Source organism: Nuphar pumila, chromosome 3 (genome assembly GCF_984573655.1).
Source record: "Nuphar pumila chromosome 3, dmNupPumi1.hap1.1, whole genome shotgun sequence".
Classification (NCBI taxonomy): domain Eukaryota; kingdom Viridiplantae; phylum Streptophyta; class Magnoliopsida; order Nymphaeales; family Nymphaeaceae; genus Nuphar; species Nuphar pumila.
Window position 1 is genome coordinate 123,334,340 of NC_143251.1, and position 72,089 is coordinate 123,406,428.

A 72,089-nucleotide genomic window follows, 5' to 3' on the forward strand; every position below is an offset into this window, starting at 1 on the left:
CCTCTACCCCTTCATGATAGTGATAGTCCTCCACAACACCATCATCATCAACAAGTTCAACATGTCAGAACAAGACTTCAACGAGATCTAGCAACACCTCGCCTTCCACAAGCAGTCAGAGTTGAACTGCATCCTTGTTGAGGTCTCCGAGAAGAAGCCCAAGCCCAATGCCATTACCGAGGAGGAAGACAACCTGCCACCAGATCTCAACAAGCCCCACTCCCTCGGCCCCAAGATCTTCGATGGGACTTGCAGAGGTCGAACTGGATTGCCCACCACCCGCATTTCTCCAATTTTATCACCTCGACAAGACCCGCATCCTCCTCGTCACTGGTTCTTCATCTAAAGCTTATAAGAATTTGGTTTCTCTCTCATTTTCTAATATTTTTATTTTATTTTTTTCATGTACACGAACAAATTTCAATTAAAAAAATTATCATATCAAAACTTTTCATAGGTAAAACTTTTTTTTAGGAGAATTTATCTTGCTTTCAAATGCCCTAACTGTAAATTATTTCTAGAAAAAGTCTATGGTGCTGGCAAACTTGTTGGAGTCTCCTAGGGATAGCAGTGGACGGGGACGGGTGCAGGGGACAAGGTCTCCACCCTTGTCCTGTCTCAAAATTTTGCACTCCATCCCTGCACGGGTTTTGATTTTAACATCCATCCCTGTTTCATGTCCTCTATCCCCGGTCCAAACGGGGCAAGGCGGGGCGGGGTGGGACCCCATTTCCCCATGGTCCACTACCATCCCTAATCCTCACCTCCATCCCCATGGTGGGGGGATTTTGGACCTCCACCCTCAACTGTTTGAGGAAGGAGAGGAGAAAAATATGAGTTTGTGCAGCTCGTTAGAGGAAGGAGAGAGGAAATATTCGAGAAAAGGTTTTATGTTAGGGTTAAGAATATATATATATATATATAGGATTTTATAATATGAATAAAGGTATAATAATAGTTTCTTTAACGGGAATCACGGATGGGGCGAGGTGGGGCGGGGCCGTTTCCCCCAAGTCTACTGCCATCCCTAGAACGTCCTTCTAATCACCTTCCATCTTTTCTTTCAATAATTTATTTAAGAAAACATAATTTGTTCATTATTCATAAAAACACTTAAAATTTTAATTGTTGCATTTAGGTAAATTTTCAAAAATTTACACTCGTAGATTTCAAACGCACGAGTGAAAAACATTACAGTTTTTTTTTAAATGTTTTCATTTTTTTAAACGAGGACCTCTTCCACGTGTAGTCTGCATGCTTGGTTGAGTAGGAACTGACTCTTGGATTATGGGTTTTTCAGCATGCACTCCATAAGTCTTTTTAACGTTTGAAAAATCAACTATTAACAACAAAATAAAATTTCACCCATCAGAAAATCAACGTTTTTGCATATGATGACGATAAAAAACATAAAGTTAAATTTGGCCAATATGACTTGCTCCTAAGAGTTTCAACCAAAGGTTTGGAAATTGAAATCACGAGCATAGAAAATGTTTTCTCCTGAATATCATTCATTGTTTAGTAAAACAAAAGTTTACTAAAATTCCCTCATCGATGACTCATTTAACAAAAAACGTAAAATGCGATACGTTGGCTTGCTTTAAGACCCAAGGGCTTTGGCGTAGTGGGGATGGGGCCTAGACTGTTTGACGGGCAAGTCTAGATTCATTTTACTGAGTTCGAGGAATAAGCCCTCATAGTTTTATGCTGACATGGGCAGAGACTGTATGTAACGCCCCAACATCCAACCCGGATCCTACCTGCCAAAAATAAAAGATTTTTATTTATTTTTTGTTTTTTTTAAATCCCTAATCTAGGTTTTGTGTTTGATCCTGGATCTTATTTGGATCCAATTCTATCTGAATCAGACATATATCCATATCCAATTTTCAAGTGGATTTCAGATCTATTCGGGATCCAAATCCAATTTTAATATAAAAACTCAATTACTAATAAGAATTCAGACCATAATTATGACATAATTTTATTTTATTTGATTTAATAATCATAACAAATCTGCAGGTATTACAGCGTAAGTAAGATAGGCTGAACCAGCTCACACAAAAAAGATAAGTCTGCTGAAAGAAAAAAATATTGCGAAAACCAACTTTTGGATCACCAGAATCTGACCTGTATACACAGGTTTTTTTAATTGATCCAAAATCAATAGCCATGATGGCATCAATTTTTTTTTAGCTCATAAAAAATATTTTTTGTCAAAAAATATTTTCAAGAGTCGATTCCCACTAAAACAAGCATACTAAACACATCTATCTATCATAAAACACTTCAAATTATGTGGTGCAGAACTAGAAAAGTAGGCTTAATATGTTCACTTCTCTCTCTCTCTCTCTCTATATATATATATATATATATGGGTAACTGAAAACTGAAATATGTTTATCAACCGAATATGTTTACTGTTATGAATCAAGATTTTCATAGGTTTTTTTACTTTTTTTTTTTTTCAAAAATTTCATTGTACAACTAAACATTTGGTTTTATAAAAAACAAACTCTTGGATCATCTAATTACCATGTATAATAAGATCTTTTAAGGGTTGAAAGTCAATGACTTAAAATTTTCATAAATATTTAAGCATTTTTTGATGGACCATTTCGACTTCCAAAAAAACCTATGAAAATCTGATTCATACGAGCAAACATATTTCGTTGGTAAACATATACCAGTTTTTCATATATATATATATATATATTCGATTGAATATAGTAAATTAAAAAAGATAATAATTTAAATAAAATAACCGATAATTTAGTCCGCTTTTAGTAAATTACTCTTTTTCCTTTTCTTTTTGTTTGGAAAGAGAAGGCGCTCGCGTGAGAGTGAGAGGGCTGTGGCTTTCTCTCTTGGCTTTTCAAACCGCCCACACCCTTTTCCTCTCCTCTCTTTCCCTCCCCAACCTCCTCCCCTTCCCTTCGGTCTTCGGGCAGCCTTCTAGTGCCTCTCTCTCTCTCTGGTTGTGAAGGGAGACAGGGGAGGGAGTTGGGGGGGGGTCAAGATGTTGCAGATGTTCAGGTCGATTTCCTCCAGAGAGAACAGTTCCCCTTCGCCATCGCCGTCGCCGCAGACCCAAAATCCTTCTCCTTCCTTCATGCCCACAAGCATGGCCGTCGGCCCCGCTAGGCCCCTTCGCCTCGTCTACTGCGACGCCAAGGGCAAGTTCGTGATGGACCAGGAGGCCGTCGCCGCTCTCCAGCTCGTCAAGGGACCCGTCGGCGTCGTCTCCGTCTGCGGCCGCGCTCGCCAGGGCAAGAGCTTCATACTCAATCAGGTATTCCCTTGCTTAGGCTTGCGCTTCTCCCCGAATCGTCGGTACTGAACGCTTCCTTTTTCTGTTTGCGCTAGTTCTTGTGAATAAACCTAATTTCTTTCCAGATTGTGAAAGGTTTCTTGCATTTTCTTCTGTTTTCCCTCGAATGATTACTCGGAATCCGTCTAATTGGGGAATTTGTGGATAACTGTTTTGTATTTGGCAATTGCGTATGTGATTAGTTTTTTAAGAGTTAAGATGATTATGTGGATGAATAGTTTAGAATGATTGTGTCGAGTGTAATTGATGTTTTTGAATAACCGTACTCAAACTATCTGTTTGAATGATTGCTAGTTGCTAGGGAGGAGTAATGGCTTCCAAGTTGCTTCCACTCACAAGCCATGCACTAAAGGACTTTGGATGTGGAGCGCACCTTTAAAGCGGACTGCGATTGACGGCACCGAGTACAACCTTGTGCTTCTTGACAGTGAAGGAATTGATGCTTATGATCAAACGGTATCTATGATCTTTTCTATTAACCCTTTAGGTTTCTGCATCTTATAGATTATCTTTGTGTGGCTTTGGTATATATAATCCCAATCCGCTGATATTTAGTTGCTTCTACTTGCCTTTTGGCGTGATCATATGCGCTGTTATATTGCTGCCATTGTGAGAGATTTGATCAATGACATTCTGTAATCTTTTGTATCATGCCAACTCTACTGCTGCACAAAAGAAAATGAATCAATTGTCATTCCATAATTTAAAAGAGATCTAACACTGACTGATTTGTTCTGTACAAAGGTGTAATTTTGTGATTGATCATCTCTCATCATTAAAGGTGAGAAAACTCGGTTAATATGCTTAGATTATCATTTATTTGAAATCTCTCCATTTCATTATGCATAAAAAACATTCTTGGGCTTGTCTTCTTTGTTAAGATATGCCTTTTTTCTTGTCAATCTTTTGAGGGGCAGTAACTTTATATCATTTTCCCATTTGGACTGCTTGCTCATAGGCATCTCATGTGCTAGTATGTGATCTTAAGTTGTCTTTGCTGGAATCTGTTTGATAATGTAAATAAATTCATAAAGAATTCTATCAATTTCCATGTGACCATTCATTATGGCATGCATGTGAATCAATTATATATGCTGATAAGCCACAAGAAAATTAATATAACCACATAATTTGATGCTTATGAACTAACTGTTTCCATGTGTTCACAAGTTACCTCAAGATAGATGTTGGTAATCTCATGAAAATTCGGGACTAGAGTAAAAACTGAATTAGTCTTATGAAATCCCTAAAGATCTATACAAGAAGAAGCCTTACATGGACAATGTTTAGGAACAATTTGACTGTTGCTTGAAAGTTTTGTTTTGATGTTTGAACTCTAGCATTAATGTAGAGGGAACTGTTGATCATTAATCATTGGCGTGTTACTAAGAGATGGGTTGTAGAACATTTTCGTCAGCTATGTGCTATCAAACATGTTAAATATTGGTTCTAATTATCATTTATTTTGTATGTTATCAGTTTTTTATTTTGATTTGAAGTACAAATTTGTAGATTACTATTGTTGGTCCTACATTTGTATGTAAGCTTTTCTTTTTGAAAATTTTAAATAACTTATTGTCAGAGAAATAATAATTATTTCACCCATTTCCTGTTGTGGTACTCTGTTAGGGAACATACAGCACACAGATATTCTCCTTGGCGCTTTTGTTATCTAGCATGTTTATCTATAACCAGGTTAGTTGCTTCTGGAAGTTCTTTTTCATTGTCCATAAGATGAAGCCCAATGTGGCTTAGGCACATGCATTTTCATAAGATCTTGCATTGCATGCTCCTTTTTTGTGCCTTTTTCCAATTCTCATTTGAAACTGAATCATTTTAGTGATTTTCTTCTCTTTGCTAATATAGTTAGCTTATTTTTTTCTTGTTATTGCTTCTTCAGATGGGTGGTATAGATGAAGCTGCTCTTGATCGTTTATCTCTTGTCACTGAAATGACTAAACATATTCGTGTTAGAGCCTCAGGAGGAAGGGCTTCTGTTACAGAGCTGGGGCAGTTCTCTCCTATTTTCGTTTGGCTTTTGAGGGTAATTAATCTCTCTCTTTTTTGAAATAATTTTAGTCTTTCTAGATATTGAAGTTCTTGGCTACTAATGCTGTATGAATGTCAAGACAAAGAAAGTGATTCTGTTGCTATGAAAATAGTTTTGAGCAAATTTTATTCTATAAGATTGCTGCAGTGTAATGATTATGCTGTCATTTTTTTTTTGTTCTCTTCTAGGATTTCTATTTGGATTTAGTGGAGGATGGTAGAAGAATAACTCCTCGTGACTATCTGGAATTAGCCTTGAGGCCAATGCAAGGAGGAAGAGAGGTGATAGCTAAAAATGAGGTAATGCTTTAATGATTCAAAATAGCTGGTGTGGAAGATATTATCTTGCTGCAGTTACAAAAGTTGGCTGTTGGCTATAACTTGCAGAATTTTATTTGCCTCTGTGGTCCTTATTTCAGTTTCTTGCATATAAAAAAAATTGATAAAATGCCAATATTCTTTCTCAGCATGTTAATATCATGGTTTATTTTATTTGGGCTTGTTGCGGACGATAGCTTAGCAATGGTGCAGATCATTTTTTCTACCAATGACATTTGAAGTTGCTAATTTTTTTAGGACAGCTAATTGCAGTCCTATTGTGCTACATGATACCATTGTTTTGAAATGTTTTGACTGCATATCTTTCTATCTTTCAGCAATTATATGCTGTTTAGCAGAGTCTTCATCATTATAATTAACGGTACTTTGCAGATTCGGGAGTCAATTCGTGCACTCTTCCCTGATCGTGAATGCTTTGCACTTGTACGGCCATTAACTGATGAAAATGCTCTTCAGAGGCTGGATCAAATACCGGTGAGATTTGTTATTCCTTGGGATTTTTAGTGCATTGGTTGACTACATGTTTCTTTTTGTTATCACATGGTGCGGAAAAGTGGATTTCTTATTTTAAACAATAATTCATTTGCAGTTAGACAAGCTACGGCCAGAATTTAGATCTGGCTTAGATGCCTTGACAAAGTTTGTGTTTGAGAGAACCAGACCAAAGCAAGTAGGGTCCACAGTTATGTCAGGACCTATATTTGTTGGCATCACACAATCATTTCTTGATGCAATAAACAATGGTGCAGTTCCAACCATAGCTTCTTCGTGGCAGGTGAGCACTTACTACACATTTTGAGCTGTTAGGCTTCATGGTGTTCTTTTGAGAAGAAAGAAATGCAATTATACACATGCTTTTCACTTTTTTCTACTTTTTTTTGTGATTTTTTGCCACACAGCCACATGTATGGAAAGTTAATGTTTATGGGTCTCTATCGTGTTACCACATTCACTTTTCCCTTGGAAGAACTGTGATTTTCCAAGTGATGCATTCTTTTCTTGGTTGTTATGAAGAAATTCAGTCCCTTTGTCAATTTCAACTCAAAACACTAAAGTCGTACAAACACTGTCTGAGTTAAAAAATGTTTTATATGTAAAGGATTGTAGGGCTCTGCCCAGGTTAACTATGTAAGATGGATGCGGATGCAGACAAAAAGTAGGTCATGCTTTTTCAAATGTTTTTTTTTGGCGAGAAAAGATTTTTTTTTTCTGATGAAGAAGCTGGGTAATTGAGGCTCCTCCTTATTTAAACAAAGAAGACATTACATGCAATTAACAGGAGTGATACACTCAGGTGGGGTATTTAGCCACTCAACATTATCACCATCACAAGAGACCTGCTCAAGTGTTCAAGAATTAAATAAATGACAGGAGATGGCTGTCTAGTCTTGAATATACCATGAGGTAGCACTTAGGTGGTGGTACAGCTCAATAAGATCCACCTGCCATTGTTAGCGGAGATACAAAAGACACCACTTAGATGCTGCAAACAAGAGAGGAGATTCTCCATGAAGCTGGTCTCCAGAAATAGAACTTGAGAAGAGGTTTGAAGAGCACCAACAAAAGGATACACCATGGGAGTGGTTCGAATGGTATATACCATTTTAGAATTGTTATAAGTACATGAGAGTATCTGAATACCACATGCAATGTCCATTCTAATTTCCGTGCAAGTCCCAAGATCTATTGCATATTTGATCCAATTGCTAACCAAGGAGTGTGTATTGTTCCAATTGTAGCTTCAAGAAATTCACTGTAAGCTGTCCATACCATGGTTACGAGGAAACAAAATGGATACAAGAAGCGATGTGTGAAGTGGAAGCAGGGAAGCGAGTGTTAAAAAATGGTATGAAGCGGGAAGCAAGATACAGTTATGAAGTGATCATACAAGTGCATGAAAGATGAAAAAGAAACACAAAGAAAGCAATATAAGGCACAAGCATAAGCAATTAAGAAATGATGTGAATACAAATATAAAACGATATAAAACCAACACACAAATTTGTTATAAAAAATTAAAAGTGAGGGGGAAGCGAGTGAGAAATGACAAGTGAGAGGGAAACATAAAGGAAATAAAAGGGAATCGATTTGAGAAACAAAAAGGAAGCAAGCTTCCCACTATTGAGAATCAAGTTTCCCATGTTTCGGAAGCAGGTTTCCCAAAGCTTTCCCTCCTTTCGGGGAAGCAAAGAGTTTCCCACTTTCGAAGTGAGCTTCCCCATGTAGCAAGATTCTTCCGGTAACTATTGTCCATACTTCATGCTTAGCTCAGGTTGTAGCGATAGTAGCATCGTCATGGATACATGATTGAGTGAACGCCCAAATCTTTCATATTATGATATGACAGGCTTGTTCAAGGCACTGTCTTAACCAAGGCCATCTAGATATGGGGTTGACCCATGGTACAAGTGCATTTTTAATGGATTGAAAAGGCAACCTCTTTTGACCAAATCTAGAGCTGATATGTCGCCACAATACAATGACGGAGAGGAAGAGGTGTTGGTATGTTTCAGCATGTTTCTGGCACAAGTGACAATGATTGGCTAACAAAATGCCCAGAGTTTGTAGCCTATCCAATGGTGGAAGCTTGCCTTCACAGGCTAAGTAAAGGATCCAGCCCGCCTGGGGAAGGTAATGTTCTTCATGTGACCACGGTGATATGATCTGCATTTAAAGTATCAAGTGAGAGAGAAGAAGCAGTTTGGAAAGTGAATGAGAGAGATAGGAGAACTGAAGAGATGAGAGTGAGAGAGGTACCGATAGAGAGAGATAAGGGCAGCAAAAAGTTACTTTTCATTTCATTCTTTAACATATATACATTTCAGAAAAATATGGACGAGGGCATAAATACCCTTACAATAAAGTATATACGACTCTTAAGTTATAAGACTATACTAATACCAAAAATACCCTCATATTACTGTATCATTCCCAAACACTCACCCTCAAGTTGGGTAGAAAATATCTAACATCCCCAACTTACCACTAATTTCTGGGAGCCTCATTTTATTTACAACTTTATTAAGGATGTTGGCCAATTCTTGATCTTCTCCCTAATGAAGTGACAGTCCATCTTTATTGTTAAAATGTAAAACTGTACATATATGTATATATAATAATATTATATTATTATATATATATATATAAATACATTTTTAATTTCTTTCTTTTCTGTATTTTTTTCCTTTATTTTTATTTTTTGTCTTTATGTCATCTAGTTCAGTTTGAACTAGAATGACTGTTGCTAGTCAAGTCCTGTCCAGACTTGACTAGCAATAGAGCTGTTGGACTGACACATTCCAACAGCTCTAAGTAGAGCTGTTGGACTGTGCCCAACAGCTCTATTGAGTCCTCTTTCAGCTGTGTATATAAAGGGGTGCAGCCCCTCTTGTATTTTACTTCAATGCTTCTTAAGCAATTGGTTTTTCATATCAATAAAGAATACATTTTTATTTTTATTTTGTTTCCAGTTATACCCTTTTTAAGGGTTATGCTTTAGTGTCATTCTTGACACTTGCTCTTGTTAATCAAAGCTCGTGTTTCGAAGATCCCCATTTCATTTCATGGTATCAGAGCCGCAGAAGTACTAAATCTTGAGGAAAAGCTGCCTCGGTTTCCGTGCCCGTTTGCAAAAGTGTTCGCCACTTGAAGAGAAGTGTTTTATCACTTCATTGGAGAAGATTTCACATCTTGTTGTATTGTTTTTTTTCTTTCTTTCTCATTTTCCTTCTTGTTTCTCTTCTATCCCTATTCTTTCTCTCCTTGTAATCGATGGATGACAATGATAAAGTCACCATCATGCCTATGAAACTAAGCGATACGAACTATGTAACATGGGCTTCAATCATGAAGCACCATATATGGGGAAAAGGCTTATGGGGGATTGTGGATGGTTCCGATTCGGAACCTAAGCTATCTCTTACTAAAAAGGAGGGAGATAAAGACGTCCCTCTATCGGAAGAAGAGAAAATCAAGGCTATTGCCTCATACGAGAAGAAATGGAAAGAATGGAGAATATCTCATGCGAAGATAATGTCATGGCTTATCAATAGCGTTGACATTAAAAAATGCTCAAGTCTTGCCAAATTTGATCATGCCGATAAGGCATGGGAATACCTTAAGAATATGTATTCCCTTAAAGATATTGCACACGTGTGCAACCTCCAAGAAAAAGTTCGAATGATGACACAAGGAGACAAAACTATTCGTGAATATTACAATGGGTTGTCCGAACTTTGGGAAGAACTTTCCCTTTTAGAACCAAAGTGACATTGTGCCGAAGACATCGAGCTTCGTCAGAAACAACTCGATGTTGAACATTTTTACCAGTTTATCACTGGATTAAGGCCGGAATTTGAAACCACTAAATCGGCCCTACTTCACCGGGGAAAAGATCCTTCTATTGTTGAAACTATTGAAGAGTTAACAATGGAAGAAAATCGTCTCCGGAAAGGTTCTTTAAAAATTGAAGATGATTCCGTTTTAGCCGTGTCTAGACCAGGGAATCATGTTCGATCATATAGGCCTCCTCACTTTAACCGACAAAATGGTGACTATGATAAGAAGAAAGTTATTTGTCATCACTGTCATGAACCGGGACACTACAGGCCACAATGTCCCAAACTTAAGGAGCTGAGAGAAAAAAAAGCTGCAATTGCTGGATCGGAGCCTAAAGATCAGGATGCACCAGTTTCCCTGGCCCAACTAATGGAGATCCTTCAGCCTCTCATCAAAGGTGCCTCTTCCTCATCTGAAGCTTCAACCGGTGCAACAGCCTCATCTTTTTCTGATTTAGGTAAAATTTCTTGGCTTCTTGACTCTGGTGCATCTTTTCATATGACCCCAAATAATCAAAGTCTATCCAAATGTGTTAAAAATAAAACAAGTGTGTCAAAGGTCTTTACTGCTGATGGGACTTCTCTTGAAATAGAAGGAATAGGAAATTTTGAAAAAATTTATAAAACAAAAAAATTTTTTATTCCAGAAATTAGACATGTTCCCAAATTAAATTTAAATATTTTATCTGTATCTCAAATTTCTGATTATGGGTGTAATATTTCTTTTTCTTCTCATGGTTGTTGGGTACAGGATCGCCAGTCAGGCAAGCTGATTGGGGAAGGCCATAGAGAAGGAGGACTCTATTACATGGATTTTTTGGAAATGCCGAAGAAAGTTTTTTGTTATAATATTCAAAAAATAGAGTTGGAACTGTGGCATAAGAGACTTGGTCACCCACATATAGCCAAAATCCAACATTTTCCAAATCTAGGGAAATTTTGTAACTCTGAATCATTTGATTGTAAAGATTGTATTCTCGGCAAAATGAAAAGATTACCATTTCAGAACAGAACCTTTTTCTCTTCAAGACCACTTGAATTAATACACTCGGATGTTTGGGGTCCTGCACCAGTAATTTCTAAAGGAGGATTTGTTTACTATGTTATTTTTGTCGATGATTTCTCCCGACATACGTGGATGTACTTTCTCAAACATAAGTCTGAAGTATTTTCATACTTTCAAACTTTTCATAATATGGTTAAAAACAAATTTCAAAATGATATTACTATTTTTCGCACAGATTCAGGGGGAGAGTTTTTATCCACAGATTTTCAAAATTATCTTAAATTGCATGGCATCACACATCAAGGATCTTGTCCTTATACACCTCAACAAAATGGACTGGCAGAACGAAAACATCGCCATATTATAGAAACCACTAGAACTTTATTAATAGCAAATCAAGTCCCTAAAGACTTTTGGGCAGAAGCTGCCTTAACTGCCACCTATCTCATTAATAGGATGCCATCTTCTTCGTTACAAAATATCACTCCCATTGAAAAACTTATGAACATTTCTCCAGACTACTCTAGATTAAGAATATTTGGGTGCAAATGTTTCATATTTACTGACAAAAATGATAAACTTTCCCCTCGTGCGATTCCCTGTGCCTTTTTAGGATATGCTGAAAACCAGAAAGGTTATAGATGTTTTGACTTCAAAAATAATAAACTATATGTGTCTAGAAATGTTTCCTTTCTTGAAAAGGAGAGCTTCTTTGATTTTAGAAAATTAAAAGACGTCACTGAGTACTCCTTTTTGCTAGATCTAACATCAACATCTGATGAATATGACCTTGATTGTAACTTTGATGATGATCCAAGAATTATTGATCTTAATGTTGAAAATGAAGAAGTTCATAGAGATACTAGTATTCAATATTCCAGGCGACAAGAGTCTAATACTCCATGTGCACTTGAGAAATATTCTAACATTCCAACTAGACAATCATCCCGGATCTCGAGGCCTCCAGAAAAGTTTGTATCATACGAGTCTTTCTCACCCACATATAGGGCAGTTATTGCATTAATTCACTCATATGAAGAACCATCCACATATTTTCAAGCAAAAAATGATATCAAATGGATAGAAGCCATGAAAGTTGAATTAGATGCACTTGAAAAGGCTTCTACATGGAATATTCAAGATCTTCCTCCAGGGAAGAAAACTATAGGATGTCGATGGGTTTATAAAATTAAAACCAAGAGTGATGGTACTCTTGAAAGATATAAAGCCCGTTTAGTAGCCAAAGGTTATGCCCAAGAATATGGGATTGATTATGAAGAAACCTTTGCTCCGGTGGCTCGTATGACTACTGTCTGAACCTTAATTGCCTTAGCTTCTATCAAAAAATGGTCTATTTTTCAAATGATGTCAAAAATGCTTTTTTAAATGGAAAGCTAGTTGAAGAAGTATATATGGAACCCCCTCCTGGTCTAAGTATTCCTAAGGGTAAAGTCCTTCGCTTAGAAAAAGCTCTTTATGGACTTAAACAAGCACCAAAAGCTTGGTATGATAGGTTTAGTCGTGTTATGATTGATATTGGTTTTCAATTCTGTTTAACTGACACTGCTTTGTTTATTAAGAATTCTGATGCAGGGATCATTGTGCTTCTTCTCTATGTGGATGATATGATCATCACCGGAAGCGATAAACATGGAGTTGAAACAATCAAAACACTTCTTAAATCTCATTTTGAAATGACTGATTTGGGCTTGTTGAGATATTTTTTAGGCATTGAAGTTGCTTATTCTCCTAGAGGATATTTATTATCTCAGACTAAATTTGCTTTTGATATTGTTTTCAGGTCTGGTATTACTGATGATAAGAAAGTTGACACTCCAGAAGTTGTTAATGTTAAAATGAAGATTGATGATGAAGAACTTCTTGCAGACCCTACTCCTTACAGACAGCTTGTCGGGGCACTTTCCTATCTATCCATTACCAGACCATATATAGCACATGCTGTTCATACAGCAAGTCAATTTCAACATGCTCCTACTTCTGTTCATATGGGAGCAGTCATGCGTATTATCAGATACATCAAGTCCTCTCTTTCACGAGGACTTTTCTTATCTTCCTCCTCTTCTCTTGATTTAATTGCATATACTGATGCTGATTGGGGAGGTGATCTCAATAACAGACACTCAACCACTGGCTTTTGTGTCTTTTTAGGGGAATCATTAATCTCGTGGAGGTGTAAAAAGTAGCAGAAGGTATCTCTCTCATCCACCGAAGCTGAATACAGAGCCATGGCAACCACGACCATGGAAGTAGTTTGGCTCCGACGACTGCTTGCTGACATGGGAGTTGAAGCAACAAAGGCTTCACAAATGTGTTGTGACAACAAAAGTGCGATCTACATTGCCAGTAACAGAACATTCCACGAACGCACCAAACACATCGAAATGGATTGTCACTACGTCAGAGAGGAATATCTACACGGGATAATTGATCTGCCATATGTCACTTCAGAATATCAGTTAGCAGACCTCTTTACAAAGCCTCTCGCTGCTCCCCGATTTCACTTTCTCTTAGACAAACTTTCGCTCATTGTACCGTAAGTTTGAGGGGGAGTGTTAAAATGTAAAACTGTACATATATGTATATATAATAATATTATATTATTATATATATATATATATAAATACATTTTTAATTTCTTTCTTTTCTGTATTTTTTTTCCTTTATTTTTATTTTTTGTCTTTATGTCATCTAGTTCAGTTTGAACTAGAATGACTGTTGCTAGTCAAGTCCTGTCCAGACTTGACTAGCAATAGAGCTGTTGGACTGACACATTCCAACAGCTCTTAATAGAGCTGTTGGACTGACACATTCCAACAGCTCTAAATAGAGCTGTTGGACTGTGCCCAACAGCTCTATTGAGTCCTCTTTCAGCTGTGTATATAAAGGGGTGCAGCCCCTCTTGTATTTTACTTCAATGCTTCTTAAGCAATTGGTTTTTCATATCAATAAAGAATACATTTTTATTTTTATTTTGTTTCCAGTTATACCCTTTTTAAGGGTTATGCTTTAGTGTCATTCTTGACACTTGCTCTTGTTAATCAAAGCTCGTGTTTCGAAGATCCCCATTTCATTTCATTTATATGTTTAGCCCTATGTCACACTGATTCGTCCAACAGGGTGCCGCACCCACGTCAGTGCAATGCGATGCGGGTGCAGCACCTGGTGCAGTCAACCGCACCCAGGGTCATATCTGTCCAAAATGGACTCAGTCAACTCTGACCGAGTCCATTTTAGACCCAAAAAGAAAAGAACTAAGAAGGGGGTGGGGGTGGGGCGGGGGATTGTTAACTGTATTATGCTCACCGAGAGGCAGCAGCGGAAGCAATGGGAGAAGAATGGCCTTTATAATACCAGTTTTCTGGATCCACCAGGTTTTATTTTTAAAACATATATGAGAATCAGCTACATCATTTTCCTTTACAAAAATTTTGATATTTGCCAGACAAGTTACAAGATTCAAGACACTTTTTCTTTTTGCCACAATTTTCTCTGTAAATGAGAGGAGTTGGACAATCGCCAAAATTCTACCATAACTAAGAGGCAGAAGAGACCAACAACTTTATATAAAGTTTTCTCCCATGTAATGGTTCTAACTTCTAACCCTATGCTTTGTTGTTTCAAAACTGTTGGATGTCAATGACTCCATGACTGTATTTGGAGCCAAGGAGTTGCCGATCCTCGCTAGATTCAAAGCACAAACATGTAAGAGCTTGTTCAAAAGGATTCACACCCCTGCTCACGTCTCGAATGCACGCCAGTTCAATCCTGTGAGAAAATGTTCAAATGTGCAATATTAAGCATAGGAAATACTCTTTCAACGAGAATTCCCCACTCCCTGGTTCCCACCTGGTAAGCCAAACACAACCCAAGAGAAAATCTAGGACCGGATTGTTTTTTTTCTCTCTCTCTCTCTCTCTCTATATATATATATATATATATCCTGCACCCCTGCACCCAAGTTTTTTTAAAGTGCTGCATCGTTGCATCCACACTCGTACCTATATGACATAGGTTTAGTCCTTTCATGATGGACTGGATCAGAAGCTATTTTGAATAGCTGCCTTATTGTCACAAAATAATGATGTGGGTATCTTGACTTTGAACTTTAGTTTTGAGACTAATGACTTCAACCACTTATATTCTACCTCCGCACTAGATCTATCTACCACAAATTTTTTTCCATGTCACTAAGCTCCCTTCAATCAATGCACAACATAGTTGGCAAACTTGTGACTTGGATTTGGATCGCCCGACCCTTGACTCGCGAGTTAGTGGGTCAACTCGGTAATTCGGACGAGTTAGGACTATGCATTTTCTAGTGTTAAGATATGGCAAAAATCAAACTCCAAACTATATAATCACTAAGTTTAGCACATGACATCAATGACCAAGCTATATAAATACTCAACTATACATAATTGTTAATATTTATGATTTAAAAACATACGATTCTTTATAAAAATATCCTTTTATGAGCATTACACATTAAAACCACAGGGTGCATACAAAATCACATAAGAGGCATGTGGATCAGTGGCCCAGTTGGGGCCCGATCTGGGTTGACTCGTGCGTTTCCCGAGTTGACTTGCTGGGTTTGCCAACTATGATGCACAATACCCTGAAGTTGACCTCCTATCTTCAATTGCTCCAGCCCAATCCGCATCTTCCTTTAATTTTATATTAAAATGTCCATATTAGCTTATAAAAGTCCCTTTCCAGGACTTTGCTTCAATTACCTCAACACTCAATTCACAACATTCATATGGGCTAGAGTTGGAGAATGTATAAATCTGCTTAGTACACCCGCAGCTATATTTAGTATGATGATGGTGAGATATATAAGCTTTCCAACCAATCTTTGATACCTTTCATTATCTTCCAATTCTCCATCCTTGCTTTGGACCAGCTTATAATTGACTTCAATAGGAGTGTTTGCATTCTTGTATCCAATCGTTTCAACCTCTTTCCAGAGATCAAGAGTATATTTTCTTTAGAGGGAATGATACCCTTGCTTGATCTTAAGACTTCAATGCCTAAGAAGTAATGTAGGTGCCCAAGATGTTTAATATCAAAGGCTCTTCTTAATATGTTTTCAAATTTCTAGACATCTATCCTAAGTTACACGGACTCGGCTAAAAGGTTGACGCACCCGCGTTGACACGCCCCGACACGGGTGTGGCTTCGGACACGGGACAGACACGGTCAACTAAGTGTCGGACTCGGTCAACGCACTGGGGCCGAGTCCGTCCACATTTTGGACTCGGTCAACTTTGATTGAGTCTATTTTTGTCCATTTATTAAAATTAATTTGGACTCGGGTCAGGTCCAGATCCAGACCCGACCCGGATCCAAAACGGTATCTGGGTTAGATCTTATTATTGTTATATATATATATATAGCGGTGTCCCCGTGTCCAAAATTTTTGAAATTGCTCTGCACCCGTACCTGCCCCCGTACCCGCACCCGCACCCATGTGACATAGCATCTATCCCTTTTCCATCATTTCCTGTACTCTCAATGTTATCTACATAAACAATTTACGCAAAAAGTTTTCATCTCCCATGTTGTACCAAGCAGGTTTTTGTCATATCTCATACCCATGTATGTCTTTTTGTGACATAGCTTAAACTCAATATTCGACACATTCCTAAAGCATGAATTGTTTGTATAATTCATGTAAACCTACATGTACATCTGTTACGTGAAAGGTGCCCATCTTATTGATGCTTGCAAATTTCAAAAGAAAGCATTAGAGAGTAAAACTTTTGACCTCATTCACAACATTTCCCCCCTCTTTCGGTTTAATAATGAGAACTATGAAAACTGAAAAGGGTGAGCCTGTCAAGTCAATTGGTTTTATTTTGCTCTGAGTTATAGTTATCTGTTGCAGTAGATATTCTGATGTTACTTGGCTAGGGTTTTACAAACACTCTATCTATAGTATGTGTGGTATGTTTGTTCATTGGGATTGGACCCACTGGTAGTCAAGATTTTTATGTATTTATCACTATGCTAATCATAGATCCAAGAGACATGATTATGCCTGAACACGTTACCACATTGATGTGCTATTTGAGTTTTAGAGTTGGTTCTTCAACAGATTGCAAACCCCATGAAACTTGGTTTATGAACTAATGAAAGAGAAATGCAGAAAATGACCCTAGGTGTTGGTTAACCTTTCAGCATATTTTGTTATCAATTTCTGTCTTCAATTTGTTTTTTTCAGAGTGTTGAAGAAGCAGAGTGCAGAAGGGCATACGAATTAGCTGCTGAGGTTTACATGTCTAGTTTTGATCGTTCTAAGCCCCCAGATGAGGTAACTTATTCATGGTATTTGATGGATTTGATGCAGAGACATTTTGCTAAGCAGTTGTTTCTCACTTGCATCCACATTTCAGGTTCTCCTAAGAGAAGCACATGAAGATGCTGTGAAGAAGTCACTGGCTGCTTTTAACACCAGTGCTGTTGGTGCAGGATTAGCACGGCAGAAGTATGAAAGTCAACTTCACAATCTCCTTAGAAAGGCATTTGAGGTAATTTTTATTTATTAAATTTTCTCTTAGCATGAAATTGCTTTTCATATTAATTCTTATTTATATTTCGCTTCATTTAGCAAATATAGCAGCTTTCAATAGAATGGACACTGAGAAATGCTCTTATTATAAGAAAGATTGGAAATTTTGATTTTCTAGACCTCAAGATAGAATAAAATCAAAGCTTTTGGTGTTTCTCCAAGTCATTGTAACTTTTTAAGACTTTTTATCTATCCTTTGTTAATCTCTCTTAATAGTCTTGTTTTGGAAATTTAAATGTGCAATGCTGATTAATATACAAAGTCTGTGAGGAAGAATGATCCATGTACTTATACACAAAATAAATTCTCACTTTATTTTGAAAATGACATGATACTTTGCAGAGCATAAGGTTTGAAAAGGAAGAAGATAGTCCAAAAATAGCTGGTTATATTTAGATTACAAATGCAATTTTCAATTTTGTATGGTATGTTTTAATTGCAATATTACCACTGTAATATCACATGCGTGTGCCTGTGTGCATGCACGTGTGTGCATATGTATGTGTGTTTGTTGTAGGTGGAGTTTTAGGCTATTATAAAACCCATAATTGAGAATGGGGTCAAATATTGCAGATATGTTTGCCCAGGTACATGGTCATGGACAACAGAGCCGGGTTTTGGTAGTTGTGCCATGCATCAGTGGTATTTGTGTGTTTGCATAATATCCAGAACATAAAAAGTAGAAAGTGGTTTTGAGATGATGGATTAAGGTCACATCACGGGCATTTAGTCTACCTCCCCTTTCTCTGATGAGGTCTCCTGCTCTGGTTGTTAATCTGTCTCATCTTAGATCTAAGAACAGATGAAAAGTACCTGCCATTGGCTATTCACTAATATGAACTACTTCCCCTCTTTTTTGGCTTAAGAGAAAATAACCCGAGTAAGATGTAACGACTGTGAAGTTCCCACGGACTAATGCTTGTCGAGCTGCCAAATTTATTAGTATAAGGATATACAGGTTATTGTTGGCTAGATTCCTTCCCTTAATTCATGTTGACTATCTGCACCTGAACTTTCCGTCATTGATTCTTGTATTTATCAATGGAAATGGGTATGACCGATGGTGGTTCTAATGTGGAAAATACATGGTATTATTGTTCCAAGGGTTAAGGTCATATCTTGGCTCTATGCTTAGATGGGAATCTGTGGTAATTCAATAATTGCATCATCCTCAAACCGCTCTATTTCTATTTTCTCAATATTGATCCAATGAGCCAATGGTTGATCCCTGGTTATGTCTAATATGAATGCATTTTCTTGTAATCCTCGGACTGGAAAATTGATCTTTTTCTGTTGGTTGTATGAGTTGGCTTTGAAAACATAACGTTTCCCTTCTCACTCTTATATCATAAGCTTGATTTTTGCCACTTGCCATGGAGTCCAGCTTATATGGAAACTCCCTTTCTGATTCCTTTTATTATTATATTTCTTGAAGTGACAGTAAGAGCATTTTGTCAAGATTTCAACTTGATTGTCTTTTGCCTGTTTCCCTAAATACATGCATTGACCCTTTTCATGGTCTGAGTGGTCAGCTGCAGAATTTAGAAAATTTCCTTAGATTCAATCGCTCAATGAAGCCATTTCTCTAGGAATTTGTATGGGACTGCACTCAGCAAAGTCATAGTTTAACGACATAGAATGTGGAAGCATTTTTTTATGATTTGTCAATAGCCTTATGGGATAAGAAAAGAACCTTAGATTGTTATCTTCATTCCACAATCCAGCCAAAGCTGTAACCATTCTTGAGCATATTTTTTGTTGCCAAAATATCCGATCTGTTGATTGGAGATGGTGAACAGTTGCAATGTCATGATAACTGATGTTTATTGTTCTTTTCTTTAGCCTATTTTCGTTTTGCTTCCGAATCTCAGTGCTTTTCTGTCCCGTAGTTGAGTGTGATGAAGGGTTGAGATTCCCATTAAAAAATTCCTTTGAGGATGTAAAGTCTGAAGGTCCTAGGATCGACAAATATTTGGAGGAGCTAACTATGGATGCACACGAGCCGAGCTTGGCATGTTCAAGCTCGGCTCGACCAAGTAAACAATTGTACAGGCTTGGCTCGAGCTCGGCCCTAGCCTGAACCGCTAGTGTTCAGGCTTGGCTTGTGCCGAGTATCGAGCTGAGCCAGGCTAGAGAGAGAGAGAGAGAGAGAGAGAGAGAGAGAGAGAGAGAGAGAGAGAGAGAGAGAGAGGTTCTTCCATCATATACGCGATGATCCTCATCAAAACTGATTAACATGCCTTCAATATGCAAAAAACATCAATACACAAAAAGTCTAGAACGTCTCAAAAACCAATAAATCACAGAAAAACGGGAAGCATTTAAGGGTATCATGGAATGAAGAAAAACCTAGATTTTCCATCAGATACACGGTGATCCTCTTCAAAACTAATTAACATGCCTTCAATATGCAAAAAACAACAACAGAAAAAGGCTAGAACCTCTCAAAAACCAATAGATCACAGAAAAATTGGAAACATTTAGGGGTATCATGAAATAAAGCAAGAAAAACCTAGAATTTGCGAAGATCTCTCCCATGTAATAGAAGAAAGCGAGAAAAGCTCTTACCGGAACAGCCAAAACCACCGGAATCCGGCGAAATTGCCATCAGTGAGATGACCTCTGAGCTTGCTTTTCCTTGCCCTGATTTACGACAAAATCACCATTAGTGAGAGGACTGGAGAGAGGGAAGGAGATGGGGGAGAGAGAGGGACGGGGCTTGAGGGCAGTCTGACAGGGACAACGCTTGAGGGAGAGTGAGATGGGCCTCGAGGGCACCCCAACAGGGACGTGGCTCAAGGGAGTGGGGTGGGGCTCGAGGGCAACCTGGCAGGGACGAGGCTTGAGGGAGAGTGGGATGGGGCTTGAAGGCAGGTGTGGGATGGGGCTCGAGGGTAACCTAGCAGGGACGGGGCTCGAGGGAGAGGGACGGGGTCCGAGGGAGAGGGATGGGGCTTGAGAGAGAGGGACGGGGGGTCGTATTTTAATTTTTAAATATTTAATATATATATATATATATTTTATATTATATAAAATAAAATACGAGTTGAGTCTTATTGATCCTACCAAGCCTTATCGAGCTCGGTCGAGCCTCATTGTTTAGTTCAAGCTCGGCTCATTTACAGGATGAGCTGAGTCGGAGTCGGAGTCGGAGCCGGAGCCAGAGCCAGAGCCCAAGCCTGAGCCAGAGCCCAAGCCTGAGCCAGCTCGGTTCGTTGTGCATCCCTAGAGCGGACAACTAATTTTGCAGGAGCAAGTTATACAAAAATCTACTCTTGTAATATGATGGGCCTCAAAAGGATTTTGTACATTTTGCTTATCAAAATGATGGATTTTGTGTGATATGTATGTTCGCGTGCATGTAAGTACTGATGTTTGGTGTTCCATTTCTTATGTATTACAAGACTTTATTTTCTTATATAAATTCTTAAAATCTTGCTAGTCTCATCAATCTTTTGGCCTAGATCTATATTATTTCAAAAATATAATGTCAGGTCTATTGTCAACTTGGGTGAATTAGCTACTAAAATAAAAAGCACTTGTGAAATTACTTGAGGAGCATGACTTGATGCAATATTGTAATCAGTGTGCGTGAACCTTAGGCAGTTAACCAAAAGAAAAGAGCACCATCCCCCTGATTTCATGGCTCAAACCATTTCATCCATCTGTCTTTACTTAGGAAATGTATTTAAATCCAAAAGACTAGGCTTGTAGTTTAAGGTGTTAAGATATATGTAATGTCGTGGTTACCTAAGTATGATATACTTATTGGTATTTATTTTGTTTTTCTTTTTTTATACTTTAGGCATGGAATAAGTATTTTAATTTGTCTATTTTTAGTTATTATTTAATTGACTAATTTTATATTTTTTCTGTTTTATTTGTTATCAACTTAGGCTGACCAACTAGCAGTTGGACTATACCTAACGGCTTGTTGGAAGATTAGTTGTCAAAAGTGGTGCCACCTAGGAGGGCTAGGCGCAAGGCCACTGCCTAGGCTTATGGCTATAGGCAGTAGGGTCTTGTTTTCCCGCCTAGGCTGTCCCCACCTAGGTTGCAGGGACATGGTTGTCATTTCCTTTTGTCTCCTTCATTTCTTTTCTTTTTTTCTTTTGCCTCTCATCCCAAATGCATTTTTCCTTCTCTCATTTTCTTCTTCTTCTTTTGCTTTTCTGTTTTTTATCTTCTCCTTTTCTTCTTTCTCCTCCTTTCACCCCTCTTCTACCTCTTCTTCTTTTTTTCCCTTTTCTTTTTTTTACCTTTTTCCTTTTTTTTTATCTTTTTTTCCTCTAACCCCTCCACTCTTCTTTTTTTCTTTTTCTTCCTTTTTTCCTCCCTTTTTTCTTTCTTTTTTATTTTTGTTCTTTACACGCATGCCTTTGTTTTTCACATATATATATATATATACAATCTTTTTCAGTTATGTATATAGATATATATGTGTGTGTGTGTGTTGTGCACGCACACATACATATATAGTTTTTATATTTGCTTTTGTAGATACATTATACAATATCTATATATGCAATTTTATGTATTTTGCGATATGTTGCACTAAATTACACCATTCATTCATAGTTACAATCAGAGTTACCAGAAACTAGCCTGCTTCCCGAAAACTTGCTTCGGAAGCGCGATACTCCTCGCTTCCGAAACTTGATGAGAACCTCGATTCTCCCACACTTCTCCTATGCTTTTCACACACTTCATCTATTCTTCTTATATATTCTTTTATGCGTTTTCTCAAACTCTTCTCACTCACTTTCATGTGCTTTCTCTAAATTGTTTGTCATCATTTTTAGATTTTGTTAAAAATGTAATTCTTACACTAATTTATTTTAATTTTTTTTGTGTTTCATTTTGATTTCCATTCAATTTTTATATTTCTTGTTTTATTCCTCGCTTCCCGCTTCCTATACATTTTAAAATGCATCGCTTCTCACTTCCACTTCCCGTATCGTTTTCCGCTTTTGCTTCCTAGTCTGGCAATCTTGGTTACAATCATATGTTTTTTACTAAATTTAACTATTTTATTTTAATATTTCTGCTTTTCATGATGGTTTATTTTTTTTGGTCATGCCTAGGCCGATTAGTCTCGCCTAGGCTCTGACTAGTTCTTTTAGGACCGACTAGTCACATTTCTTGAAATATATAGTTTTTCATTTTTACAATCATAACATCACATCCCTTTGATTTTTTCCGTAACCTATGAAAGCACGTTCAATAGCTTTAGGAGAAAGTTTATCCTTTCTTTGAAGAGAACAAAACATTTACACTAAAAAACCCTTAATCTTTTGAAATCCGAAGATATTTTAAATAATTTTCAAAAGGCGAAATATTTTTAAAGAGGAAGGCATTCTATTGATAAAATATATAGATGTAAGAGTGACTTCGGCCCAAAAATTTTTAGGGACATTTTTTGAAATAATAAGAGCTTAGTTGTGATAGGCGCTAGGTGGAGCCTAGGCGGTGAGTCCCTGAAAAGGCCTAAGCGGACTAGGCAGTACCCTAAATAAAAAAAATTAAAAAAAATACAAAACATGTAAACAAACTAATAAAATTAATAAGAAACATGTATATAACATAAAATCAATCAACAATAAGCAATAGACAAATAATAACATGTTGTCGAACACTGTAAAACAAATTATATTACATAACCTGCTCAAACAAATTAAGAAGCCCCTTTCATTGTTGTTCTAAAAAATAATAAGAATCTAAAAAAAAAGAAACATGTAAATTCGCTAAATTAAAAGGAGTAAGCAACAAATAACATAAGCTCATATATTAATATATATCATATATGTGAAAAATAAATACTTAAACTATACAATATATACATATACATAAATACATACACTTATAGTATGTTAATATTATTAAATATACATAAATCATAAACAGTTAAACACTAAACAGTCGACAAAAAATATAACTAATAAAAATAGTCGAATAGAGCACACACTAAACAGTAAACAGTAAATGCAAATAATATCATTTTTTATAAACAGTAAACAGTAAACGCTAAATTTATAAGCAGCATCATAATCAAAATAAGACAACAGTAAATTCATAAGCAACATCAAAATCAAAACCAGACAACAACAAAAATTTAATATATATCATATATGTGAAAAACAAATACATAAACTATACAATATATATAGGTACATAAATACATTCCCTTATAATATGTTAATATATACAAAATTAACATCATTTTTATAAACAGTAAACAGTAAAATAGAGCACACACTAAACAGTAAACTCTAATAATATCATTTTTTATAAATAGTAATCAGTAAATGCAATACGATAGAGTACCTAGGGACGTTCTCTGGTGGACAATGATGAAGAAAGGTGTTTCTCTCAAGTACATTAGTATAATTAAAGATATGTATGAAGGAGTAGTAACCAATGTCCGCACTTGTGAAGGGGTGACAACCAATTTTCCGATAACGGTTGGGTTACATCAAGGATCTGCTTTAAGCCCTTTTCTATTTGCGATAGTGATGGATGAGCTTACGAGATCAATTCAAGAAAATGTACCGTGGTGTATGTTGTTTGCTGATGATATTGTTTTGATTGATGAGTCTAGAGCTGGGGTTAATGCTAAGTTAGAATTATGGAGACAGACATTGGAAGCTAGAGGTTTTAAGTTGAGTAAGAGTAAGACTGAATATATGGAATGTCGGTTTAGTAAGCAACAAAGTAGTGATGGGAGTGTAGTGAAGCTTGGTGAGCAAGAAATACCGGTGAATGATTATTTCAAATATTTGGGATCCATCATTCAAAAGTATGGAGAAATTGATGGAGATGTAAATCATAGGATTAAGGTTGGGTGGATGAAATGGAAAAGTGCAACTGGAGTGTTGTGCGATCGTAGAATGCCATTGCGGTTGAAGGGAAAGTTTTATAGGACGACCTTTAGGCCCGCTTTACTATATGGTACGGAATGTTGGGCTGCCAAGAGACATCGTATTCAAAAAATGAGTGTAGCTGAGATGCGGATGCTTAGATGGATGTGTGGAAATACAATAAAAGATAAGATTCAGAACGAGGAGATACGTAAGAAGGTAGGTGTTGCACCCATTGAAAATAAGATGCGAGATAATCGTTTACGGTGGTTTGGACATATTCGGCGAAGGCCTAATGATGCTCCAGTTAGAAGGTTGGAGAAATGGGAAAATATATTAGTTAAAAGAGGTTGGGGTAGGCCTAGGAAGACTTGGATGGAGATGATAGGAAAGGATATGAATGCTTTGAACCTCACCGAGGACATGGCATTGGATAGAAATGCTTGGAGGAAAAGGATTCATGTGGAAGACCCAAAATGAATTTCTTTTTTTGGTTCATATTGCTGACCCCAATTGTTTTGGGATGAAGGCGTAGTTGTTGTTGTTGTTGTTTTGTTGTTGTAATCAGTAAATGCAAATAAGAGGCACTTTCTAAGCAATACAACATTATGATGATGCTAAAAATGCAAAAGTTCACACAATAAACAATAAAACACAAAAGAAACCCAATCTGAATCAGTCTCAAAACCCAACAGATTCACAACTATGACAAGCACTCACATGACATTCAGATAGCATGAATTAGAAGCCAAAATAGTTCAGCATCAACAAATCAGCCAAATCACTCAAGAAATCAACTAAAATAATTCGGCATGCCGAGAGACAGAGAGAGATTTTCGAAAGCTAACGAGAGAGAGAGATACCCGTATTGTAGAGGAGAGAAACAAACAACTGCTGCACCACCTTCTTCTTTTTCTTCTTCTGCCCTAGAGGAGACACAAAAGAGGGGTGAAAAATGGGAAAATGGACCTTTTCCCCCTTTTATATGCTAATTTAAGTCAACGGAAAAAAACCAAAAAGTGGAACAACCTAGGCTTAAGCCTAGGCAGCACCTAGGCGAGCTAGGCAGCGCCTAAGCGGTAATATAGGGCCCCACCTCCCAAACCTGGTTGCCCAAGCGGTGGGGTTGCACCTAGGCGCTGCCTTTGACAACTAAGAATACGAGTCCTAGTTGTTTCAATAATATGTCTATGTTTTCTTTCCGTAACTCCATTTTGTTGGAGAGTTTTTGGGCAAGATCTTTGGTGAATAATCTCATTTTATTTAAAATAATATTGAAATTCATTTGACATATATTCACCACCCGAATTAGATCTAAAAATAGATAAGTTGGTTTGAAATTGTTTTTTGATAAGGTTATGAAATTTTTTTAATATGGAAATGATATCGGATTTGAACTCTAGGAAGTACCACCAAGTATACCTAGTATAATCATCAATAAAACTCACATAATAAGAAAAACCTTCTTTGCACATGACCGGAGCCGATCCCCGTACATCCGAATGCACAAACTCAAGGGGTCTTTTAGAAACAAAGTTACTATTAAGAAAAGGAGAAGACTGCATTTTTCCACAAGCACAATCATTGAAAGTTCCTTTTCATTACAATTATTTTTTTCAAAAAAGGAAAGATACAATTTAGAGGCACTTGAATGACTAAGTTTTTTTATGCCAAGTGATAACATCCTTAGATTGAATATGATTACAAAAAGATTTGGAGGGTAAAGACAAAAAACCCATGTAGTAGAGATTCCCTCTCCCATGGCCTTGCTCAATCACCTTCTCGAACTGGCTCCTGCACAGAGCAATCCGTAAGTGAAAAAAAAGACTCTACAACCATGATTAAATATTTGAGACTGAAAAAAAAATTAAATTTAGTTTTGAAATGATTCTAATTTTTGAAACAAAGAATTCTTTTGATTTGTTTAAAACTTTTTTAAGATTTTCAGTACCTTTAACATCTAAGGATGTACTATTGGCGGTAGAAATAAAAGATTTAAAAAGTTGATGCTTTGTTTGGATAAAAGCGAGGCATTTGGAGTCATATGAAAAGAAGCACCTGAGTCAATTAAACAAGAAGACGCACCAGGAGGTGATGAGACCATGGCTCCGAAAGTGGATGGAGTAGATGTAATGAAATATGCAGAAGATCAAAGAAAACATACACTTTCGTCAATATCTTTAGTTTTCATAAAACCATTTTCATTTTCCAAAAAGGTTACATCTTTGGATACATAGAGTTTGTTATTTTTCAAGTCAAAACATCTAAAACTGTAATGCTCCCCCCATCGTGGGAGGGTTACAGAAGGAGAGGAGGACGCCGCCCCTTCCTCTCCCACGAAGCAGATCGTGGGAGAGGAAGCGAGCTGCCCCCAGTTAATGCAGAAGGAGGGAGGGGGTAACCGACCAACCCCCCATGGCTATAAAAGCCATGGGGGGGGGCTCCTCTCATTTCCCTGTTCGATCACTAGAGGAGCAGAGAGGGAGCGTGAAGGGAGAATCGGGAGGAGTGTTGCAGCCGTCGTCGGTCGCCGTCAGGTAAGCATCTCCCTGTTGCTGGTTGGCTAAACATGGGGGTCACTGGCAACTTCACAATTGCCGGTGAGTTGCAACAAAATAGGGACAGGGAGAACCCTGTCCTTGCTTTGCGATAGAAGGAGAACGACAGAGGGGTTTCCCCTCTGTTGTTGCCTCTCGTTGGTTGTCTAAACACGGGGGTCGCCGACAACCTTACAGTTGCCGACTAGTTGCAGCAAAACAGGGACAGGGAGAACCCTGTCCCTGTATTTCAATAGAAGAAGGAGAATGATTGAGGGATTTTCCCTCTGCTGTTGTCAACCACTGATGACGAAAATGGGGAAGGGAGGACCGCCTTCCGCAAGGAGGCAGGAGGTCTGGCCGCTGCCCTCATCACCGCAGGCACTGCCCATCGGCAAAGGTTGCAACAGTTCGACAACAATGATGTTGTCGGAACTGTTGCAGAAAAGAAAAAAAATGACGATGAAGTGGATAGGTGCGTTGTGACAGCAGACCGTATTAGTCTATACGGACCGAGTCGGGTCTGAAGTAGTTAGCAGACCGAGTCGGGTTTGTAATGGTGGACCGTTTCGGCCCAAACCAAAGGTGAACCCAATATGGGTCAGACCGACTAAGTCTAGACCAAGACAAATAAGATGCGTGTGCGATTGATTTATAGAGTGCGGTGGAAAAATCGAAGTAGCAAAGACTCGATTTTTCCATTACAAATTGGATTCGGGTTTGGATCTCAGTTTGGACCCAAAACTCAAATGGATTCGATTAGACGACCTGATTTAGATCCAGACAAACCCTTTTCAAGCAGATTTGGATCAAGAATACCGAATCCATGATTCAAATCATAGTTGAGTTGAGGACCTGAGTGATCAAATGTTATTATGAGTGTGGATCTTAAAGTAACATGAAGTAAAAATGACATAGAGGTCATTGAAAGAGCAAAAAGATCATTTTTCCCTTGATATGCCTACAAAATATACAAGGCATAGAGAAGTGCCCGAAGTCAGATCCATGTGATTCTTGAATCCATGGATTCTACTGCTTGGGTAGAATCTATTAGTAGGAGATTTGTAAACAAAATGGAGTCAGAGTTTGACAATTAAGTTTAAGAGTGTTTTGGTAATTTTGATGATACAAGGTATTCGTTGTTTTCAGATCAAGGGTTGCAATTGAAATTTAAGCATTCCAGGTAAGTGAACATTTGCAAATTCCTCCTTAGTTGATTAAAACACATGCTAATTAGTTTAGGCATCTTTATATATGATTCCATGTGCTTCAAATATGTTAGTTTTGTTTATTATAAAGAGACGATGTTTTCCATGCCTAGGAATCTATAAAGTTCAAGTGCGATGCTTAAACCTGATCATGCATATTTTCTGAGTTATGAAATAAAAGTGGCATGACATGATTGAATGTATGAGATTGATGTGTTATGTGAAAATTGAGGGTAGAGTTCCAGAGTCTCAGGGTAGGTATTACCTTGGGAAATGTCACGCTTATGCTTTAGGAAGGGCATTGTAAGTGTCGTGAATTAATCTGTGGTGGGTTGTCATCTTTAACAGTTCAGACATGTAAACATGTGTTAAAAGTAATTAGTGGATATACATTGAGGATTGTATAACGCACTAAATTCAAGATGTGAATGTTGAGTAAAAGTTGTCTATAGGATGACCACCCGATGTGTGGTGGGGACTCTACTAGGAGGCATGGTCTAGGGTAATGTTGAGGTGGGTGCCTCGTGAGTAACCTGGGAATATCTCAGACGTTTCTAGGTGACCCTTAGGGGTTAAAACATTACCCACTAGACACATGTAGGATGTAGCATGAACCACAAAACCTTGGGGGCAGGTATAGCTCCTTGAAACACCTTGGGGGCAGGTATAGCCACCCTGGCTCTTCGGCTAGCTACCGTTTGAGTCCCTTCGCTCCCGGCTTGCAATTGGCGAGCTGCTACAAAACCTGTGTCTGTAGTCTGGGCCCGTTTGGACTACGTTGTTTGTGAGTGGTTCATAAGTCTGGCCAACATTGTAGACTCTGAGTTGTCTATATGGGTTGCTATGCCCGAGGAGGCTATGTCCGGAATAGCCGATTAGAGTAGAAGAGTTGTTTGAAAATGATAATAATGATGCGGTAAAGGGGGTAAAACTCATAACTAACATGTGTGCATAAGTAGCAAACTAAACTAAGACTAGGAGCTTAGAGCTCACTACAATTGCAACGGTCGTGTCTATTTGCAAATGAAATCTTACTGGGTTGTAGACTCACCCTCTTCTTTTGGTTGCAAATGTAGGTTCAGGGACTGCTGCCACCACTCACAGGACTTAGTACGCTCTGCCACATCAGAAGTATGATTTTCTTTTACTTTTTATTCTGCTTTTGTTTTTGGATGGTTATGATATTGTAAATGGATGTATGGACCTTCAAATATTGAATAAAAGAAAAAAAAATTCTGGCACGATTTTGAGCTGTTTTTGAGATTATTGAGTAATTTCCCTCTGGGAACTAACATCCACGAACCCGGGCTCGAGAGGCCCCGGATCGGGTCGTTACAAAAGCCCTTTTGATTTTCTCCATATCCTAAGAAAACACATTCAATAGCTTTAGGAGATAATTTATCTCTTTTATGTGAAAGGACAAAACATTTACACCCAAAAATTCTTAATCTATTGAAATCAGGTGTTCTTTCAAATAGTTTTTCATATGGAGATGTATTTTGTAAGTATGAAGATATCATTCTATTTATCAAGTAAGTTGAGGTTAAGGCGGCTTCGGCCCAAAAACTCTTTGGAATTTCTTTGGAAATAAGGAGTGTCCTGGTGGTTTCCATGATGTGTCTATGCTTTCTTTCGACTAAACCATTTTGTTGAGGAGTCCTAGGACACGATCTTTGATGATAAATTCCATTTATTTGTAAATAATTTTGAAATTCATTTGATAGATATTCTCCACCCGAATCGGATCTAAGAGTAGAGATATTACTTGAAAATTGTTTTTTGACTATCATATGAAATTTCTTGAAGAAGTCAAAGACTTTGGATTTTAAATTGAGAAAGTAGATCCACACATACCTAGTGTAGTCATCAATGAAAATAACGTAATAGGGGTATCCTCCTTTATACATGACCGAAGAAGGACCCCAAACATCCGAATGGATTAACTCAAAACGTCTTTTGGACACAAAAGTTCGATTTGGAAAAAGACTGGATTTCATTTTGCCAAAAATACAACTCTTGCAAACAAAATGTTTCTCATTACAAAATTTCTTTCCAAATGGAAAGGAGTACATTTTTGAGAAACTTGGATGTCCAAGTCTTTGATGCCAAATTTCAATATTTTTATCTTGGACATGGTTACAAAAAGAGTTAGTGGGAAGTTTCAAGTTGCTCATGTAATAGAGATCTCCCCTCCTATGACCTTGTCCAATCTGCTTCCCGGACCGGAGATCCTGTATAGAGCAATCCTTAGTTGAGAAGGAGATTTCACATCCATGATCACATATTTGAGCAACATAGAGGAGATTTAAATTAAGTTGAGGTACCACTCTCACGTTTGGCACAAAGAAATCTTTGGAAAAATTTAAAGTTCCAAAACTTTTTACTTGTAAAGATGTACCATCGGCAGTTGAAACATAGGAGTTTTTAGAGTTATTACACAAATCAGAAAGCTCATTTTCAAGAGGGGTCATATGAAAGGAAGCTCCAGAATCAAGGATCCAAGAAGACATACCTGGAGGAGAGAAAGAAGTTATGGCGGCACCCGAGGTTGATGGTATCTTGAGTAGAGTTTGTAGTGCTTCCGATAGTTGAGCAAGAGAAAAAGACTCCTTCTCTTTGATAGTTTCCTCCTTTTGAGTAGCTTTTTCAACAGAGGCAACCTTATTTTTAGGTGCTTCATTCAACTTAGGGCAATTAGGTCTTATATGACCCGGTTCATGGCAATGATGACAAATGACTTTTCTAATGTTGCCATTATAATTATTTTGCCTTCTAAAGTGTGGAGGCTTATAGGCTTTCACATGGTTGCCGGGTTTTGATACGGCCAAAACGTCATCTCCTCCTTTAATCATGCCAAGAAGAGTTTCTTCTTGGCATATTTCGGCTATGGCATCTTCTAAGGGAAGAGGCTTAGATCTATGAAGAAGGGAAAATCTAACTTGTTCATATTCGGGCCTAAGCCCATGTAGAAATTGGAAAAAGTGTTCTTTTTCCATTTGTTCTCTTCTTAGTTCCATATCCACACTAGAAACCCACTTTGGTTCTATTAAAAATAGCTCATCCCATAAGGGTCCAAGAGTGCTAAAGTAATCCCTTACACTCATTTCTCCTTGCTTGATAGTCCGAATTTTTTCTTGGAGGAAGAATTGACGAGCAAGGTCTTTTTGAGTAAACATACCTTTCATAAAGAACCATGCTTCATTAGCCATCCGAAATTTAGCAATGCTGGCGCAAATTTTGAGCTCCACATTGTTCATGAACCAAGCAAGAATCTTCGCATGCTTACTTTCCCAATCTTCCACTTTAGATTGGTGATCTTCAATGGCCTTCATGCGAGCAATTCCTTTAAGAGTTTTTTCTTGATCACCATCCATCTTGGTGAGTTGGAGTTGTGGTTCCGGAATGGTGCCCATAACGTATCCCCAAAGTTTTTTACCTTTGAGGTTGTTCTCCACGGCGGCGGCCCACATCATGTAGTTTGAGCCATTCTGCTTGAAGGAGAGGTCAATCTTTTGTTCCCCTTCCATTTAATCTCTCACAAGAAGGCAAACAAAGAGAGATACAAAAAGAAAAACAAAAAAAAACAATATATAACTACTCAACTAGCTATATTAAGAATCAGGAGCATATACAAGGCTCTGATACCATGTAATGAAATATGCGGAAAAACAAAGAGTGCGATAAACACTTACAATATCCACCAATGGACAAACAAAAGGGATAACACCCTAATCCACAAAGAGACAACACAACATAAAAATATAAATGTCTCTTATTGAAAAGAGAGAGAGCTCTCAAGAGTGAATAATACAAGAGGGGGGGCACCCCTATATATACAAAAAGAAAGGGAGAGAGGGGTGGCCTTATGGCCTAAAAAGAAGTGCCACAAAGGGGGCTCCCCATGGAGTCGTTGGGAGCCCCCAACGGTCACAAATGTGACTGTTGGGGGCCCCATCGACTCAATGGTGGGCCCCCTTGTGTGGGTAAAAATCTAAAAAAAAAAAAAAAGAAAGAAAGTGCAAAATAAATATAAAAAGTTGGGAAAAATAACAAGTACCCCTATCGGGTACCTGTGAAATGACTAAAATACCCCTATTGGGTATATTAGACAATATATATATATATAGATTACATGTATTTTAACAGTAGAAGAGTGACTTCATAATTTGTTGAAGAGTTATCATAAGTTGAGCAATGAAGTCTTCATCCCTCTTTAATTTTTCATTTGCTTTGAATGGCTTCTCTCAAACAAAAGCCACTTTCCTTTTAAGCTTATGACAATCGGGCTTGATATGTCCCGACTCATTATAAAAGTGTCATAATCTTTTTTCCTCCACTATATTTATTTCTTCCAAAATGAAGAGGCTTATATGCTTTCATGTTGTTCCTTAGTCTAGACACCGCATGTACTTCATCAACTTGTTCATGGATAGACGAGTCTCCTCTTGGCATAACTCGGCAAATGCTTTGTTAAGAGGAGGAAATAAAGTTCTATGGAGTAAGGATCCTCTCAATTGTTCAGACTCCAAACGACGGCCATTTAGAAAGCTAAAGAAGTTTTCTCTCTCAATTTGGCATTGTCTCCTTTCCATTAGGGTTCAAGAAGAGCAAGTTCATCCCATAACGGGGATAAGGTACTATAGTAATCCAGTATACACATATTACCTTGCCTTAGGGATCTATTTTTTTTTTGTAAAAAGAAATGCCTAGTAGGGTCTTTTGTGTATACATACCTTTCATAAATATCTGTTTCATTGGCCTTTCTAAACTTTGCAAGATTAACCCATATCTTTAGGTCAACATTGCTCATAAATCATGCTAGTATTTTAACCTGCTCACTTTCTCAATCCTCCATTTTGGATTGATAATCTTGTATAGCTTTTTATTTCTTCTCTTCATTTAGAGCATTTTTTAGTCCTTAGTGAGCTTTAATTGTGGTTCGAGAATCGAACTACTAATGTATCCCCAAAGTTTCTTTCCCTTAACGTTATTCTCCATAGCGGTTGCCCACGTTTGTAGTTGGTTCCATGAGAAAAAAAGAAAAAAAGAAAAAATGTGTTTTGAAGATCACACCCTTTACAAATACTTACAAACAATAAGACCCAAGGGTGAGGACACCTAAGGGCTCTTATACCATGTAATGAAAACACAAGTACACAAAAACAATGTCACTAAGGGCTACAATGTATGCACACACACACAAAAGCCTCAGATGGGCAAAATACAATAAGTCACAAGGGCCTAATACATCACACTCACAAAAGAAGCAAAAGCACACAATAAAAATAAATATAATTTGTACTCGAAATGCTTAAGAAAAACATTAACAAGAGAGGTGCTGAAACCTTCTTTAAATAGGCCACAAGTCAGCTCTCAATAGAGTTGTTGGGGAACCCCAACAGCTCTATTGGCTGTTTGCAAAAATGCCCTTTCACATTAGTGAATGAGACACCAAACAGAAAAATAAAGAAATAAAGAAAGATTACAATGCTGCCCATAATGAGCAGCTCCTATTACATAGGGAGAAAACGATGAAAATGCCCCTGGTGAGCATTACTAATTTACAATCATAGGAACATAATATATATACATAAAAAAGAAATATATATATATATATATACATATATGTGTTTATTTTAACAGAAAAGGTCTAGCCATTTAATAAGTGCAGCGTGCTACTTATTCCTCACATGGGTGTCCGCTTCACCCCTGGTTTGAAACAGGCCCTATTTCTTATGAAAGAAGGCCTCTTCAAGGAAGTGGGTTGAAACAAATGCTCCGTCCTTTTCAAGGAAGTGGGTTGAAACAAATGCTCACTTAGGGCATTTTTACAACCTAGCAAAGTCGATCACGTTTTGTGTGTGGTTCAGCTTTCTGTGGGAAAATGACTGTAATTTTTATGAGCCAAAATTTTCTGTAGAAGTTCTTCCAAGTGCCAACCCCTTCTTTTACGGAAACGTTTCTCATGTGCTTTCCTAAGTGTGAAAGTTCTCATGGGTTTTCATGCGTGCCCTTAATGGAGAGCTAATAATGGGGCTTCTTTCTACTTTTCTCACATAAAACACATATACTGCTCATTTAATTAACATTAAACCCATCACAATTTTAAACTTTAGGCAACATTGGACATGCCTAGCATTATTTTTGAGACCAATATATATATACATATATATAATAGGAAAAATATGTGATGGCTCTGATACCTTATGGTGGTACACACTCTTGTTTGTATGGATCTAGCCACCGAATGGTAACCGTACAGATGTGTTTAGCATAGTTTATTTAGCACGTTATCATGTCTAAATACACCATAAGATTCATTTTTGCGATACTAAAAAATCAACACTTCACAATTCATGAAAATTAGGGTGGTCTAGAAACGGTATAAAACATCCTATTTGGGTCAACATAAAAATAACAAATAGAATATACTGAACACCACCCAAAGATTAGATTTTGCTTTTGAAGCCTAGATCTATGAGAGAGAGAGAGAGAGCAAAAATAAATAATACATGTTTCTGTACTTGGTGAGATGTTTATTTTTAGTTTATGTTTCTTCCTTTGCCTTTTGCTTAAGGAGTGCCTTTTAAATTTGAGTCCAACCCATAGTGATCCTGTTCCCTAGTTTGGGCAGCAAATTGCAACCCATGACCTGGCATCCTGACTGATGTACCTGATTCCTTTTTAGCTCAAATGGACCTTCCCTAGTGAATCAGGGTCTTTAAACCTTCACAACCCATGACCCACAACCAGAAAAATTGTGACCATTGTCACAGTTTACGTTTTTCTATAACATACCTGATCTATATGGTCCAGCTTAGTTCACTTTTATGGTTAGCTTGAAGCCATCTTTCTTTGACCTTTAGCCATCATGATCCATTGAGTCAAAGCCATCTTTCTTTAACCTTGAGCCATCATGATCCATTGAGTTGAAGCCATCTTTCTTTGACCTTGAGCCATCATGGTCCTTGTAACTCTCTATGGAGTCACTCAGGTCTAGCATGGGCTAGCAAGACATACCTGATCCAAGGAAGCTCCACATGGTTCAGCCACCTCAACTAAAATGGAATTGAGATCAGTTGCAATGTGATTGCACACTTGAAGTGTTCTGCTGCACATGATCACCCACCATCTGCTGTTGGGCCCTGCAACTGACAGGCTGTATCCAAAAGATGGTGGGTGATCAGGTGCAGCAGCACACTAAAAGTGTGCAATCACATTGCAGCTGACCCTCTCTGACTCAAATGGGACCATACATGAAGCCACTTTGTCTTGTTTTCACATTCTTCCAAATCCCAACCAAGATTTGGCCCATCCCATATCAGTGCCTCTACAGATTATTAGATATGTTGTGGTTGGAATTAGTGCCATGACCAATTGCTAGGGTTCCCTCAAGAATAATGTGTAGTATTTGAAATGAAATAGGGATCTTCAAAACACGAGCTTAGATTCACAAGGGAAAGTGTCATGAATGACACTAAAGCATAACCCTTAAAAAGGGTATAACTGGAAACAAAATAAAAATAAAAAGATATTCTTTATTGATATGAAAAACCAATTGCTTAAGAAGCATTGGAATGGAATACAAGAGGGGCTGCACCCCTTTATATACACAGCTGAAAGAGGAGGACTCAATAGAGCTGTCCAACGACTCTAAATAGAGCTGTTATACTGTGTCCAAGAGCTCTATTGCTAGTCAAGTCTGGACAGGACTTGACTAGCAACAGTCATTTTAGTTCAAACTGAACTAGATGACATAAAGACAAAAAAAAATAAAAATAAATGAAAAAAAGTTACAGAAAAGAAATAAATGAAATATATATATATATATATATATATATATATATATATATATATACAATTTTACATTTTAATACTCCCCCTCAAACTTACGGTACAATGCGCGAAAGTTTGTTTAAGAGAAAGTGAAATCGAGGAGCAGCGAGAGGCTTTGTAAAGAAGTCTGCTAACTGATATTCTGAAGTGACATATGACAGATCAATTATCCCGTGTAGATATTCCTCTCTGACGTAGTGACAATCCATTTCGATGTGTTTGGTGCGTTCGTGGAATGTTCTGTTACTGACAATGTAGATCGCACTTTTGTTGTCACAACACATTTGTGAAGCCTTTGTTGCTTCAGCTCCCATGTCAGCAAGCAGTCGTCGGAGCCAAACTACTTTCATGGTCGTGGTTGTCATGACTCTGTATTCAACTTCGGTGGATGGGAGAGATACCTTCTGCTGCTTTTTACACCTCTATGAGATCAATGATTCTCTTAAAAAAACACAAAAACCAGTGGTTGAGTGTTTGTTATTGGGATCACCTCTCCAATCAGTATCAGTATATGCAATTAAATCAAGAGAAGAGGAGGAAGATAAGAAAATTCCTCGTGAAAGAGATGACTGGATGTATCTGATAATACGCATGACTGCTCCCATATGAATAGAAGTAGGAGCATGTTGAAATTGACTTGCTGTGTGAACAACATGTGCTATATCTGGTCTGATAATGGATGGATAGGAAAATGCCCCGACAAGCTGTCTATAAGGAGTAGGGTCTGCAAGAAGTTCTCCATCATCAATCTTCATTTTAACGTTAACAACTTCTGGAGTGTCGACTTTCTTATCATCAGTAATACCAAACCTGAAAACAATATCAAAAGCAAATTTAGTCTGAGATAATAAATTTCCTCTAGGAGAATAAGCAACTTCAATGCCTAAAAAATATCTCAACAAGCCTAAATCAGTCATTTCAAAATGAGATTTAAGAAGTGTTTTGATTGTTTCAACTCCCTGTTTATCGCTTCCGGTGATGATCATATCATCCACATAGAGAAGAAGCACAATGATCCCTGCATCAGAATTCTTAATAAATAAAGCAGTGTCAGTTAAACAGAATTGAAAACCAATATCAATCATAACACGACTAAACCTATCATACCAAGCTTTCGATGCTTGTTTAAGTCCATAAAGAGCTTTTTCTAAGCGAAAGACTTTACCCTTAAGAATACTTAGACCAGGAGGGGGTTCCATGTATACTTCTTCAACTAGCTTTCCATTCAAAAAGACATTTTTGACATCCATTTGAAAAATAAACTATTTTTTGATAGAAGTTAAGGCAATTAAGGTTCAGACAATTGTCATACGAGCCACCAGAGCAAAGGTTTCTTCATAATCAATCCCATATTTTTGGGCATAACCTTTGGCTACTAATCAGGCTTTATATCTTTCAAGAGTACAATCACTCTTGGTTTTAATTTTATAAACCCATCGACATCCTAAAGTTTTCTTTCCCTGGAGGAAGATCTTGAATAGTCCATGTAAAAGCCTTTTCAAGTGCATCTAATTCAGCTTTCATGACTTCTATCCATTTGATATTATTTTTTGCTTGAAAATATGTGGATGGTTCTTCATATGAGTGAATTAATGCAATAACTGCCCTATATGTGGGTGAGAAGGACTCGTATGATACAAACTTTTCTAGAGGCCTCGAGACTCGAGATGATTGTCTAGTTGGAATGTTAGAATATTTTTCAAGTGCACATGGAGGATTAAACTCTTGTCACCTGGAATATTGAATACTAGTATCCCTATGAATTTCTTCATTTTCAACATTATGATTAAGATCAATAATTCTTTGATTATCATCAAAGTTACAGTCAAGGTCATATTTATCAGATGATGTTAGATCTAGCAAAAAGGAGTACTCAGTGACGTCTTTTAATTTTCTAAAATCAAAGAAGCTCTCCTTTTGAAGAAAGGAAATATTTCTAGACACATATAGTCTATTATTTTTGAAGTCAAAACGTCTATAACCTTTCTGATTTTCAGCATATCCTAAAAAAGCACAGGAAATCGCACAAGGGGAAAGTTTATCATACGAATTCCCAAATTAAATTTAATTCTTTTATCTGTATCTCAAATTTCTGATTATGAGTGTAATATTTTCTTTTCTTCTCATTGTTGTTGGGTACAGGATCGCCAGTTAGGCAAGCTTTTCCTCAAGATCTAGTACTTCCGCGGCTCTGATACCATGAAATGAAATAGGGATCTTCGAAACACGAGCTTAGATTCACAAGGGGAAGTGTCATGAATAACACTAAAGCATAACCCTTAAAAAGGGTATAACTGGAAACAAAATAAAAATAAAAAGATATTCTTTATTGATATGAAAAACCAATTGCTTAAGAAGCATTGGAATGAAATACAAGAGGGGCTGCACCCCTTTATATACATAGCTGAAAGAGGAGGACTCAATAGACAGTCCAACAGCTCTATTGCTAGTCAAGTCTGGACAGGACTTGACTAGCAACAGTCATTCTAGTTCAAACTGAACTAGATGACATAAAGACAAAAAAAACAAAAATAAAGGAAAAAAAATTACAGAAAAGAAAGAAATGAAAAATATATTTATATATATATAATAATATAATATTATTATTATACATATATGTACAGTTTTACATTTTAACAGTATCATCTTCTAGCATGTGGCAAGTATTGTTTAACCTAAATGACAAATCATTATTTCTTTTAGGTTAAAATATTTCTTATTTACTATTTGGGCCAATCCATGTGACTATTAAGTTCTACCACAGATCCTTTAGATCTCGTGTGGACCATGTCTTCAACTATTCAACCTAAACATGTAAAAGTGTAAAGGAAATTGATATGCTTTGACACAGTTGGTAGCTTATCTATAGCTTTATCTATTGTTTATGTATGAATTTGAAAAATGATCTCAGTTACTTGAGCAGTTTCTCTTTGTTTTTTCGTCAGATGTATATGTGAAGTTGGTATAGTATTGATTTGAACTTTACTGGTTCAGGACCACAAAAAGACTGCCTTTATGGAGGCAGATTTAAGGTGTTCAAATTCTATTCAGATGATGGACAAAAGGTTGCGTGAAGCCTGCCATGTCCCTAATGCTAAACTCAAGCATGTACTAGAAGTAAGTTCATTCTATAAACTTCTTACCTGACCTGACTAATGCTAAAAGTGCTAAATTTGTTCATGAATAGAAATTATTCTTATGAATGGAAATTTCTGTTAGTAGACACATGCAGACAAACACACAGATGCATGGTAACATTAAGGAAATAATTCACCTATTATTGCTACAGGTCCTGGATGGTCTTATGTCTGAATATGAAATATCTTCTCATGGTCCGGGGAAATGGCAAAAGCTTGCTCGATTCTTGCAGCAGTGGTTTGTCCCACAACCCCACTCTAATATTTGGCATTTGTTCCTCTTTGTGAAGTTTCTGTTGGTTTGTCATAGTCTTTCTAAGTTCATGATTTTCACTTTTTTGCAGTTTAGAGGGCCCGATATTTGACTTTGTTAAAAAACAGTTAGATCAAATAGCATCAGAAAAAAGTGATCTTATGTTGAAATATCATGCAACTGAAGACAAACTGGAATTGCTTAGCAAACAATTGGAGGCAAATGAACAGCATCGGGCTGATTATCTGAAAAGATATGAAGAAGCACTCGGTGACAAAAGAAAAATTGCAGAAGATTATCTTATTCGTATAAACAATTTGCAAAGCAAGTATAGTTCTTTGGAAGAGCGGTACTCTAATTTGTCAAAAACCCTGGATGCCACCACTCAGGACTCTACAGAATGGAAGCGGAAATATGAACAGATATCCTCTAGATATAAGGCTGAAGAAGAACAGATTAATGCTGAAATAGCAACTCTCAAGTCTAGAGCTAGCACTGCTGAAGCAAGATTGGCTGCTGCTCGCGAACAGGTCCAGGCTGCTCAAGAAGAAGCTTCTGAGTGGAAAAGGAAGTTTGATATAGCTGTAAGAGAATGCAAATCTGCACTGGAGAAAGCTGCACAATTGCAAGATCGTACAAATCAGCAAATACAGCTTAGAGAAAATTCTCTTAGGGCAGAATTCTCTTCTAGTTTATCTAAGAAGGTTAGTGATTGCATTTTTCAAAATCCATTTGTTATTATTTATCTTTTTATTGTTTTAAAAACTTGAGTGTATACATTATACTTTGATTTTATGATCTCTCTCTCTCTCTCTCCTTTTTTTAAAATTTCCCTCCCATCTGGTAACAGGAAGAAGACATTAAGGAAAAGGTAGCAAAGCTTGAGCAGGCTGAGCGCCAGGTCATGAGTTTGAGTTCACAGCTAAAGGTAGATTTAGATTATTGCAAATGATTTTATTTACCGTGTCTTCTACAACCATAGAGCAATTTTTTTGACATTGTTACGGCTATGAGAATTGCAGATTGCTGAGTCAACATTGAAAACAAAAGATACAGAATATGTAGCACTGAAAATTCAAGTTGAGGAGCTGGGACAAATGCTTGATTCTGCGAAGGCTACAGCTCAGTCACACGAGAGAGAAGCAAGAATACTAGAGCAAGAAAAAAATCATTTGGAGGAAAAACACTTGACTGAGTTCAAAAGATTTGAGGAAGCTGAGGAGAGGTACAAATCTGCTGAGAAGGAGGCCAAAAGAGCATTTGAGTTGGCTGACAATGCCCGAAGTGAGGCAGCATCTGCACAGAAAGAAAAGAGTGAAGTCCATCGCCTGGCAATGGAAAGGCTAGCTCAGATTGAAAGAGCTGAGAGACAAATTGAAAGCCTCGAAAGACAGAAGTTGGATTTAGTGGGGGAGGTTGAACGAGTTCGTGCCTCTGAAATGGATGCTATTTCCAAGGTCTCATTGCTTGAAGCAAGAGTAGATGAGAGAGAGAAAGAAATTGAGGAACTAGTCAAATCTACAAATGAGCAGAGGACAACCACAGTTAAAGTACTTGAAAGCCTTTTGGCCACTGAAAGGGCAGCTCATGCTGAAGCAAGCACTCGAGCGGAGGCTCTCTCCTTGCAGCTTCAAGCCACCCAAGGAAAACTAGATTCAATTCAACAAGAGTTGACGTCAGTGCGTCTAAATGAGGCTGCCTTAGACAGCAAACTCAGGACTGTTTCACATGCTAAACGCTCACGCTTTGATGATTATGCTGGTATCGAATCAGTTCAAGATATGGAAACAAATGCTGATGTGAGGGCAAACAAGAGATCCAAGAGCATGACTAGTCCCATAAACATTCATACAGATGATGGGGGTTCTATTTTTAAACCCAATGGTGATGACAGTCAACGTGATTCAGAGGATTACATAAAGTTTACTGTGCAAAAGCTCAAGCAAGAGCTTACAAAGCACGGTTTTGGTGCGCAGCTTCTACAGATGCGGAACCCAAACAAGAAGGACATTCTATCTTTGTATGAAAAATATGTCCTCTGAAGTAGCAGAACTATAAAGTAACTTGTTTACCATGCCAAGCATCCAGCTAACTTGAGAGGCGCTACTTTATTTAGCAGTATACTGACGTAACATGCTGTTCTGTTCAACTTAGCAACTCATATGTGAAGAGCAGTTTCTATCATATATTTTCGGCCTTAGGGACATAGGATTTGTTCGTCTTGATGGGCAGCTATTCCCTACATTGGAGGTCTTGGTGACCATGATTGTAATGCTTTATGTTTTCCTCGACCTTTGTAAATTATGATGCTTGCAGGGTTTGATGGTCTGTTTAAGATTTTGCTGATGATGCATGTGCTGTGTACTTACTGTGATTAATTTTACCCTTAGTTTTTGGATCTTTGATTAATGTTTAGAACTGCATTAATACGTTGCCCCTTACTGTTATTGAGGATATGGATTCTCATTATGGATGAATCAGCTCATTAAGTGGATTTGGTAAACTGTAGTTTTCAAGTCGTAATCGATTCAGCTTAAGTGCTTTGTACGTAAAGAATAATTAATCTGTGCAAATATAAAGGATACAACAAAATCAAAGCAAAAATGTATGTAAACCAATGTGTGGATAGAGAGAGTAATTTGGAGTATTTTGATATTGCAACTAACCTATTTTGATTAGAAAATATTCAGGTTTCTAGAAAATAAGTTTTCTAAAAATAGGCTTATTTTGATTAGAAAATATGCAGGTGTCTAGAAAATAAGTTTTCTAAAAATAGGCTTAGTTTGTGGAGTAATATATAGCTTCCAAACCATTGATCTCCTAGACCACGTCAGACTCCCTTATAAAACATACTTTCATGTATTTTTTGTTCAATCTAAACTCATAGATGTGATTTTTATGCTTTATTTAATAGAAAATATGAGTTTAAAAAACTTTCATGTTTAGATGTGTTTTTTAGCTAAACAAAAAAATTAATAGTTCATATTATACCAAAAACTTGATTAATGAAAAGCCAAAAATTCTTTATAATTGATTTGATCCAAACCCTCGTTTTAGTAAATAAGTAATGATAAACGCATCTACTGGTTTGGATTAAACAAAAAAAATGCGTGCAAGTAAATTTTTTGAAGGAGTTTGGAACAGTATGTAGATATACAGTTTGGAAGCCATACATTGCTCTTAGTTGTAGGGCTGGTAAACAAGCTGAAAGAGCTAAGTTTGAGCTCTTTGGGTTCGACTCGATAAGGGTAAACCCTTGCTCGGGTTTGGCTTGTGAGCTCATAACAAGTCGAGCCATGTCTGAGCTCATTACGAGCTGAGCTCCATGATGGTAACAAGATGGCTTTTTAATTTTTTTTAAAGTAATTTTGGACTTTGGTAATATATATGGTTAATTTTTTTTTGAAAGGCGAGCTGGGGTTAGGCAGGCCTCTACCATTATACAACTATACCATAGGTGATGTGCACCAGCTTCTCCTACCAGACAAGCGGAGATCCCGTTGGTTTAAAGTTTGCTAAATGGCAAAATCTAACCTTTTGCCCTTAATTTCAAATATGGGCTTCACTTTTTTTGGAACTCTAAATATGAGTCAAACTTTTCTTGAAAACACTCAAATGGTAATCTTAGGTCAACATAGTGATTCCTTTTTGGTTTCTTGTAGTTGTATTTAGGGGTGGGCATCTGGCCGGCCTCCTAATGGATCGGGCCGACCCGTTTACTAATGGGTCGGGTTTTGGCCCGGTTTTTAACAGGCTCGGGTTTGAAGAGAAGCCCGGCACGACCTATTAGCCCAATGAGTTAATGTGAAGCAGGTCGGGTCCGGCCTGACCTGGTCCAGTTCAAACCCATTTGTAGGTTATTTTTTAATAAAATTAATACAATAATCTTAGAATACCAAAGAAAAATGAATAAATAAAAAAACATAAAATTAATAACTACTAATAGTTACCCATTCATAAAATTGACAAAAAATGAATTAAATATAAGAGTTAATTTATAAAAAAATTATATTATTAAAAAATTAATAAATAACTCAGGTCCATTGGGCCTGCCCGATAGCCCGCGGGTCGGGCCTGGCCCACTTATATAACGGGTTGGGTTTCGACCCATGCCTAAAATTATGGCCCAAACACGGCCCATGACAGGCAGGGTCGGCTTGGCCGATCAGCCCACGGGCTGTTGCCCACCCCTGGTTGTATTGTTTCTTTAAAATTAAAAAGTTTTCATTCATTCTCATAAAAAGAGAACTAGTAAATTTTAAACACTTAAAGATGAAAGTCACTTTTGTAATTTGGCTTGTGATATAACATGAGTTAAAGGTCAATATTAAATGCAGGCCCTTGTTTGGCAGTGTTCAGGGAAGTTTGTCTAATATTTGAAATTTAAAAAATGTGAGACCTATATTTTGAATTAGGGGCAAAAGCTTGGCCGCTAAATGATTTTTTCTCTTTTTTTTTTTTGGCCAAAATGACCCCATGGATGTGATTTACATGCTTATAGTTTGGAAGCCACTTTTCAATCGTGCAAATCTTATTTATGCATAGATTTTTTTTTAACCATGCAAAAAAATACATATTTTGTTGAAAAAACATGATCAAGTTTGGATTTCTACTAAATCCACCATGCCTGAACACAGGAGGTTAGATTGAGTCAAAAATGAGTTGCTTCATTTGATTCCAAGTATAATTGACTATCAACTATCTATATATAGTGTCTCAGCCTTGAGGTGATATGTAAATGCCCAATCATCATGCTACTTGAGACGATCAACTAATAAAAAAGAAGGAAATGGCTGATGAAGGTGAAAGACAGGGTTATGATGGACCCGATCCAAACCAAACCCTATAGGGTCTGGGTATGGTGATAAATAATAAGACCGGATTAAGACTCGAGTCCAGACCTGAAGGTCCGATTAATACATGGACCCAGGTATAGTTTGTGAAATTTTATACCCGACGTGGACCCAACCCGAGCTTTGATTAAGACTCGCAATTTTTCAATGTAAAAAATGACTAAAAATATGGTTTTACCGGGCATGATTCGGGTCTGGTTCATGTAGTTCTTATCGGGTTCGGGTATGATTTTTCTTATAGTGGACCTGATTAAACTCAGGTCTGGACCTGATATCATATCTGAAAACCGGGTCCAAATCTGATACCACATGGGTCCTAATCAAACCCGACCGGTTGACACCCTTACCTTTTAAGGTTCTTGGCTTTTGGCTTCAAAAGAATGCAATCCCAATTTTAACTCCCTCGGATACTAACGACCAATCCCATTGAAGACAAAAGTGTTGGGACCCACGAGTGAGAAAACATGGGCCCCACAACTAAAGTCCATTCAAGAGGTCCAACCTTCAAAACAGATGGTCCACGACCTCACCCTCCCTACTAGTGGATTGGTTGCTTAGATGATGGGGTGATCGTCCCAATCAATTAGGGATGACAAGGTCTCTACCCCCACCTCGTCTCAAAATCCTATCCAACATCCCTGTCACCATCCTAGCATGGGTTTTGATTTTAACCTCCATCCTTGCATCCATCCCTGTTTTATTTCTTCCATTCCCGGTCCAAACGGGGCGAGGCGGAGGCCCCGTTTTCCCTCGGTCCGCTGCCATCTCTAAAGAAAGATGGGGGGTGGGGCAGGGCGGGGGTCGAGGACGTGGACGGGGCAGGGCAGTGCAGGGGAAAGCGTAAGTCCATCCCCGCCTCCATCCCTGCACGGGTTTTGATTTTAACCTCCATCACCGTTTCATGTCCTCCATCCCCGGTCCAAACAGGGCGAGGCGGGGCGGAGCCCTGTTTCCCCCCAGTTCACTGTCATCCCTACAATCACTTGATCCTGTGTTTTTCTCCAAGGCTTGGAGTATGAGTAGGGGTGGGCAATGGGTCAGGTCGTGCCAGCGGATTTTTGCCCTGTTGGCCTGTTAAGTAACCGGCCAACATTGGGCCTGCTCGGGCCAGCCTGTTGCATAGCCATAGATATGAATTAAGGGTTTCATGTGTCTGACTAAAGGTATCAAAGAGTCGGACCTCTACCAGAATTGAGTGGGTCTGGACCTAGATCTGAGTAAGAAGTGGTGGTAGCAGGTTCGGGTCTGATCGATCACAGGAAAAACCACACTTCGGTTTGATAGCAATTGCATAAATCAGACTTAGTCGATACCTGGTAAAATAATATTTTTCATGTTTATTATATTGAAAAAATGTGGATCTTAATTGGAACTCTTATCGACCTTGGTCTGGTATGAAATTTTGCAAACCATGCTCAGCTCTGTAGTCTAACCAGACTTCAAGGATCTAGCCCAAATAATTAATCGAAACCCTTCATTTGTTACCAAACCCTCATCCGACCAAATCCAATACATGTCAAGATTGGGTCATCATGCCTGACCCATTAACACCCTTGGGTCTGAGACAAGTAAATTTGGATTTGGATTTGGATCAATTCTACGCCTTATTTAGATTTTCAAGGCAAATGTATTTCATAAACACTTTGCCTTTTAGGTTCTGTTTGGGAGCCGTGCATTGTCAATGTTAACACCATTTTCATGTGTTGCCAAAATATGATTCGGACAAAAAGTGGCGTTGAGGATAAAGTTGCCAAAAATATCGCCTTGTTAACGTGTTAAAATGGAATTTGTGTTGCCAACTCCATTCTCAATGCAGTGCTTTGGCAACATCACTGCTCCCAAACAGCAGAGAGCATTGGAGAAAACCATGATACACCTCCAACGCTCTCAAACAGAGCCTTAAGAATCCAAACAGCAGAGAGAGAGAGAGCATGAGAGCATTGGAGGAAACCACAATACACCCCCGAAGCTACCAAACCGAACCTTTTTGGTAAGTTTCTATATATTATTATTATAGATGCATACATTTAAGGATGCCAATGGATTGGATTTTCTCTGATATCGGACTGAAACCGACTCCATTTAGTCAGACTTGGTAAGCCGAAAACCATATCCCATTATAATCGAATGTGGATATGGTTTTGAGTTTTTGCTATCGAATCCGAATTCGATGGATACCCGAATCCAATTCTATGAAAAAAAAATAGATCTTGTATAAGGGTACCATCTAAATCTGAATCCAAATTCAGATTCATTTAGCAAAAATCTGATTAGCCGGACCTGGTATTGGCCACATCCAACCCGAATCGGAACAGTTTACATTCCTGCACACATTTTATAAGATTGGGATGCACGTGCCCCAACCTGGTCCAGATATGAGATGCATACTATAAAAGCATGAATGAGCAAAGAAAGAATGTGAACGTCATGGATATCATCATGTCACTCACCCTGCTTTTGAGGCATTTTCTGTTGAAAACGCCTACACATGATTAGCTTCAATGATAATGCAGGGTAAACGGGTCGGATGTAGGCATTACTGAAACCAACCTAATTGGATATTGCTTATTCGGATTTGGAGTTAGATTCGGGTATGAATGAAAAATGATAGTGCCATACATAGATTCAATAATCTTAAATAGTTAATAGCGTATGAATCGAATTGGTGTATTATGCATACACTCTATCTAGGGCTGCAAACAGATCAGGTAAGGTGGGATATCTGATCCGAGTCCAACATGTTTTTCCGGATATAGTTCCTTTAAGTAAGATCCGAATGTACATTCGAATCTGTTCAATCGGATTACTTTCAGATTCTGGTCGGATTCAGATCAATATTTTAAGTTGGATCTTGAATTGACCCAATTCAAAATCCCACCTGATTACAATTCTTTTTTTGTATGTAAATAGCTTATTTTTTGTTCTATTTTTTCCAGATTCAGTATTACTACATGTATTTTAGATTCCTATTCAACCTTGCCTCCTCGAATCTGATTTGGATTTGAATCCAGATCTACTGTTTACATTTCGGATCTGGCAAGATGCGGCCTGAGTCCGACCCGTTTGCAACCCTAACTCTATCGAATCCAACTTATAAGTGAATCAAGATATCATTTCATATTTGATATATTTTATGATGGTCCATCATCTACTGCCAATTGGATGCGCATACCTACCCATGATGGCTGTGATTGCTGCAAGACACCAACTTTTGTTCACAAACATCTTGTGTTATCCCCAATGCAAAAGATGCTGTTTAACTTGCCATAGATTTTTTTTTGTGTGTGATTATTTATCTTTAATTTAATATGTATAATTATTTTTTATCAACACAAATTTATGGTTATGCCAATATTTTTTATTTTTTAAATAACTTTATTTTAATTAAAAAGAAAACCTTAGAGGCTTAAATGTAAAAACTTAAGCCTCTTTAGGTAAGAGGAAGAGCTGCAGGCCTCCTTATATACCAATAAGGCTTAGGCTTTGAGAGGTAAGCCTCAAATACAACCTCTAAAAAACATGGCTAAAAGTGCTATGCATACTTGCCAAGGTGGGTTGGCTTTAAGTTGAAAGACATGCCTTATAACTGGTGGGCTCCTTAAGGGTTTGGGCGTCGGTAACCTTACCTGAGGTTTATCTCGCTTTCGGGGAGTGACTCGGTACTCGACGAGGGTTCCTCGTCGTATACCTGGGGTACGCCTCTATTGCCACAAGGCCAAAGCCAACGAGAAACTATTCCCAATAAGTAGGTGTGTCAACGGGTCAGGTTTGGTTCGGACTCATGCGGTACCAAACTTGGACCCGGCTATAGATGGTTAAGATTAGGGGTGGCAAAATCTGACACGACCTGCCAACCCGCTTCTTAGGCGGGTTCGGGTTTGGCTTAAACGGGTTCGTGTCATAAACGGGTCGACCCACCTAACCCAACCCGTTTATTAAACGGGTCGGGTTCGTGTTAGGGGTATGCCAACCCGCCAACCCGGTTGACCCGTTTAATAAACGGGTTAGGCGGGCGGGTCAACCCGTTTACCCAAACCGACCCGCCAACCCGCCCGCTAACCCGTTTACCCGACCCGGCCCGTTTATTAAACGGGTTAACCCTGTCGTGTTGGGTTACCCGTTTAATAAATGGGTTGGGTTCGTGTTTGCCACAGCCGACCCGTTTAATAAACGGGTCGGGTTCATGTTGAGGTATGCTGACCCGCCAACCCGCCAACACCACCCGCCAACCCGACCCGATTGCCACCCCTAGTTAGGATGCACTGTTATAGTTGAGGGGCCTTGAGTTTGAATTCCAGACTATTTAAAAAACAAAAAGCTCATTGAACTAGGAAATGAAGGGGCTTGTGCCCAACCACAAACTGATATGGACCTCCGGGCTTTGACGCATGTCCAAGAAGAAAAAAAAGGAAAAATAAATCTTTAAAAACTTGATTTTTAAGTTATATACTTTTAAAGATAATAGATAGAGGTGGCAGAGGGGCCTGAACCCGCACCGCGGCTCGCCGGTTAAGGCCCATTAACGGGCTGGTTCATGAACCAGACCAGTTGAGACGGGCCGGTTGATTGAACCGGGCCGTTTGTGAGAAAGCCAAACTGCACCGGCCAAGTGAAACCGGCACCGTTGGGCCGGGTTTAGGTGGGCTGGCTCCCGGGTTGAACCGGCCAAATTGGCAGAATTGAAAAAGATTCATAAAAGTTGAAAAAAAAATTGGACACCAAGATTTTACGTGAAAAACCCCAAAAAGAAAAAACCACAGGACCAAAATCCAAAATTTCACTATGAAAAAAAAAGTAAAAGCAGATTACAAATTAAAATTAGAAAGAAAAAATCTAAAACTATAAATATTACAACTAAAAATAAAATTAAGACTACTTGTATTCTTCTACATATGGATATGGTTCACTGGACAGGTTGTTAGACGGGTTGAGACAGGTTTGAGGGTTAGTTCGGTCGGATTTACGGGTTAAACGGGTCCGGGTCATAACATGTTTTTGGGCTGGGGGCTGAAACCGGCATGGCCCACTACACGGTTCACGACTTGGGCCAAGACCATTACTGTAGCTATTGGGCCGTGCCAGTCCGGGTTTCAACAGACCGGTTCTGGTCCGGTTAACAGGTCCAACCAGCCCATTAGCCACCTCTAATAATAGAGGCTCAAACCCTTTTAGCATGCTACAACCCAATGTGACAAATATCACGAGATTTATTATAATCTCGCCTCGCTAGAAATTACCTAAACGTTTTAAACTTTCATTTTTCTCAATATTTTCAAGATATCAAGAGTTTTTTGTTAGAAACATAAATATAGCATTTTAAACCCGATATTTATGTTTACATCGGTTATTTATTGTTACCAATGTGCGTTTTTTATTTTTAATAATTTTTATTTATATTTATTTACAAAAATATTTTTTTTATTTCTGAAAAAACTCAAGATTTACAAAAAAATCTATTTCTCGCGATTTTTTTGCTGCCGATATTTTTGCCGTTCTTAACTTTTGTCACTATGCTACGGCCCAAGTTCCTAGTTTTTTTCCCCAACTTAGAAAAATGTTATACTCCAATAAGGATATATGACAAGCTAATCTTAGAATGCATTAACTTCTGATTTTATTTGTTTACTTGGTCTTGAAATAAAAAAGCCTTTTTAGTTTTTCTTTTTCAAGATAATGTTAGATTTTATTTTGCTTTCCATTTCTTGGCTTTTAGTTTTTGTTGTCACCAAAGTCTATTGGCTGGTCAAAAGTGTCAGCATGATCAGTGTTGTCAGTATCGATTCCAATCGGCCTGAATCGTATCGTATCGTATCAACCTAAAATCGATTCGAACAAAATCTGATTCGGCTCTCAGCTGTTTTTTAAAATTTTAATCTTTAAATAAAAATTTAAAGTTTTTTATGATTTTTCTTATTAACCAAATAAAAAGGGCTGATTCAGCTCAATTCAGTTGGTGTCCTAATCAGCCAGCTCCGATACCAATTCTGTACACATTGACCTTGAAACTTGATGATTCTTGCAGTGTTGTAAAGGTTTTCAGTAAAAAAAAAAAAAACTGTGAATGTGAGGTAGTATCTTGCGTTACCATCATATATTGTCATAATCAAAGTTTATATTTACTAGTAAAAGTTTCTAATAATATTTTTTCTCCATATATTCTTTTTATCTTTTTCTTTTCTTTTCTTTTGTTCTTTTTCTTCTTTCTTTTTACTCTCCTTCTCTGTAACAAATCTCGTGAGATTTATGAAAAATATCGTGAAAAATTGCCTGAAAGTTTAAAATGGCAATTTTTTGCGAGATTTTCAAAATATCGCAAGATTTTATGAAAAAAACATAAATACTGTGATTTAAATGCGATATTTACGTTTTAAATGACTATTTATCATGAAAAAACCATGTATTTTTATTTTTAAATTTTTTTATTAATATTTTCTTAGAAAAGTAATTTTTATATTTTTTAATTTATTTTTTTATTGCTAAGATTTTGCCAAAAAGAAAAAACGAGATTTATGAAAATTTTTCAATTTCTCACGAGTTTTTGACAAACTAGATTTTGCCTAAAAAAACGTTTGTTACTGTGCTCTCCTTTTCTTCCTCTTCATGTATTCTTCTTTTATCAGTTTCCTTTTGTTGTTTTCCATGTGCATCAACTAGGTTTGGTACCACCCACTAGAGTTGGGTAATAGGCCGGGCCCATGGGCTAGGCTTGGACCTGTATATTAGACTCAGGCTCGACCAAAACCACACATTTGACCCAGCCCGCTTCAAAGTGGGCCGATACTAGAGGCCCACCTACCTGGTGAGGCCCAAATATATATATATATATATATTCACCCGAGCCCGGCCCAATTAAGCCCATGAACCTAACGGGCAGGCTGTGGGCTGGCTCGAACCAGGCTTTGACCGAGCCAGCCCAGTCCAATAGCGGGCCAGCCTGCAGGACCGGTTGCCCACCCCTACCACCCACAAATAGTTGGTCTACTGGTTCCTAAATGACAAGCCGATGACCTACCCACACTGTAATCCTTTTCTTTGTTCTTATTCTTTCTTGATTCCTCTCTTATCCCCTCCTTTCTTCTCTATTATTCTTCTTACTCATTCCTAGCTGTACTTTCTAAAGCTGCCCTAATTGATTGAACATGTGCACTGGATTGCACCCATGCATACCACCAACGTACTTGATGAAATTAACTGACAGCCTATTTGAGGCTTAATTTCTCTGAGTCAACTTGATGCAAACCTACAAATGTACTTCGTATTTGGCTGTCTAATTTCAGTTTAGATTTGGGAATAACTTCCACACGAGTACTTGTTCTGGTAGCTTCAACTAATTATGAGCTTGAAATTAGATTTTTTTTTTGTTTTGAAGAAGAATAAGATTCAATAAATTTCTGCAAGAAAGAAATATACAGGTTAGCCAGATGACAAAGAGTCATCTGACTAACAAAATACCATAAGCTTACAGATTATAGTACAGGTTGAGCAACCTCCTGAAAAAACTCTGGGATTGATGCTTCCTCTCGTCCTCAGAGACAATCCATTATATAGAGATATTACAAATCATAACGGTTATATCTTTGAGTGCAGAGATAAGGATACAACTCACATTTGTTACAAGATAATGAAAAGTAATCTTCCAATTTTCTGTTTCCTAATGTTAGAAATAAAACAATAAACTAGAGAAGAAGATTGTTCTCTAGAATGAAAAACACACAGAAATGGTGCAAGAGAAGAAAAATGCTACAAAAGGCTTCAATACATTCCAATGACTTGTCCAAATGATGATACATGACTGCTATATATATAGCATTCAAGCTCAACCAGAATTTAATTACATAGTAAATTTCTACTATAGGAAAACTAAAAGACTATTACATTTTCAAGGAGAAAAATTAAATAAGAGGGGAACCCAAAGAGTTGCATAGAAAACTGCAAATAGCCTTAATGTAAAACGAGTTCCCAAAATGAGGGAGAAATACGAAGAGTCTAGCTTATAATTCCAACAAGCCTTAAAGCAAAATGAGTTTCCCAAAAATAAGGGAGGAATATGAAGAGTCTAGCTTATAATTTCAACAACCCCTCTTAAGCTAGACTATAACGACACCTAATTTCTCTCTCAATTTATTGAAAGTTTCATTCTTCAATGCTTTTGTAAAGATATTAGCCACTTGGTCTTGGGTCTTACAAAACTTGACATTGACATCTCCATCTTTGACCAAGTCTCTAATGAAATGATACTTGATTCAAATATGCTTGCTTTTGCCATGAAAACTGGATTTTTGGTGAGTGCTATGGCTGAACTATTGTCACAAAACAAAGGAGTGCTTTCCCATTGAGGATGCTTCAGCTCATGAAGAATCTACCTTAGCCAAAGAGCTTGACAACTAGAAAGAGCCAATGAAATATACTCAGCTTCGGTTGTGGAGAGAGCAACAACAACTTGCTTCTTTGATGCCCACGAGATTGCACCTGAGACAATGTGAAAAACGAAACCTGAAGTGCTTTTACTATCATCTCTATTTTCACCCCAATCACTATCACAAAAACCCACCAATTTTGAATCTTCGACACATTTATAATGAATTCCATAATTGATAGTGCCACGCACATATCTCAAAATTCTTTTGCCTATGTCCCAATGAGTATTAGAAGGAGACTCCATGAATCTGCTAATCATGCTGACAACAAACATAAGATCAGGTCTTGCAGCAGTCAAATACATAAGACTACCAACAAAGCTTCTATAGAGAGTTGCATCGATCTTTCTCTCACCATCATTTTTGCTAAGTTTCAGTCCAACTTTCATAGGAGTATTAAGAGGTGTAGCACCCTCCATTCTGAACTTCTTTAATATATTTTCAGCATACCTTTTTTGAGATATGAATATTCCATCTTCGGCTTGCTTTACCTCAATGCCCAGAAAAAAAATGGAGAAGCCCCATGTCAGTCATTTCGAATTCGTGCATCATATCCTTCTTAAAATTTTCACACATGGTTGCATTAGTGCCAGTAATTATTAAATCAACAACATATAAGCATATGACTAAGAATTCCCCTTGATTGCCTTCTTTGATGAACAAAGTATGCTCAAAAGGACACCGTTTGAAACCATTCCTCAAGAAGTATCCATCAATGCGACTATACCAAGCCCTTGGCACTTGTTTCAGCCCATATAAATCCTTCTTCAATCGACACACTTTGTTTTCTTCACCCTTCTTTACATAACCCGGAGGTTGATCAATATACACTTCTTCTTCAAGGAGACCATTCAAGAATGCTGATTTTACATCCATTTGAAAGACCTTCCATTTTCTTTGAGCAGCCAAAGCTAACACCATGCGAATTGTTTCAAGGCGAGCCACAGGAGCAAAAACTTCATTAAAATCAACGCCATACCTTTGCTTGTAACCTATGTCACATGGGTGTGGGTGCGGGTGCGACACGGGTGCGACGCAATTTCAAAAATTTTGGACACGGGGACTCGGCTATATATATATATATATATATATATATATATATATATATATATATATATATATATATATATATATATATATAAGCAATAACATAGCAACAGAAAAAATTTATTAGCAATTTCATTGTCATTTATCAGTACATGAATATATAAAAATATCAAGTTTTTCAGTAGAGAAAATATGACTTGCATATGAAAATATACATCTTACAGGAAGAGGGCACATTCATGTTTCAGTTACCTTTGCTCTGGCTAAATCCTGGTTGTATTGTATTTATATTCCTTTAAATTGATAAATTGAAAGATATTTCAAGAATATAAAATTATGCATATACAACTACTAAGTATTGGTCCTGAACACTGAGAAGCAACTTTCTAGTATGCAACTCACCCTTCGTTGGAGGAATCACGCTTTCCCTTAAAGATCACACATCCCCAATCAAATGGACTGAAGTTGCATAGACTGTGCAGTTGCAGTTGCACAGACTGTGCACATTCACAGACTGTGCACAGTCACTGTGCAGTTGCACAGTCTGTGACTGTGCAACTGCATTGCAGTCTAGTTATATATATATTTTTAAAAAAAAGTTATATAAAATTTGTTTTTTTTTGTTTTTCGTCTTAAAAATGGACATTTTTGGACTCGGTCAAAGTTGACCGAGTCCAAAATATGGACGGACTCAGCCTCGACTCTTTGACCGAGTCTGACTCGGCGTTGACCGAGTCTGGGCCGAGTCCGAAGCCGCACCCGTGTCCGCACCCGTGTCCGCACCCGTGTCGTGGCGTGTCGACTCGGGTGCGGTGCCTCCCTAGCCGAGTCCGTGTGACATAGCTTGTAACCTTTTACCACCAGCCGAGCTTTGCATTTTTCAACTTCTCAATTTGAGTTGAATTTTGTTTTATATACCCACTTGATGCCAATAGATTTGTGTCCATTTGGGAGCTCAGTCAACTCCCAAGTATGATTTCTTTCAATGGAGTCCATTTCTTGATTCATAGCAATTCTCCACTTCTCTTCTTGAGATGCTTCTTCATAAGTAATTGGATCAACGTCGGCAAATAAAGCAAAATTCACCAAGTCTTCCTCAAGATTTCTTCTTGTTGTTTCATAAATTTCTTGAAGACTTCTTGTCTTCATAGGAGGAGATTCAGAACTCCTTGAAGATGAGGAAGATGGTGATAAATGCGTAGATGGAGAGGAGAGTGAAGTATCTCCATCACCACTTGGCTCATGACTCTCTTCCTTATTGATGAAATGTGAATTTTTATTTTCATTCTCTCCATCCCAATTCCAAGATTCTTCTTCACTGAATTTTACATCTCTGCTTATGATAATTTTCTTGGTGATTGGATTGTAAAGCTTATAAGCCTTTGAGCATTCACTGTACCCAACGAGGATACATTTTTCAGATTTATCTTCAAGCTTGCTCCTTCGTTCATCAAGAATATGAGAATAACATATGCTGCCAAATACTTTCAAGTGAGCAACACATGGTTTTTGCCCACTCCAAGCTTCTTGAGGAGTTAGGTCTTGAACACTTTTAGTGGGGGCACGATTAAGAAGATAGATAGCACATGCCACTGATTCAGCCCAAAATATGTTAGGCATACCTTTAGATTTCAACATACTTCTTGCCATCTCCATGATCGTGCGATTCTTCCTTTCCGCAACGCCATTTTGATGAGGTGTGTACCGAGTAGTCAACTGATGACGGATGCCCTTCCTTTTCAAGAATTCCTAAAACTCATTGGACATATATTCAGCCCCACGATCAGTACGCAAGGTTTTAATAGAAAGATCACTTTGCTTTTCAACAAATGTCATAAATTGCTTAAAATATTTGAACACCTCAGATTTTTCTTTTAGAAAATAAACCCATGTCTTTTGACTGAAGTCATCAATGAATGTTAAAAAATAACGATTACCTCCAATAGATGTGGTGCGCATAGATCAGAATGAACCAACTCAAGTGGTTTTGATGCTCGCCAAGATTTGCCACCAGGAAAAGAGTCTCTGTGATGTTTTCCAAGAACACAACCTTCACAAATTTTGTCTTGCTGATGAATGTTAGGCATGCCTCTGACCATATGTTTTTTGCACATAAGAGATAAAGAACTGAAGTTCAAATGTCCATATCGAAGATGCCACAACCATGATGGATCTTTAATAATAGTATTGAAGCAAGGAAGAGCAGCATTTTGAAATATAAATGGAAATATTTTGTTTTGAGTCATTTTCACCTCGGCTATGAGAGCATTCTTCTTGTCCTTAATTTCACATATTTCTCCTTTGAAATGAAGATCATATCCTTTTAGAATAAGTTGCCCAATACTCAAAAGATTGTGTTTGAGGCCTGGAACATAGAAAACATCGGTGACATGCTTGTTTCCAAGGTTAGTTTTAACAAGAATATCACTGCGTCCTTTGACCGCAAGCCTATTATCATCACATGTTCTAACTTCAGTTTGGACCATTTCATTTAAGTTCACAAATAAATTTTTGTTTCCAGTCATGTGGTTACTACAACCACTATCAATATACCATACTTCATCATGTGTTTCTTCTTTGGTATCACAAGCAAGAAAGAGAATATCATCATCAAGAATTTCATTTTTCTCATGCATGAAAGTTACCTCCTTTTGGTTTTCTTCTGCCAATCGCTTTCTACAAAATTTTATGGTGTGACCATACTTCTGACAATGAAAGCATTGAACTTGTGAGAGAGAGCGACCACGACCTTGACCTCTACCTTGACCTCTTCCTCGCATAGAATAAGATGAATCACAATCTTCTTTCGTTTCTTGATTTCTACCACCTCCATATCCTCTTCCTCTTCCTCTTCGTCCTCGAGCACCACCACGAATAGAGAGTTGTGTCTGAAAAGCTTGTTTGATTGGAGGAGAATCAAATTACTTTATACGAAGTTCATGAGATTGAAGTGATCCCATTAAACTATCAATGGACAAGGTGGATAAGTCTTTGGATTCTTCTATAGCAACAACAATAAGTTCAAACTTGCGAGTTAAGCTTCTCAATATTTTTGCAACAACTCTTTGATCTTCAAGTTTTTCACCATTTACTCGCATTTGATTAACAATAGAGAAGACTCGATTGAAAAAAACTTCAATTGTTTCAGATTCTTTCATTCTTAAAGAATCAAATTCACTTCTAAGAGTTTGGAGTCTCACCATTTTTACCTTGTCTTCTCCTTTGTATGTTGTATAGAGAGTATCCCATGCTACCTTTGCCGACTCCGCCGAGGATATTCTTTCGAAAATGGCTTCATCAACAACTTGATAAATATAGAACAAAGCCTTATTATTCTTCTTTCAGTTTTTCTTCAACTCAGTTTGTTGTCGTTGAGTGATGCCCTCCATATTGTCCATCTCATCGAAGCCACTTTCAACGATGTCCCATAGATCTTGAGAGCCAAAGAGAGCCTTCATTTGAATACTCCACTTGTTATAATTTTTCCCAGCAAAGCAAGGAACTTGTGGTTGAACCATACTATTGGAAGTCATCCTAGCTCTGATACCACTATGTTGGAAATAAAACAATAAACTAGAGAAGAAGATTGTTCTCTAGAATGAAAAACACACAGAAATGGTGCAAGAGAAGGAGATAGCTACAAAAGGCTTCAATACATTCCAATGACTTGTCCAAATGATGATACATGGCTGCTATATATATAGCATTCAAGCTCAACCAGAATTTAATTACATAGTAAATTTCTACCATAGGAAAACTAAAAGACTATTACATTTTCAAGGAGAAAAATTAAATGAGAGGGGAACCCAAAGAGTTGCATAGAAAACTGCAAATAGCCTTAATGTAAAACGAGTTCCCAAAATGAGGGAGAAATACGAAGAGTCTAGCTTATAATTCCAACAAGCCTTAAAGCAAAATGAGTTTCCCAAAAATAAGGGAGGAATACGAAGAGTCTAGCTTATAATTCCAACACCTAAGATAAGCCAGTACCAGATTTCATGCATTGACTTATGACTGGTAAATCATGCCAACCTGTTATGCATTTCTCATGTTTATCATTTCCTGAAGACGCCTTAACATCCCCCGTCTAGCATAATGTGGGTTTGTTAACGTTGAGCTTGAGTCTAAACTTCTCAAATTTGGCAGTATGGAAAGGTTTGGTAAGTCCATCATATAATTTCTCATCAGTATGAATGAATTGAATTTGTAGATTTCCTTTGTTAACATGATCACGAACAAAATAAAAATCTACCTCCACATGCTTAGTGTGCGCATAAAAAACATGGTTGGCTGCCAAATATAGTGTGCCGATATTATCACACCATAGATCAGGTGGTCGTGAAAGTGATATTCCCAATTCTTCAATCAACGACCTAAACCATAGTAATTCTCCTATTGTTTCTACTAAGGATTTATACTCAGATTTAGTACTCGATCTTGCCATTGTTCATTGTTTTCTAGATCCCTAAGAAACCACATTTTCGCCTAGGAAGGTAACAAATCCTTCGGTGGATTTTCTGTCCTCTTGACTTCCAGCCGAGTCGGTGTCTGCAAACCCACTAAGATGAAGCGAGCTGGACTGGCGAAACCTTAGACCATAATCTATAGTTCCCTTTAAATAACGTAATATCCGTTTGACTAAGCTCCAATGACTATTAGTGGGAGAGTGCATAAATTGACTTGCACGATTGACCGAGAAGGCTATATATGGCCTTGTCAGGGTAATATATTGGAGAGCACCAATGATACTTCAATAGAGTTGAGGATTTTCAAAGTTTGATTTATCCTCATGAATATTAACTGAAGGACTCATAGGAGTTGAAGTGGGATTGGCTCCTTCCAGATTGGCTCTTCTCAATATATTTTGAAGGTAAGTTCATTAAGACAGTATTATCTCCTTTCTTTCTCGTTGAACTTCCACTCCTAAGAAAAATGATAGTTGGCCCAGATCTTTAACTGAAAAAAACTGTATCAGCTGGTGGATAACTTGTTGAATTCTGTCTTTAGATGACCCAATGATGATAAAATCATCAACATAGGCTAGAAGGTAAACTCGGTCCTTGCCTTTTTCCAATATAAATAGTGATGAGTCTGATTGAGAGATTCAGAATCCATGACTAATCAAGAATTCACTTAGTCAATGATACCACGCTCTAGGAGCCTGCTTAAGCCCATAAATGGCTTTATCGAGCTTGCAAACATAATCCGAATGTTTGAGGTCCTTGTAGTCTTCAGGTTGGTACATATAAACATCTTCAAATAATATCCCATTCAGAAAGGCATTATTGAAATCTACTTGACGTAAGTCCCAACAATGCTGAGTAGCTAGGGCAATGAGAACCCGTATGGTTGTGGGCTTGATAACAGGACTGAAAGTCTCAGTGTAATCGATTCCAGCTTCTTGAAGATACCCTTTTGCTACTAAGCAAGCTTTATGACGAACAATAGATCCGCCAACATTCCGTTTTACTTTGTATACCCATTTGGATCCTATAATGTTGAAATGGTTCTAAGCAGGAACTAAGTGCCATGTGTGATTCTCTTAAAGTGACTTGAACTTTTAATCCATTGCTCTACGCCATTGAGGACTCTGAACAACTTGACCATAATTGACAGGTTCAGTTTCAATAGGAATGGTCTCTTGACTGGTTGCCACATAAACTTTTGGTTTAAGAGATCCTGTCATGGATCTTGTAACCATGGGATGGCTGTGATATTCAGGTCTAACAATTTTGTTGGGTGAGTCTGCCAATATTTCAGAATCTGAGTTTGATGGTGATTATGATGGTTGAGACTCGGTATGGGTATTTTCTGCAATAACTATATTTGGATCAAAATTTATTTGTTCTTAAAGGGTCTCTTGATTACCAGTAAAATTTTCTGATGGACAAGGAGAGGTGTGTGATGAGTTGGGATTTGGATATACCTCATTTTAAACATTGGTAAGTTGAATAGGTGAGAGTCCCCAATGATCGTGACTTAGACCATTAGCTTTATCTGATTTACGCCCTTAGTACCTTGTTGTTTCATCGAAGACAACATGCCTCGTCATATATACTCTACGAGTCTTAGGATCCCAACATTCGTATCCTTTTTATTGAGTGTTATACCCTAAAAAGATACATTGAGTGCTTTTCGGTTTCAACTTGTGCTAATTATAGGGAGTCAGAAAAGGATGACAGATAGTGCCAAAAGGTTTCATTTGAGAATAGTCAGGAATCTAACCAAACAGACATTCATACAGAGATATAAAATTTTGCAATTTTGATAAAGGCAAACGATTAATAACAAATATAGCAGTTCGAAAAGCTTCAACCCATAATTCGCTTCCAAGATTAGCATCATGGAGCATAGTGAGCGCAGTCTCGACTATGTGATGGTGCTTGCGTTCGGCAAGCTTGTTCTGTTCAGGCATGTGTGGGCATGAGTAGCGATGGATGATTCCATGCATTTTTAGAAATTCTTCAAAATTGTTGCTACAAAACTCACCACCATTGTCAGATTGAAATTTTTTTATGGAGGTTTCAAGCTATTTTTCAACAATAGCTTTAAACTGAACAAAACAGTCATATACGTCTGACTTGTTTTCATCAAAAATAGCCAACTAAATCTGGAAAAATTATCAACTATTAACAAGTAGAAGCAATATCCTCCCTTTCCCGTAACTGGAGAGGGACCCCAGACATCACTGTGCAGTAATTCTAGAGGACAAGATGCCTTGAAGTCCGATTGAACAAATAGAATTTTATGAGACTTTCTTGCTAGACAATGTTCACACACTAATGTAGCAGACAACTTTCTCTCTTTTATTGAAATAAAATTTCTAGAGTGAAGCTGGGCAATCTTCTTTGAGTTAGCATGCCCAAGTCGTCGATGCCAACTTGAATAGATCGCTTCTCTACCCACAACGATCAGAGCAGCCTTTGGTTGTGCCCTAATTGGATAGAGCCTGGTGCGAGTCTTTTATCCCTGCAGTTTGATTTTGCTCGTCTGTCGATCTTTTACCACAAAGCCAGATGGTGAAAATTCAAATATACAGTCATTGTCTGTTGTGAATTTTTCTACTGAGATCAGATTATTTGAGATACCAGGAACATGCAAAGTATTTTTTAAGATGAAAAAGGAGTTGCCTGAATGTAAAGTTTGATCTCCAACATGAGCTATAGAAAGAGAAAAACCATTACCGACAAGTATTGGATCTGTGCCCTGATATGCTGATTTATTTTCCATTTGACGATCAGTATTGGTGATGTTGTTGGTGGCACCCGTATCTGGGTACCAGTAGCCATCACCCTCTTGTACATTCATGGCTGATAGAGCCTTAGATATGTCCCGGCATGATTTTGCAGAGTGACCCTTCTATCTGCTATATTGACAAATGATAGGAGGACGCTGGGAATGATTTTGGTTGTTTCCTTGATTTTGCTCATTGTCATGGCTTCGGCCTTGTCCACGACCACGTCCTTAAAAGAAACCACACGTCTGAAGGTACTAAAGGCTACATGTGTAGACTCGTTCTCGGGCATTTTTGGTTTTAACAAAGAGCTAAATGTCTTTCTTGATTGATGAGCAGATCATATAAATCTGGGAATGATGGCACAAAAGAGGTTATATCTGTCGTCAGAGTAGTGACAAAGCTTTCGTACTCGACTGACAATCCATTTAATGCAATTTGCACAAGTTCATTGTCAGGAGTGTAATGGCCAACAACTTGTAGAGTATCAGAAAGATGTTTAATTTTGTCAAGGTAACTACTCATATTCATATCTTCTTTCTTGATGAAATATTGCAAGTCCTTCTTGAGTAGCATTACACGTAGTGGAGATTGTGTTCCATATGTTCTTTCTAAATAGAGTCAGGCTTCTTCTGCTGTTTTGGTGTGCACAATCTGGCTAAGCACACTCTCAGTCACCGTGGCCTTGATCCAGTTGAGGGCCAGCTGATCTGATTTTTGCCACTTCAGAAACAGTGGATTAATACTCTTCTCATTTGTCATTGGAGATAAACTGTTGTGGAACAGACTCAGTTCCATCAACAAATGATAGCAAGTCTTGAGACAACATAACATATTTTAGGTGACTTCTCTAGAGCAAGTAGTTTTCTCTACTTAACTTGACAGACACAAGACTAGCAATGACATTCCATTGCATAGCAGGGAAGAAAAAGGATGAGGCTGCCATAGGTATCACTCACATCTCACACAACTTGCAAGAGTGATAATGCTCTGATACCATGTAAGAGGAAACAAAAAAATGAAAGAGCTCTAGGATTGATGCTTCCTCTCATCCTTAGAGACAATCCATAATATAGAGATATTACAGATCATAATGGTTACATCTTTGAGTATAAAGATAAGGATACAACTCATATTTGTTACAAGATAATGGAAAGTAATCTTCTGATTTTCTGTTTCCTAAGATAAGCCAGTACCAGATTTCATGCCTTGACTTATGACTGGTAAATCACACCAACCTCTTATGCATTTCTCATGTTTATCATTTCCTAAACATGCCTTAACACCTCCAAGGAACCAAGATGCACCAAAGACCCTATTCGTTGTTGGCCTAGCCATGAGAGATCTGAATCCTTCCAATTAAGCTTCACACAGATCGAGTTGGATAAACAACATAATTGACTTGGCTGGTGGTATCCCATGTGGTAAGTGGGGTCTTGTGTCAAGCTGAAGGCCCAAGATCGAATCCCTCTGCCATATGGGGTGGCTGATGTTCTGGTAGGGTCCGCCTAACCCCAGCTTGCCTTTCAAAAAAAATAAAAATAAAGACTGTCCACCAAGAAGATATAAACCACCACCTCCAAACTTTCTTCCACTTGCATGGAAACTTAGATTCATCGTCACCTTTGTTCTTCGTAATCATGTTATAGCTTTTGGTTATATTTGAGCCCAAGTTTTGACATTCATGGTTGATTCCCATGTAGACTAATTAACCCAAAAGCTTTAGGTCACTGGAGTCTCACCTCAGCTACACTGTTGCCCACCAAATGAGTGAAGCCCTTAGTTCTTCATATTTTTGTTGGATACACGATAAATATTATAAAGTGATTACGCTTGGTACACCCATTACAAGTTATGTGAGTATCTAGGCTTTATTTGCTCTCTAGATATTTCAGTTAAATCTAGCAAAATAATGCAATTCTAAGAAATGACACTGAATCAAGCATGTCATCGTAGTGCTTTTCCTACAGAAGGATAAATAGTTGACCTCTAATTGGAGCCTTGCATTTGGATGGAAATGGCATTTTCATCGGTTGCACACAGCCCCAAAGGGAGGTTGGCCTAGTGGAGTAGGGCCTTGGCTGTTAAACGGGCAATCAAGGTTTGATTCCCATGGGTGTCTCCCTTCTGCACAAACCAACGCGTAGCGTAGGTCCCAGGTGCAGAGTCATAGCCTTTGAGTTTTATGCTGTCGGCTAGCAAAGCAGGTTATATGTTCCCCCCCGATGATTCACTAAATCCCACGTCCGTGTTCGGGGCTTTGAATGAGCACCACGTATTCATGCACATGGGGCTCGTATTCATGTGTATGTTGATATAACTTTGCATCGGACTCTCGTGATGTTGCAAAGACTTAATCACCCTTACTTGCTTTTCTTGCCCTGAAATGACGGTTCGAGAAAATGACAAAAATATCCTCCATTCAAAAGTTGTGAAACGACGGGTGGGGAAAAGGACAAAAAAGCAGAAATTCCAGAAAGTTCGATGTTAACCATTTAAAGTGGAGACGTTCGCCTGCGCCATCTGCTGTAACGGTGCTCCCATTATCAACGTTCCAGTGTTACAAAATATTCCAGTGTCTTCTCTTCATTACTGCTGTCGTTAGGCATCATGGAAGAAAGCAATGATTCACAAACTTTCCAACCAGTGCCATCAACCCTCTCACTCTCTCTCTCTCCCTTCTATTTCTGCTTCTGTGCACATCCATTAGAAGATCATACATTGCTCCATCAAGCACCGACTGACCTGCACATTGACTGTTGTGGAGCCTGATTCAAAGTTTTTACCCTTACAGGAGGAGGGTTTGGGGGCTCATCCCAGCGTGGGTAGCATCATTCAACTCTCACTCTCTCTCTCTCTCTCCCTTCTATTTCTGCTTTTGTGCACATCCATTAGAAGATCATACATTGCTCCATCAAGCACCGACTGACCTGCACATTTACTGTTGTGGAGCCTGATTCAGAGTTTTTACCCTTACAGGAGGAGGGTCTGGGGGCTCCTCTCAGCGTGGGTAGCATCATTCAACTTGAAGAGTTGTGGAGTCTGATTTAGAGTTTTTACCCTTACAGAAAGGGGGGTCTGAGAGCTCCTCCCAGTGTGGGTAGCATCATTCAACTTGAAGAGTTATGGAGTCTGATTCAGAGCTTTTACCCTTACAGAAGGGGGGTCTGAGGGCTCCTCCCAGCGTGTTCATGGCCTTTTGCCCTTACAGGAGGGGGGTCCGGGGGCTCATCAACCCTCTCTCTCCCTTCTATTTATGCTTCTGTGCACATCCATCAGAAGATCCTACATTGCTCCATCAAGCACCGACTGACCTGCACATTGACTGTTGTGGGTCCTTACTGATGAGCTGCCTCTAAATTTATTTGACTCTGGGTCCTTACTGCACTTGAAGTTGAGTCGTTGTATTTTTTGTTATTCGGTGGGTGGTGAGGCCCTCCTCTACTCTCTCAAGACTCTTAGCTTGGACAATCTTTCTTTTGATAGACTACCATGATTGTGGTTTTAATGTATCCACAATCATCAAAAGAAAGATTGCCCAAGCTAAGAGTCTTGAGAGAGTAGAGGAGGGCCTCACCACCCACCGAATAACAAAAAATACAATGACTCAACTTCAAGTGCAGTAAGGACCCAGAGTCGAATAAATTTAGAGGCAGCTCATCAGTAAGGACCCACAACAGTCAATGTGCAGGTCAGTCGGTGCTTGATGGAGCAATGTAGGATCTTCTGATGGATGTGCACAGAAGCATAAATAGAAGGGAGAGAGAGCGAGTTAGAGGGTTGAGATTTCACCAGTAAGATCCGTAGTCCTTCTTGCTGCTAACCCTTTACATTTGCAGGTTGTTTCTTCAAATGATTATAATAATGACAAATATGCGAAGGAGTTCAGTATCAGTGTTTCTAATGCGCTTGCTACTTGTCCTGCTCGGGTTTTGCCAACTCCTCGTGTGAGTTGATCAGAATAATGAACAAAACAATAAATTACATATGATCAACTCACACGAGGAGTTGGCAAAACCCGAGCAGGACAAGTAGCAAGCGCATTAGAAACACTGATACTGAACTCCTTCGCATATTTGTCATTATTATAATCATTTGAAGAAACAACCTGCAAATGTAAAGAGTTAGCAGCAAGAAGGACTACGGATCTTACTGGTGGAATCTCAGTAATCCAATCGAGATGAGCATGAGGGCCAGATTCTGCTTACTGAGAAGCACTTAAGCAGCAAGCAACAAACACAAACAATCAAAGCAAGAAAGAGATGCTTCAAACATTGCAATCAAAACAGATTCAACTAAAGCTGGCATTATGATAAATAACCTTTGAAATGTTGTTTTGCCTATCAGTGGGACGTTGACATGTTGCTCTGAGCATAGCTGTTTGGAAGGGTGAAGCCCAACTGTTGCAGCCAATCGTTGGAGATGTGGAAGAAGAAGAGGAGGTTGCGGCGTTTGAGACGTCGATGGAAATGCCACCCCTCGAAGCCGAAATCAAGTCCGGCAGGGCAGATTGGTCCGGAAATTGCAGGTTAGAAGGTTCAATGAGGCCGCTGCCCGGGCTGTCCGACTGGTTCCGGCGACTGGAACCCAAGTTCGGAGGAGGTTGGAACAAGGTTGGGATCTACGGGGCTTTGAAGGCATCCTTAGGGAACATAAAGTGTCAGGCCAACGTGATAAGGGCTCTGTTTGAAGCATGGTGCTGGGAGACCAACACCTTTGTGTTTCCGTGGGGAGAGATGACGATCACCTTAGAATATTTGGCGATGATGGGACTCCCATTGCTTGGAGAGCTCGCTCGAGAGGACCCCAACAATTTCTAAAGCAACAGTGGAGAATCCGGCAAGGCTTGGGCAATCTTTCTTTTGATGATTGTGGTTGTAATGTATCGTTGAAGTTAAAATGGGGAATGAACTGACAATAGAAATCGCTGAAAATTTACAAAAATAAACTAGACTCAATAACAAAGACACCACTTTTTACGGATTTGGAATATGACCTCCGGTTAGGGAGATATGGCCCTGACAAGTTGGTCCTAATTCGGGTCGGGATTTACAGCGATTTGCTTACTGAATAACACTACAAATCGCTATAGCGATTTGCGGAAGACACTACAAATCGCTATAGCGATTTGCAGAATTATTTACAGAGCCGGTACTGAGATCTCATGTTCGGGGTTCCAAACCGGGCCACGTATAAGATGCAGACCGGCATGTATCCCCATGTGGGTCGCCATCATATTGCATCGTAATTTGGTGCCGCAGCAAAGACTCAAGTAACCTTTACCGCCATTCGCTTCCTCTTCCTCGGACGGACATAAATGCCCTCCCTCTAGAAAACTGAATCGTCGGTTCGTGAAAATGACAAAACTGCCCTCCATCGATATCGCGGGAAAACGTTTCGCAGGTGGTTGTAATGTATCGTTGAAGTTAAAATGGGGAATGAAATTACAATAGATATCGCTGAAAATTTACAGAAATAAATGCCCTCCTTCTAGAAAACTGAATCGTCGGTTCCTCTTCCTCGGACGGACATAAATGCCCTCCTTCTAGAAAACTGAATCGTCGGTTTGTGAAAATGACAAAACTGCCCTCCATCGATATCGCGGGAAAACGTTCCGCAGAGTTTGCGTATGTAGCAAGCGTTATGTTGTATGATACAAATAGTTCAAAAAAATCCTTTTCCGCTCTAAGCACTCTACCGGAGATTCTTTGCTTTCATCTCGAGTTGCCAGAGCATCCTTTCCTTTTTACCAGAGCATCTGTTTCCGTCTTACGCGCAGTCGCAGCATCGTTGCCACCTTCTGTTGCGTATTAGTTGTTACTGTTGCTTACTCTACAGTTGGAATATCCAAATTCCCATCGTTTCGGTGAGTTTCGTGTAAGTTTTCTTTCTTCAATCTGAAGATTGGTTCTTATACAAGGATTTATATTATGAACCCAAATATTCCGACGATTTCTAATGATGATGATCGTGTATTGTGTTGTGCAGGTTAGCAATGTCTGCGCCTCATCAGATTAGAGATACCCCATCGTTCTATGGGTTGTCTATTAGAGAAGTGATCCGCCAGTCCCATCTATCTAAAGTTTTTGAAAGATACCAAAATATACTTAAGATTGAGAACGATGAAGACAGGGAAAAAGCCTTGGAATCGTATTTTGCGGAGGATTATCCATCAGATATCGAGGTTGCGGACCAAAGGAAGAACTCTGAAGAACGAAAGATGCAGAACAAGGATGACGAAGAGAAGGCAAAGGCAAGAAATATTGCTGAGAATTTAAGAAGAAGGTTGAGGATTGACGCACATGCGAGGGAAAAGAGGAAGAAGAATGCGGAGGAGTGAGAAAGGGATGTTAGCAATATGATGGCGGAGGCTCATAGGAGAAACTTGGAGAGTAGAGCAATGCGACAGAAGGAGGCGGAGGAGAGGCAAAGGCAAATGAATTAGGAGGAAGAGAAGGAACAGAATATTTCTCAGTTTGAGGAAGAAAAGGAAAGGCGAAGGAGGGAGTTTGAGTTCGAGGAAGCTAAGGAAATGCAAAGGCAGCAGAAGGAGAATGAGGAAAAGAAGGAAAGGCAACGGAAGGAGATGAAGGAGGAGGTAGAGAAGAAAAGAGAAAGGAAGAAGCAGGAGGAAGAATTGCAGGAAAGAAGGAAACAACAACTGCAAGAGAAAGAAAGGCGGCGGAAGGAGAAGGAGGAAGAAAAGGAAAGGGAAAGGAAGAAGCAGGTGGAAGAACTGCTGCAAAGAAGGAAACAAGAAATCGAGGAGAAAGAAAGGCGGCTGAAGGAGAAGGAGGAGGAAGAAAAGGAAAGGGAAAGGAAGAAGCAGGAGGAAGAGGCGAAAAGGGAGAGACAAAGGAAGCAGAAGGAGGAGGAGAAAAGGCAGAGAGAAAGGAATGAGAAGGAGGAGGAGAAAAGGCAGAGAGAAAGGAAGCAGAAGGAGGAGGAGGAGAAAAGGGAGAGAGAAAGGAAGGAGAAGGAGGAGGAGAAAAGGCAGAGAGAAAGGAAGCAGAAGGAGGAGGAGGAGAAAAGGGAGAGAGAAAGGAAGGAGAAGGAGGAGGAGGAGAAAAGGGAGAGAGAAAGGAAGCAGAAGGAGAAGGAGATAAAGGAGAGAGAAAGGAAGGAGAAGGAGGAGGGTGCGAAAAAGGAGAGAGAAAGGATGCAGGAGGAGAAAAGGGAGAGAGAAAGGAAGGAGGAGGAGGAGAAAAGGCAGAGAGAAAGGAAGCAGAAGGAGGAGGAGGAGAAAAGGCAGAGAGAAAGGAAGGAGAAGGAAAATGAGGAGAAAAGGGAGAGAGAAAGGAAGCAGAAGGAGGGGGAGGACAAAAGGGAGAGAGAAAGGAAGGAGGAGGAGGAGGAGAAACGCGAGAGAGAAAGGAATCAGAAGGAGCAGGCGGAAAAGGAGAGAGAAAGGAAGCAGAAGGAGGAGGAGGAGAATAGGGACAGAGAAAGGAAGCAGAAGGAGGATGAGAAAAGGAAGGCGAGAGAAAGGAAGGCGATGGTGGAGCCGGTAGAGATGAAGATTGAAAGCCAGTTCGAGGCAGTGGACCCACCAGAAAGCCCCAGGTTGGAGCGAGAACAGCAGAAAATAGCGACCAAGGTAAATATATCTGTCCTGTCTGCGAAGATTTAATAATATGTTTAGCGATTTTGGTATAGCGATTACTGTGTTAGGTATTGATATTTATAGCGATTACTGCGATAGTATGTCTGCAACCGATATTATTTATAGCGGTTAGTAGAATAGTATTTATAAGTACAAATGAAAGTAATTTATAATTTGTAGGAATAATATGTTATTTTGTGTTACAGGGAGGTCACAGGAGAAGTAGAGCACCAGGTGAAAAGCTCGGAGGTCGCTGTCAATGGCCTGTAGTTCTGTCTTGGTATGGTCAACTGAGTGCATATCAGAAGGACCGACTACGAAATATGCACTTCGGTGGCCTTTTGGACCAGCAATATTTTGAAACTTGCTGGAATACCATGACTCACCTGGTAAATAAGTGGAATGATAAGACTAACACATTCCAGTTTGATTCTTTTGAGATCACCATGACTCTAGAAGATGTGGCGAGGATCACTGGCCTTAAGTGCGCTGGCAGTGCTGTCCTATTACGACATTCAAACTATAACGCAAGGGAAAACTGCACTGCCCTTCTAGGAATGTCGATGGACGAATGGAGTCAATGTATTTCTGGTGGAAGCAATTCCACATCAATGAAGGTCTCAGTTTTCCGTAATAAATGGGAAGGCCACTCCGTTACTTGTGCATCTGAAACAGCTGACCAAGAGTTGCGCGGCTTCCTTCTATATTTTTTTGCTCTTACATTATTTTCCGATTGTTCTGGTTCGAGAATAAGTTCCATGTGGCTGCAGTACCTGGCAGACTTAGACGAAGTCGACAACTATGCCTGGGGTGCCGCTATGCTCGCATACCTGTACAGTCAACTCCACCGTACGAGTAATGGTACGAAAACAGTTGGCGGATTTTGGCCATTTGTTCAGGTATTTGTTGATTACATACTTAGTATTTGTAGACAAATCTCATTGCAGTCTGTGGCGTTGCTAATAATATTTTTTTTTGTTAGGCCTGGGCGTTGGAACATATTATCCCATTGCGTCCACGGTGTGGCCCTCCGATTTGTGGTTTTCCAAAGATCGGTCGCTGGGCCAGAATAAACGTCGCAGTTTATAATGCTAAGTCCATTTTGGATGGGCTGCAATTAAACGAGGTAAACGTTCTAAAATTGTTTACAATCGCGTCAGCATTTACCATTGAGTATTATAAGTCGTTGTAATGTTCAGCATTCTTAAGTATACATCGCTGCAGGATTGTCTTCCGTAGTGCATATCGTTGTTTCCATATCATGCGTAAATAAATTTTAATATATTTGTCATTCGTTATTAAAAAGAATTACCAATTTACAGGTTTTGTGGAGACCTTATGGAGATGGGGAGGACGATGATGAAGACGTTGTTGCGGAGGCTGCCAGATTGTCTGGCCGCGATTTGTGGCTATTCTGCAATTTTGAAGCCGAGATGCAGCAAGGTAGTCGAGTTCTCCTACAATCTGGCTTGGGGCAGTCTATACCAAATAAGCCTTTGGAGGTGAGAAGGAATATGAATAATGGTGGGGGCAGGCACGTGAATTGGAGCGATCGGTACAGGGATGAATTATTGAATTGGAACTCAGGTGGTGTCCGTGCCGTACCGTATGATCATGAAGGACGACAATTTGATCCCTTCTATTTCGAAAGCTATTGGGAACCAATGCGGCGAAATCGGAAGATTGAGAAAATTGTCAACCCATGCCTCCCAACTGTCCCTTCTCATGTTGTAGCCCAGCCTCTACAACCAAAACGTCGCCTCGGTCAGGTTAATACGACTAGTCCATCAGTAACAAATCACGAGGAAGACCGAACTCTTGCTCCAAAAGAGAAGACTGTCTCTGCCGCAAGGTTCGAACTTATTGAGAGGGAGAATAAGAAATTAAGGACAGAAGTAAGCACTATGGGGACCCAATTGAATGCAGTGGTGGACATGATGACCAGTCTTCTTAGGCAAGGTGTCGCAATGTGGAGGCCACCCAGGATAGACGGTCCACCAATAAAAAGTGAGAGACAAGTCTATGAAATTTCATTTGATTCGTCCAGTGACTCGGAATAAATCCTAGATTTTATTTTTTATCACGCTATACATTTGTTGTAATTGTATAATGAGTTGCGGTAACGTGAAATTCTTTTACTTTTTAATTCTTTATTATTACATCTTTCCGACTTTAGGCCTCGGTAATAAATAAACTTTCCTCTATGGGAGGATTAGTAGGTTGATAAGAAGGATGGTTGTCTTCATCTATATTTTCTTTTTTACTAAACTAATTGAGTTCATCATCAATAAAAATATCATCATTTCTAGATAGTAACTTAAACAAGAAACAATAATCCATATTCTCTTTATGGGATTCATCCTTCTCAAAACCACTAACGTTATCTAAGAAAGTCACATTCCTAGAAACGTATAGTTTGTCGTTCTTAACATCATAGCATCTAAATCTTTTTTGAGTTTCAGAATATCCAAGAAATGCATTAGGAATGACTTTTGTTGAGAGTTTGTCATTTTTGTCGGTAAGGACAAAACATTTACATCCAAAGATTCTTAACCTATTTTAGTCGGGTTCATTTTGGTATAAAATTTTAAAAGCTGAAGTTTTGTTTAGATTTTTTGAAGAAATGTGATTTATAAGATAAACGGATATAAGAGCCGCTTCAGCCCAAAAACTTTTTGGAATGTTTTGAGAAATGAGTAAAGTTCTAGTTGTTTCAATAATATACTTGTGTTTTCTTTCAGCTAGACTGTTTTGTTGTGGTGTTTTTGGACAAGATCTATGATGAACTATTCTATGGTTTTCAAGATAGTTTTTAAAATCATTTGAAAGATACTCTCCTCCGGAATCAACTCTAAAGATTTTTAAATTATCATTAAATTGATTTTTAATCATCATATGATATGTCTTAAACGATGCAAAGACTTCATGCTTATGTTTAAGGTAGTATATCCAACAAAATCTTGAATAATCATAAAAAAAATAACATAGTAAGCTAATCCTCCCTTAGATACTACGGGTATCTTCACCTCGAAAGAATAGCGAGCAAAGTTTTGGCGAAGACAAATACAGCGATTGTTTGCCATCGCTGACTACAGTGATGCAAGTAATAAATAGATAAGGAAATGATTTGTTGCCATCGCTGGATACTTCGTGCTTTGAGTCAGACATCGATCTGTGGCATCGCAGCATAAATCCGAGTGCACAAGTTGAAAAGATCTGTTTGTAAACGTAGATCTTTGTTCGGAAGTCAAGCTTCTCATTTTTCCAAAAATGCAATGATTACAATTGAAATTACTATTACAGAGATCTTTGTCTTCGCAATCGCTGTATTTGTCTTCACCTCGAAAGAATAGCGCGCAAAGTATTGGCGAAGACAAATACAGCGATTGTTTGCCATCGCTGACTACAGCGATGCAAGTAATCAATAGATAAGGAAAGGATTTGTTGCCA

General features: G+C 38.4%; 1 protein-coding gene across 1 annotated transcript; it reads left to right on the top strand.

The window, feature by feature from the left end:
• Window positions 1-2,825: 2,825 nt before the first annotated feature.
• LOC149843589 (uncharacterized) lies at window positions 2,826-41,912 on the top strand. Its single transcript, XM_089999938.1, has 14 exons — window positions 2,826-3,292; window positions 3,626-3,787; window positions 4,961-5,026; window positions 5,232-5,375; window positions 5,570-5,680; window positions 6,092-6,193; window positions 6,309-6,494; window positions 17,310-17,399; window positions 17,482-17,616; window positions 39,090-39,212; window positions 39,385-39,470; window positions 39,577-40,189; window positions 40,336-40,413; window positions 40,508-41,912. The coding sequence occupies exons 1-14, from the start codon at window positions 3,020-3,022 to the stop codon at window positions 41,525-41,527; spliced, it is 3,189 nt and encodes a 1,062-aa protein (XP_089856064.1). The 5' UTR covers window positions 2,826-3,019; the 3' UTR covers window positions 41,528-41,912.
• The last annotated feature ends 30,177 nt before the right edge of the window (window positions 41,913-72,089 follow it).

Excerpts from the sequence above, each read along its gene's own strand:
- LOC149843589 (XM_089999938.1), top strand. The coding sequence starts at position 3,020 with ATGTTGCAGATGTTCAGGTCGATTTCCTCCAGAGAGAACAGTTCCCCT. Across the intron at positions 3,788-4,960 it reads TTGATGCTTATGATCAAACG|GGAACATACAGCACACAGAT; the intron begins GTATCTATGATC and ends GTACTCTGTTAG. Across the intron at positions 5,376-5,569 it reads TTTTCGTTTGGCTTTTGAGG|GATTTCTATTTGGATTTAGT; the intron begins GTAATTAATCTC and ends GTTCTCTTCTAG.